The 72,089-nt window shown below is 40.4% G+C and overlaps 4 protein-coding genes across 4 annotated transcripts; 3 read left to right on the top strand and 1 right to left on the bottom strand.

Annotated features, from left to right (window-relative positions):
* Positions 1 to 9,277: 9,277 nt before the first annotated feature.
* On the bottom strand, positions 9,278 to 12,867 carry LOC137039900 (uncharacterized). Its single transcript, XM_067415197.1, has 2 exons — positions 12,468 to 12,867; positions 9,278 to 11,213 (listed from the first exon to the last, which is right to left on the bottom strand). Exons 1-2 carry the CDS (start codon positions 12,529 to 12,531, stop codon positions 9,313 to 9,315), a joined length of 1,965 nt encoding a protein of 654 aa, XP_067271298.1. The 5' UTR covers positions 12,532 to 12,867; the 3' UTR covers positions 9,278 to 9,312.
* A 15,641-nt stretch (positions 12,868 to 28,508) lies between these two features.
* LOC137040786 (GTPase IMAP family member 7-like) lies at positions 28,509 to 32,242 on the top strand. The gene is made up of 3 exons (XM_067416558.1): positions 28,509 to 28,635; positions 30,853 to 31,580; positions 32,090 to 32,242. The coding sequence occupies exons 1-3, from the start codon at positions 28,509 to 28,511 to the stop codon at positions 32,240 to 32,242; spliced, it is 1,008 nt and encodes a 335-aa protein (XP_067272659.1).
* Positions 32,243 to 32,795: 553 nt separating this feature from the next.
* LOC137040785 (GTPase IMAP family member 4-like) lies at positions 32,796 to 38,564 on the top strand. Its single transcript, XM_067416557.1, has 2 exons — positions 32,796 to 33,342; positions 37,912 to 38,564. The coding sequence occupies exons 1-2, from the start codon at positions 32,796 to 32,798 to the stop codon at positions 38,562 to 38,564; spliced, it is 1,200 nt and encodes a 399-aa protein (XP_067272658.1).
* Positions 38,565 to 38,658: 94 nt separating this feature from the next.
* On the top strand, positions 38,659 to 63,265 carry LOC137040784 (GTPase IMAP family member 8-like). The gene is made up of 4 exons (XM_067416556.1): positions 38,659 to 38,662; positions 38,772 to 40,133; positions 40,817 to 42,587; positions 63,085 to 63,265. The coding sequence occupies exons 1-4, from the start codon at positions 38,659 to 38,661 to the stop codon at positions 63,263 to 63,265; spliced, it is 3,318 nt and encodes a 1,105-aa protein (XP_067272657.1).
* Positions 63,266 to 72,089: the final 8,824 nt, after the last annotated feature.

Here is a 72,089-nt window from a genome sequence, read left to right as displayed (position 1 = left end):
TCCATCAGCAAAGTCAATAGTGCTTGATGCCCAAATTAGTGCCACAGTATTAATATCTATACTAAATTAATATTAGGCTTTTTTTAATTTTATTTTTATATCTTCCCTGTTCAATTTCATGTGAGATATTGACTGTTTTCAGTGAGGGCTCCCATCTTTCTTTATTTTCTGCCTAAAAATTGTGATTGAATGTGTATATATTAGTAAATGTATTGTGTGTGTTAAATAAGCAATAAAAGCTATATTTGATCACTTGTTATCAGGGTCATGTCTGTGCCATTCAGTCAGAACCGGTCAGATTAACACTTCAATTCATTCATTTCTCCTGAAATACATATAGGGTTACACTTTATATTAGATGGCCTTAACTACTATGTACTTGCATCCAAATATAAGTACAATGTACTTATTGTGCTCATATTGTATTGGAAAACACTTTTGCTAATATTGAGGTGGGATACGGGTAAGGTTAGGGACAGGGGTGGTGTGTGTGAGTTAGTTTAAGGGTAGGGTTAGTTGGAAGAGAAATGTCATTACATTACAAGTGCATATTATTATAAATGTAATGTGACAGGGGGAGGAAGCATAGTGCAGGTGAGTTCCCCGAAGGGTGGATTTTATTGAGTGTAATCGTGCTATTATCTTGCAAGTTTATTCTCCTCCAATACATATTTCAGAGGCAACTTCTTAACTCATAATAGATAACCAAAACAACAATTGTTCACCATAAAGGTAAGACACAACAGGACCCAGTAGAAAACTGTTTTCTTCCCAATCAGCAACACCTGTCTCTGAATTTCCTCCAAGTTAAATGACATACCCGGGCTGACCTGAGATCAGCTGAGCCACAAAGCACATACAGTCCCCTAGTGGCAGAGGACAAAATTACATAACAGAATACAAACTGATTATGGCTCATACAGCTGGTTTTTGACGTATAGAGTAAAGCAAAGTTTGTTCTGGCCAGTGCATTCCATACGTCACGAGAAAAGCAGGTGCTGATCATCTGCGTTCCTCCAGATTAACCATGGCCACTTTAAATGCAAGACCAAGCACACCATAGTTCTTAAACATCCACAAGAAAATTGTTCTGCTCAGACGTTGTGTCGAGAACTCACAAACCTGGGCTGCGAGAACAAATTACGTCATTTTGTTCTCGCAGCCCTGGGAGCGAGAACCTTTTTCTCTGTTCTTGCGGAGTATGTTACAGCCTTTAAAAGTACCTTCTCTGCATTCCTCATGCCACGTCTTCACCAGAAAAGAATCCCTAAAATCTTTACAAACTACAACAGCGCCCTCTCCTGGACACTTAATGTCCTGTTGGAAGGTCACTCTGGGAATTAATAAATGAATATTAATCTTTGCTACCCACAAGATTTCTGATTGACCAAATTCGGTTTGCCTTAAGTTTAACTGTAGTATTTGAAGTTAATTCGACCCCTTTATCTTCAGTGCCCGTTTTCCCACGAAAACGTCCCTGTTTTTGTTTTAATAAGATATAAACTTTTTTGCCTACCTTAAACTGTATTTTTTCTTGTGTCGGTCAGTTCAGTAATTTGGTTAGGCTTTGAAACCCTATAATTCAAAAAATGGATGCATTCTGGAATTAGTAAATCCCAGTCACCCAAGCTTTGATTTTTGATAAACCAATTTTTGCATCTTTTTACACAATTCTCAGCTGTTCTGTACTTAACTGCTTTAATTAAGGTGATGCCCTGTTCTTTACAAATGTTTTCCACCTCTAAGCCTGTTAAGTTGTGTGTATTATCCTAGAAATGCGTTCTGGTGGACCTCTGTACATTATCCATTACTATTGTGGGGTTATTGCTGTTTAACTATAGGCTGGCTCTGGCGATGTGACGCCACTAGAGGGTGGGGAAGAGCCAGGAGGAGGAGTACAGCTAGATGTGATGCCTGTAATGTTGTTCAAGAGTTTTGAGTAAAAGACACGTCAAACACAGTAAGATTCAGCAATGATGGCAGAGTAGGCACAGTTGTCCGGAGCCTCCTACCCATAAGAAGTTGAGCTGGACTGTACCCATTCTGCAAAGGAGTAGCTCTATAAGCTAACAGAGCAAGATACAGATCGTTGTTTTTCTTGAGAAGAGCCTTCACCGTTTTAACTGCACGTTCAGCCTCCCCATTACTTTGGGGAAATCTTGGGCTACTAGTTACATGAACAAATCCATATGAAGCAGCAAAGGATGCAAACGATTGCCCTGAGAATTGTGGCCCATTGTCCGTAACCAGTATCTCTGGAATTCCATGACGCGCGAATATGGACTTCATGTGAACAATGACGTCAGTAGACCTAGTAGGTGATAACTGAGCCACCTCCACATATCTGGAGTAGTAGTCTACCACCAGCAGGTACGTCTTGTTTCCCAACATGAACAAATCTGCCCCCAGCCTCTGCCATGGCCTGTCAGGAAATTGAGTGGGCATTAGAGGCTCTTTTGGGTTTTGTCTCTCTTTAAAGGGATCCCCTGGTGTTGAGACTTGTATGGCTTAATATAACATAAATGATGTCTCTTACTGAATTATGTAGTAGAAAACCCATGAAAGATCTACGTTATTTTAAAAATCGATTTTATATTTGGACCATGGGCGGCGCCATTTTGTTTGCGTTCTAGGTTGATGACGTAGAGTGGTTGAACTCCTCAATCAGCTGGCATTACCCGTAGCTATTTTTACCACAACGCAACTCGAAAATTGTTTCAGAGTTAAACAAAACCAATGAATTCCTTTGTAATTGTACTTAAAACACACTCAAACATACATGTGCAGACAAACTCACCTACACAAGTCACAAACAGATCGGCGGGCGCGCACACGACAGGCTCTGTCTCAATCGAGATGTTGGGCTGCTCAGTCTCCACGACAGGGGCTGAATCTGAAATCGACCCTATACCCAAATAGGGCATTATTTGAAGGGACGGACATTTGTAGTGTTGTCCGACATCATAGTGGACATGTTCGAGTGCAGTCATTCAGTCTCACGTTGCACCGCAGTGTACAGCCGATTTACAAACAGCTGTCCGACTTCACGCACTCACATGTGCACACAAACTCTCTCTCTCACACAGACTCACACACACCCCAACAGATCGGCGCGAACACACACACACACACACACACACACACCCCAACAGATCGGCGCGAACACACACACACCCCAACAGATCGGCGCGAACACACACACACACACACACGCACGCACTGCGCGCGCATACATAACCCTCAATCTATTCCCTGTGTTGATATCCTGTTCAACACATCCTGTTCCCTAGATAGACTGTTGATAGTAGATTAACTATAATGCCTAATGTGACCAGCAGAGGGAAATATCTAGGTAGGACGATGGGATAAAGTAACGTGAGGAAGAGAGGCAGGATGTTTTGGTGATGATGCATGCGATTGAGACAGAGCAGTCTAGGTGTGTGTGTGTGCGCGCCCGCCGATCTGTTTGTGACTTGTGTAGGTGAGTTTGTGTGCACATGTATGTTTGAGTGTGTTTTAAGTACAATTACAAAGCAATTCATTTGTTTTGTTTAACTCTGAAACAATTTTCGAGTTGCGTTGTGGTAAAAATAGCTACGGGTAATGCCAGCTGATTGAGGAGTTCAACCACTCTACGTCATCAACCTAGAACGCAAACAAAATGGCGCCGCCCATGGTCCAAATATAAAATCGATTTTTAAAATAACGTAGATCTTTCATGGGTTTTCTACCACATAATTCAGTAAGAGACATCATTTATGTTATATTAAGCCATACAAGTCTCAACACCATGGGATCCCTTTAAGGCATGTCCTGCAATTGAGCACTATTTCCTTCAGCTGATGACTTAACCCTGGCCACCACACTGACTGTCTTGCCCGCTCTCTGCATTTCGCAAGTCCCAAGTGACCCTCGTGCAATTAGCCAGGAGATCAAGTCTGGGTATCTGATGCTAAGGATCCAGGAACAATCGTTGCCAGTCACTCTGCTCCAAGGTCTTACCTTGTTAGCACACAGAAAGGGACTGTGAGACGTAACCGTTACCATCTGGTACCAATGAAAGCAGAAGCTACAGGGGACAACAGCGAAACATCTGATCAGCTTTTGGGTGAAAATTCTGAATCACTTCCTACAACTCAGGAATCAGAAATTCAGGACATTCCGGATTTAACATGCACTCCTAGAACCAAGTATGGGAGGCGAATAGTGAAACCAGTAAGATTAAATCTGTGAATTGAGGAATGTAAATAATTGTAAATAATTAAGGAAGAATGTTCAAGATGCATGCACCAACGGTGAAACTACAGGTTTGTTCAAGGAGTTAGATAGGACCAGATCTTCCAGCAAAAGAGGCAGAATAATCCTCTAAGATCTGTTGAGACAAAGGTAGTCTACCCTTTGTTCTCTAGAAAAGGGAGATGTGGGGTTATTGCTGTTTAACTATAGGCTGGCTCTGGCGATGTGACGCCACTAGAGGGTGGGGAAGAGCCAGGAGGAGGAGTACAGCTAGATGTGATGCCTGTAATGTTGTTCAAGAGTTTTGAGTAAAAGACACGTCAAACACAGTAAGAATCCAGAGTCTTTATTTGCAAGACACGACAACTATGAGTTATTTACCACTGGATATATTTGTAGAAAGTACGAGCAATTGTCCACTATTACTAAGAAATAGACATATTTTTTTCTTTGTTTTAGGACGCAATGGTCCAGTGAAGTCTAAACTGATTTCCACATTTTCTTTATCAGTTTTGATTTTCCCAAAATCATGATAAACACCGGTCATTACCTTCCTACAATCAGGAAAGTTAAGTTTAATCTTCTGATAGTTTGTTTTTAGATTCTTTACATGCAAGCCCATCTGGTGACAATATTTCGCAAGATGTGGTAGAAGGATGGTTTAGCTTATCATGCAGATCCTTCAACAGCCCCCCCCCCCCCCCCCCGCTTTCCTTAGTCACCGCACGTGCACGAATCTATTCATCGATTTCTTTGTTCCTTTTTGCTGCTTCCGTTTTTTGAACAGTGTGGCTTGACTGATGCAACACTTTTTTAAAAATAATTTTCTTTAATATTTTCCATAATTCTTTCTGTGCTAAGGGCTTTTGCATTATGGAAATAATTTTGTTCCCCATGTATCTAGGTTCTCTACAATGCCTAAATACACTTATTCACTAATATACAATCTTTATGATTGTTATTTTTCATATGTGTAATTGCCCTATCCACAGCAGTCACCTGAGCTTCCTGAGTGCTCTTACCGTCTGCCTTTTCTGTGGATAACTTTATTATTTAGCTTGACCAAAAAACAACAACAACAAAAACACCAAACCTGATTCTTTTCTGATCTTTCATCCGTAAAAGAGCACATCTGCTGTAGGTTTATGATGGCCTGCTTCTCTTTTTTAGGAGGTTTTTTTTCATTTCTAAATTCTATTTGTTTATCATATATCAATTTCTCCCATTTCGCTCAAGTAAAAGCATGAACCATTTTTTGTTAATTTACCAGATTTTTGCCTTCTCTTACCAATAAATAGATACCTTCCCCTTTGGCTACTACTATTATCATTTTTTCTGCAGCTATTGATTTAATTGTAAGTAGATTTATTTCTATTTTGGCTAAGATATCTACTGATGACATATTTTATTTCTTCTTCTGATTTGCTGTTTTTTTTCATATGAAATGAACATTACTGGTGATTTTGAATTACCTTTGTTATATAATATAACTTCCATTTCCTTAAGAGTGTTATCAGTTTTGACTATGAGGTTTTTATCAGGATTCCTTCATTTAATTCGTCCTGAGCTCAATACCCTATTAATGATGTCACATTTGATTTATTTCTAGGTTATCATCCCATTTAAAGCTATTACCAGCCGTAGCTTTGTATAATATTTTAGCTTTAGCACTATATCCTGGAATCAAATATTTTACAAAATCTAATCTTCCTAATAGGCTTTGCGACTATTTTAAGCGTGATCTGTTTTCTTTCTATAGTTTCTGTCAAAATCTTCATGCTTTCTTCCCGTTTTTGTGGGCTGTGATTCCTCCTATTATAGTGTACTCATATTTATCTGATAACTTTCCACAATCATTTTTTTTTTTGCTGTTACTTTTTATATTTTTTCGAGCAATTCTCCTAACTTGTTTCATGGTAGAGTCTTGTTCACAACCCTATCTATTTCTTTGCCCAGGTCGACATTTTTAAGCCAGTTAATTTTCTTTATATCTTCGTGAACTTTTTCTGTCATTATATATAACAGAACTGATATAACTGATACATATTAACTCAAAGAAGAGCACAGACTCACCATCTGTTGCACTACATTTCCACCATCACACACTACAACAACAATCAATCGAGCAATCAAAGAGGCAGAGGGCTCCCTCTAGAGGAACTCCAGGGAATTTATAGTCCGGTCTATTCTCTGGTGCAACCACCAACAGTCTCACATTACATCCTGGACCAATCTAGCCTAGAAATCTAGACGCACCCTAGCGCCAGCAAATCTAATCTGCTACGAGTGTCGTCTAGCAACTCTCAATACCCTTCTGAGCTGTTAAGGCAAACTCTGGTCAGGCCAATCACATCGTCTATAGAGTCGGTGGGCGGGGCTTAACATAATGACGGCGGAGTTGCGTGCTATTTGTAAACAAAGTAGCTGGCGGTCTTTCAAATCGGCTTTGGCCACAACTTTGAGAAAAGAATGGCACTGAAATCATTCTTAAGAAGGGAAGATGTGTTCGGAGTTTAGCCGACCGGATACGGTGAATGTTTAATCTGTCAACAAGCTCTGCTTCACCTTCGTTGCTCTGGTTGGTGTAGCGCTATCCTATCGTGTGCAGAGGGAGTTTGAAAGACAACCGTTTATCCGCCCCTCGGATTGAGCCGTCAATGGAGAGTTTCCAGACCAAACATCTTGATGAGGGTCTGGCTTGTCAGGCTAGGATCAATCCTAAAAATGTAAAAATGTAATGAATGGCGGAGAAGCGGCCCCTTGGCTGGCATCCAGGTCTTAGCCTTGACCCTCCTCCTCGGCTGTCTGGGCTTAAAGGGTGACAGGTTGGCAAAGGAAGACCCACTAGAGGGATAGGTGGAGGAAACTGGCTGTGGATGGACTGACCAGGCCACATGTTTCTCTGAGGGGGCTAGACGAGGAAAACAATTATTCGTTTGAAACTCTTCGATCTGGAACTCAGAACCATTTAAACTCAGAATCAAATTGATGGTCGGAATAGGAACAGGCAGGTTCAAGAAAACGAACAGTGTCCTTGTCCAAATCCAACAGAAAAACAGCGTTCAATGAAGCATCTGGCCAGTCCAGCAGATAAGCAAGCTCAGTAAATACCTCCACATCTCTCCATTGAGCGGCTGTTAGCCGAAGCCCCCATAGCAATCCTCCACCGAAGAGATGTTTGCTGGGGACACGGGAGAGATTGGGGTTAAGAAAGATGCCCATCTTAGAATTTTAAGTTCTAGCAATTTGGGGTTCTAGTCTTCTGCCACCGTGTGTAGTAAAGCAGAGACGAGAACTTCCAAACAAATAGGCTTTTATTTTAAGAACCACTGAACAGAACACCAAACACCACTAATCAGACGTGAGACTAGAACAAGGAATGACTACACAAGAGGAACTTCAACAAGACACAGCTGCACTAAACTAGACTAACGAGGGAAACAATACCAGATAGCAAGCATGTTTGGGCCACATGTGGGTGTTATCTGGCACATATGGCCCAGATATGGCATGGCTGAACAGATATGGGCCAGAATGTGACCATATTTGTTTTACCATAACTTTAAAATCAGCAGGAATGTTCTCTTGGTTCACAACTCATTTTGAGGTATATGGCCCAGATAACAATGAACACATGAGGGCCATGTGTGTTTGAGCTATGGCACAAAGTGAGAAAGGCTGATTTGAGGTAAACCTTTGGATTATACATGGAAAAACACAGGACACCTGAAATTAAGCGCAGCTGATTGTTGCATCTTCCCTCCTATTAGCAGAATGAATCTGACTAATACTACGGCGCCATTTTCTCATCTGCTCTCATGAGTTTTCGGTCACGCCTATCTTTAGGTAGGTGAGGTTTTGGCATGTCAAAGTCTATTTAAGGTTATTTTGTGCAGCATCATGTATTTGTTTGAGGAGGGTGTTGAATTAGCCTCAGTTGAGTGTATTTACCACTTCACACCGCAGCACAGTCACCGAACGAGTCATTGATTGATGATTCAAAATTCTGGAAGTTTTCTTGCATTCGTCCGTTTTTAACACGCCTCGACTATTCTGCCCTACAAAGCAAAAAGGCAGTAACTACGCAGAGTGCAGAACTGAGAAAAATGACTTTAAAGTTATCCTGTCATCCAGCCTAAGTAGTTGTAGGTAGATTATTGGACATGTGGCTTTTTTGTTACTTTATATTAGTTTTATTTTTGTACATATCAATCCTCATTTTTAATTTGGTATTTTACCCCTATTTTGCAGTTACTGTATTCTTGCTTTGTATTACTTACCAAAAACGTGGCACCATGCCAAGGAAAAAGGCAGTAACTACAGATTCTCCAAGAACTATTTTGCCACAACTTGGGCTCTGGGTGTGTTAGATATATTACTGTATTTTACTGTATTTGAAATAATTGGAACCATTTGTTTTTCTGAACATGGATATACCAAACCCAAATTAATTTGACCATTTTAGGTCAATATTTTCCACCCGGAAGCTGTTCTGGTGCTGAAACGGCTGCTTAAAGTCTCACATTGCTAAGCTGTATCAAGGCCCAAATGGGGACAATTTATTTTGAATAGGACCACATTATTATGTGTGAGTATTAGATTAATGTGTCTCTGGGGGTGTTTCTCAATCTGTAATGTAGTATCTGCTATACCTACAAATCACATTCATGTTAAAGCATTGCAAAACAACTTTTCTTTGGAGCAATATAGGCAAGTTAAACTCCAATTCAACAGAGCAAAACAAAATCATGTTGCCTAAGTGTTTCTAACGCTTTTTGTACTCTTATGATGATAACTAAGATAAACAAGTTGATGATTTTATATGGTGCAGTATCTGTTTCAGTAGGTTTATAAACATAAAGTACTGAATGAAATGAATACATGGGACAGATATTTCAAATTAGTAAACATACATTTAATAATAGATTGTGTGTGTGTATATATATATATAAATAAATAAATAAATAAATAAATAAATAAATAAATAAATAAATGAATGAATGAATGAATAAATAAATAAATAATGATGATAATAATAATACAAATAATTGATGAACACCACATTTCATATGGTTATTACTCCTCATCCTCCAAAACATTGCTCACAGGCAGGGAATACCAGAACACCCTCCTGTTTGGTGGCATGAGGTGACAAAGATTACAGAGGATGTCTCTCTTCTTGACCTCCTCAACCCCTCTATTCTGTGGTCGCAAAAGAGTGGGCACCTTCAGCGAGAATTTCTTCATGAGGAAGTCCAATTCCATAAATTCATTCTCCGTATGGGACAGCTTGTAAAAGAGGCTCTTGGAGCCACGCCGCACCTGTATCTCCGCCATCTCCCCAAGCTTTGGTGCTTGCGCTTTCTTGACCTTGACGGTGGAGTGGCCATCCCTCCAATCTAGCACATTGGCATTCTCCAATTTGATAACATCCACCTTCCTGGAGTTGGAGCTTGCCACAACACTCACAAAGTCCTCAAAGTCGTAGACCACACCACCTGGACGGCTCCTCATTTGCTGCTCGACACCATGGTGGAAACTGTCTGCGCTCATGAACGTGTGTCCCCTCTCAAAAAACTTTAGTGTGATGTCCTCCTGTGAAATGGTGTCACTGTTCACAAGAGTGACAAGTGAGGATAGAAGGCACCAGTTCTTATTCTGTGCACTGCAGTTGTCCACCCAGAATATGGTGTGGCGTACATCCCGCTCCTTCTCCAATGCAGTTGTATATGCTGATGTAATTTCCGCGGCACTTCGCCCAGCCATTCCCTCGTGCCACAATACAGAGATGGTGTTTTTTTTGTTTGTTTTTTTCCCCACTGAGGCAAATGTTTCGTGGTATGCCACGATGCGACGAGTAAATACTGCTGACTTGACTCCTGGCATCCGTGGCAGCATTATCACCTTCTGGAGGTCCACACTCCGAACTGATGTCATGTCCGGCCAGTCCCTCTCTGCATCTGCCTGGTAGCTTTGGCGGCTCTCTAGGGCAGACTGCTTATGTTTGTTCCACCTTAGGCACTCTGGGCAATCTGAGCTTTCAGTCTCCCCTGTGTGGCAGTTCACATGTTCTGCATGTTCCAAACAGTCCTCACATTGCTCCTCCCCAAGTTTGGCAAAGCTGATTTTTTTGTCTTTTACCATCTTCCTGTATGCTTCATAGGAGCAGGCGTTTCCTTTATCCAGGTAGTCTGAATGCATCATCTTAATTGTGATGTCACTTGGCAGGTACCGTCGATTTGGGGCATGCTCCCGTCTGTAATGGCTCACACAAGGATGGAAGGACTCAATGTGGTCATCAAGGGTCTTCACGTCTATCTTGTTGACTGCAGCCTGCCTTCCTCTCTGGTCCTTGGATGGAACCAGTGGCCTGGTGTTCGACTTCCCCATCATGGAAATAACGAGACTGTCATTTTTAGGGTGGTAGCCCAATGATGACAGGAAAAACATTTTGCAGACCTGTCTTGGCTCTCCTTTCTGGTTTTGCAGGCGGTAGATAAATGAGCGGCCACGGCGACTTTCTGGGCCGGTTGTTATTCTTTTGGTTGGCATTGGGGTAACTGAGTAAAACATCCATGATCGTCTTTCTGTGTAGGTCATCTCCCAGTACTGACTCCATATCTCCCTCCGTCTTTCCTCTGAAATATGGTCTGTACACCTTCTTCGACATTTGGCACCACATGGCTCTCTCATTGGTGGTCGACGTGATTCAACATCAGGCTGTGGCCCTGGCTGTGGCTCTGGCTGGGGCTCTGGCTGGGGCTCTGGCTGGGGCTCTTGCACTTGTTCTCCTGGGTCTCCAAGTTCCACTTCAGTCTGTGCCATCGTAGGGGTTGGGACATAATCTAGGTCTGTAATGTCATCATATAAGCTGTCCACGCTGGTGGTATCCAGGAAAGTGTCCAGGATGGTCCACTCCATTGTTTCAGCGGGGGGCAGGACTTGCTGCCTCTTTGATGGAATACCTACATGTGTATCTTAAATGAAAAAGAGAGAAAATTAGTGGCATGAATGTAAATCCACATCTGTCTGTGTCTGTCTGTCTGTCTGTGTAGGCTACTGCAACAAATTATTATTATTATTATTATTAGTATTATTAGTATTTATTATTAATTATTATTATATGGACCTACAGGACAACATCTTCACTCTGATCAACATATGTAGGCTATATATCGATGTCTGTATATCATAATATTTAATTGTACAGGGAATAATTTTAATAAAGTTTAATTAATTAATAAATGCCTAAATAATGACTAACACAATAATAAATTAATAATTTTTAACCCTTAATGAAAATGAAGAAAGAAAAGCCAACATACAAAAAACGCAGCCTGGCTTTATAAGTTACATTAGGTTGTAAGTTGTATTATCCTACAATAATAGGATAAAACAGAAGCTTGCAGTAATGCAGAGGGAAACATTTTCATAGGTTAATATAATTAAGGGGAATCCAAATTAAATATATAATTTTATATTTAGAAGAACAAACCGTGCAATAAATAAATGCTTAGGAACAGGAACCAATGTGTTGAGCCTGAGCGCTAAGGGGGGTCGTAAATAACTGCCGACTCGCTCTGCAGAAGTTTGTTTTTGTTGAAAGCATGATGCTTACAGTAAAGAGAAAGGTGTCAGTTTTGCTCACAACTCACTAATTTCTTTAAACAGCGGACATAGTCTTTAAACAGCGGACATAGTCTTCAAACAGCGGACGCGAAGAGAGTGCGTTTTAAGTTGAACAGACACCTGTTGCCGTTTCTCTGTCTGTTCGTTAGTAAGATAATTCGAAAAGTACTGTACGGATTTGGATGACATTTTCGGACAACATGGGTATTAGGACAAGGAACAGATGACTACATTTTGGTGGTGATCCGGAACACGGGACATTTGGAATTTGTAATGCTACATTGACCGCGGTTATTATGCTCTCCGAGTGCTTTTCTAGTTATTGAATATTTTTCCACCGCTGATTGGATTATAACTTTGTGTCATGAACAACAAAATGATGACATGGCATCGGCGATGATGTGAAGTTACAGAGGATAAAGTTACAGCTAGGAGCAGGGAGGATCAGGGGGAGGTAAGCAAAGCTATTTGAAACATCGCCTGTTAATTAGCATAATGCTTTCTGAATGGACCTCTGAGAGGAAGTCCCGCCCTGGCGGCTGACAGGTGTTTATATTGTGATAGCCTAGCCTCTAAATGTTTAATCTGTCACTGTTACTTACCATTCTCCGGGTATTTTCTTTTCAACGCCAGTTCGACCATCTTCTTTCCCCTGCTTTGTGCCATCTCAAACAAAATTTGTGGGAAGTTAGAAGGGTGAAATCGCAAATGTTAAAACCGTCTCGTGAGGATGCCGCTAAATCAGCTGTGTGTGTTCACCATGGAAACAGTAACTGCGCTGCGTAGCAACACGGTTATTTTTTGTTGGGTAAAACAAAACAAGAATACAGTAATGGATGTTACTGTACTCATGCTTTGTTTCACTAGGCCTTTTTGCAGTTACTGTACAAACGACTACCATTTTTCACCAAAACGACACACATTTGAGATAATATTTTTTGTCACATAACAAAGGATGCCTTGAATGTCATGAAAATGATAATAACTCATTTTTGACCAAAAATGCAGTTACTGCCTTTTTGTTTTGTAGGGCAGTATTGTACAGTCTGAATTTAATGGCAATGCAGATCTCACAGTGTGACATTACAGCACTGAATATGTTTGTACAGACTGACAAGGAACAATCGTGAAGGACTATAATAATAAACCTGACAGTGTGCACCCGGGTTTAGTTTTGTTGCGGCCGTGACATATAGTAACTTTTGGGAACGCGAGTGTGTTGTGGCCATGAGATCTTTTGAGGGGAATGACTTTTTTTCGTTCTCGTCTATGAGCTTAAAGCGATGGTTAAACTAAAAATTCTGTTATTTACTCGCCCTCATGTTTGTTCCAGACCCGTACATTTGTTAATCTTCAGAACAATGGTTTAACCTCAGCTTTGTGAAGTGGCTCGAGTGTTTTGTTTGCACTTACACATAAAAGGTAATTTAACCCTTTTTTATGTGTTTATTTTTTGCTTAAAGCACAATGACTTTTAATGATTACTTTAATGACGTCCTTTACTAGGGAGTAAACTTTTACTGTGGCAATTTGTTTTTTTACAAATGAAAAGTTTGTATGATATATATATATATATATACACATCAGTGGCGGCTACTGGTCTGTCAGAGAGGGGAAGCTCATTTTTGGCCAATTGTCTTATTTATTTAAAAGTAAATTCTGCCCTACGTTCTTTTCAAGAAAATGGTCTTTAACCCTGTGAATGAATGAATGATCTAAAAAAATATTAAACTCTGTAAAACTGAAACAAGGAATGTGGTGTATAATTGTGTGAAATGTATGATAAAAATCAAGCAATTTCGCCAAGCAAATATCAAAGAAATAGGTTGCAGAAGTTTTTATTTCGGCTGAACTTGAGAAATCCGCGATGGGACTGAGCGCGAATAGCTTCAGTGATTCCTTATAGTACAGAATCGCTGTCAGTCAAAAGGAGATGCAGACCCTCCAATCATCACGCAGAAGCTCAGCGTCCGGGCCAGCCCACTCCCCATTCACCCCCAGAGACGCTGAGCGTCCGTGGGCGGGACATAATCGCAGCGCTTATCCAATGACCGTCCAGTTTCGAAGCGCTGAAAAAAACCGTTTAAAGCAGCCCCATTGAAATCAATGGACGCTGGGCTTCAATAGGGAAATGCACTGTGACGCTGCGGGAATGTATGAGAAGGAAATCGAGTCAGCCGACCTGCTATATGTAACTGATTCTGAACGAACTCGTCTTTGAGATGAACGTTTTCTAACGCATTTTTAGTCAATACAATGTTAATATAATAGTACATATTTGACCATTAATTTTGTGACATAATAAGGGAAGCCGAGCTTCCCTTGCAGTCTTAAAGAAATCGCCACTGATATATATATTATATATATATGAGTTGCTAGGCAACGTGGGGGAGAGGACGCTGGCGTTGTCTGTTCGCCGCTTCTCCACCCACAACAAATCATGTTAATGTACTATTAGATTTAGATTTTATTTTATTTCCTTATGTTTGTGACTAGTCTAACAGTCAGAGCTACAATTGGGGCTGTTGCTGATTGCTGGCAGCCACTGAGAGGACGTTGTTCGTCGTTTCGCCGTTTTCAACCGCTTCTCTAATGTTTACGTTTGAATTGCTGCGGTTGGTTTCTGGTTTGGGGGACATTTGATGTTTCTCGCCGCGGGTGCTCACTGGTGGTCTCCCTTGGGCTTAAGCTGCATGGTGGCTGAAGTTTGCACCGGGCTAGCGTCATCCGGGCTCTCGTCGTCGGCGTCCGGCATGATGTTGGGATGTTCTGCTTCTCGGCTGCGCCGCTGTTCCGTCCTGCATTGCGACCGTGGAGCGACATCTGCGCCGGCCCCGGTGTGTCCACAGAAGTGCCCGGAGGAATGTTCTGCCTCCTGCATGGTGCTGCAGCGATCCCCATCGTTTGAATCATCATGAAGAAGACCCATCATCTGGTCTTCAGCTGTCGTCCCTCGGCGATGTCATCGGGATGTCACTGCCGCTGGGAGAAATCTGAAACATGGAGTGGACCACAGTGTGCTGCGGAGCTAACAGAGACTTCCACCATCAGCTCTGTTTCTGTTCACCATCAGCTCTGTTTCTGTTCTGTTTTCTGTGTTGGTTGATTGTTTGTAGTATTCTATATTTTTACTTGTTATTCATTTTTTGTTGTTATCCCCCCCCCCCCCCACCCTTTGTTGCACTTTGAGATTCTTCGGAATGAAAAGTGCATTATAAATAAAATCTATTATTATTATTATATATATATATATATATATATATATATATATATATATATATATATATATATATATAATAAATGACAGAATTATATTTTTGTTTTGACTATCCCTTTAATTTAACATTTATTTTAATCATAATCATGCAGACCTAGCTTCTAGGTTGTATTGCTGTTAACATTATTTAAACATAACTTTTTATTGCAGGTGCAGTCGAGTCCCAGCAACACACTTCCAACACTGATTTTTCCCGAACAGACTTTCATTCTCTGTGAAGTTGTTGTTCGTTATCTTTAGCAAGTTACTGTGATTCCCCTCCGTTCTACTTTAGCTCTCATTACTAGTTGAGCATAATACACACTTGAAATTTGGTGTAAAATTAAGTCGACTCTTTGAATGTTATTTATATTAATATAAATGCTTTCTGAGTAACTGTAAACATTTGTCAAAAGTAAATGAGTGAATAATGTTTTGTTGTTGAGTGTTTTATTCACCATGGAAGTTAAGACTTTTAAATAATACTCAAAGTTGCATATGGGCCAAATAAGGGCCATTAGATTTTAGATCAGTGCCAAAGGAAATTTGCTGACTGGGATGGTGACAAACAAGTGGTGAGACAAAAGAACATGTGACAAGTGCAAAAAAACCAACAGAAACAGCCTGACGTGACAGAAATGCACTGAAAAAATATAATAAAAAATCACGTCTCCAATTGAAAATGTTCTAGTGCCTGATCACATCTAAATTTTGTGGCCAAATTGAATTTCTGTGAATTAAATTGCATCAGTTAACAGAAATTCAATGTGGCTAACTGAAAAATTTAGATGTGATCAGTCACTAGAAAATGTTTTTAATATTATTTTTTTATAAAGCATAAAGAAACAGAACAGTGAATTAAATGTTGGGTCTAATTCTAGTTGGAAAATAATCATTTTGGGACTATTTGCAAACAATATTTGCATTAATTTGTGTGGAATATAATATTAGTCCAGAGATTCTTCACATTAGTGAATAAATACATAAATCTGCTGATAGCACTCAAAATCCTTTATCGTCTGGTGGTAGAATTTTTGTAAACCGCACATTTGACATTTGTTTCATTCTGTTCTGTTAATCACGTGGTGTCAACCAATTATACTGCACAATGGAGGGCTGAGCCCACACACACACACACACACACACACACACACACACACACACAAATTGAGCTTGCATTTTTAAAATAAAAGCATGGCAAGTGTCACACGCAATGACTCAGCAAAAAGTTGCTTTTGAGAGCAACATGCGGGCCGCACTATCTTTGATGTCAAGTAGAGGCCACAAAATATCATCCCGCGGGCCGCGAGTTTGAGACCCATGGCTTAGACAAAAGCATCAATGCCTAAACTTCTTTGCGCTTTGCACTTTGTTTGCAATTCTGTAACACACTTATTCTTACATTAGACACTTCGTTCAAAAACAAAACCTGTTATCATTGGGAAAACGCTTTGTTCAAAATACAAAACTCATCTGGCAATTGTAGGCTAGGCACTTACACACACTTGCACAGAAAACATCACCAATCAGTCTGAGCCTTAGCACTACAAATAGGCCTCAGGTTAGACATTTTGAGAACTTTGCAAGCATGGAGACAATGAGTCAGCGTAAGAGGAGGACAAAGACGAGGACCAGTGTGGAGATGTGTATCAGATGGCATCAGGGCTACTCTGGTGGACCATGTGATAAATCATGGCCTGTCCATGAGGAAGGCTGGGCAAAGAGTCAACCCTAACCTCAGTCGTTACACAGTGACATCGATAATAAGGACATTCTGACTGGAGAACCGGCTTTGGGAGCTTCAAGTTTCTACTCCAGACTGTACCTACTGTATGTCACATGACGTGTGTGTGGAAAGTGTGTGTGGGGAGTGTGTGGGAGAGCAACTGGCCAGTTGAAATGGACTAGATAGATATTATTAAATAACTTTTTTTTTAAATCTTATTTTCACTTTAAATAAATTGCTAACATTGGATAATACATACTATAATAATATTGGGCTTGTTTTGGAAGCTGTGGTTTCTTCTTTGCCTTGCGAGAGTTGGCAACACTGGCGGAGGCAGGATATTTTTTTAGGGGTGGCCGGGCAGGGGTCAGCGACCATTCTGGGGTGGCACAGAAATCTTTGTTATTTCAACATATTTCAACTGTAAAATGTAAAACAAGAAACATTGATGTAGTCTATAGTATACTGTTCGCCATTCACTGTTGTCCTGAAGCTCAGTCTAACGTTATTTTGTGGTATTAAAGAGACGGTTCTGAGTTTAAATAAATAAAAATTCTTGTCAATTTTTTTTAAATAAATAAAAGATACACAGCAGTTGTGAGCGGAGTGGCCAAAGGGTTGGCCAAGCTTAGGCCCCCTAGCTCCACCCCTGGCAACACTATAAGATCTTGTCTTTCAGCATCTTTCTTTCGTTTTTGAGTTCAAGCTGTTGGTGTTGAAATGGCATCAAGTTCAGGTAAGAACCAACAGGCACAAATATTTTGTAGTATTTATGAAATATTAGCCAAAATTAGGCAATGGTTTATGCATTATTTCACTTCTCTCTTCTTGTTTAAAATGGGAATTGAGAATTTTTAATAATGAAAATGAGTTTGTATATGCTTATAGTAATCAAAATAACCAAAGAAGGAACTGCATTTAAAAAAATAAATAATGAATTGGTGCAAAGTTCACTAAATAAATGCTAATTCGCTGAAATAAATACAGAATCACTTTTTTTTTCCAACCTCTGCAGGCGTGGCTCAGATGAGATCTTGACTCTCAGCTTTTCTCTTTCGGTTTTGAGTTCAATCTGTTGGTGTTGAAATGGCGTCGAGTTCAGGTATGAATCAACAGACACACATATTTGCAGCAAAGTTTCCCCAGTGATTTATGAACTATTTATGAAATATTAAGTGGTGTAGTGTTACCTAGTTATAGTACTTGAGTATTTTTGAGAGTGTGCTTTTTTTTTTATTTTTTTATTAAAAAATAAATTTTTATTTTTCTGTCAACTTTTACTTATTTCCACACATTTTTTTAAAATAAAAAGTATACTTTTACCGTTTCTTCGGGTGTGTGTTGAGACATCCCGGAAAGCTTTCATTGAAGCACATCTCTCAAAGCTTGTATTGCTTTAGACCAATGACGTCACTGATAACGTCTGAAGCCTCGCTTGCGCCTGATTGGTTCATGAAGCGGTTCGAATCTTGCCCTCTGCCCAGTTAAACCCAGCCAGTTTTCAGTTTTAGAATGATATTTGATGATGATAATAATAATAGAATAATTTTGATGTTGCCCCTCCTGCCTATTATGACCAAGTAATTGATTTACACACATCTGATAGCCCCATTTATTTTAAGCCAATACGTTTATTACAGAAGTTATGTTATACAGTCATTATATACCAACAGAAAATACACACTATATTTATCTACATAGTCTTTTTAAGCCTTAACTGGTGCAAAATCCAGTGTTTCACAGATCACATCAGCCCATCGGTAATATATCTGTTTGTCTTACACTCTTCGACGAGTGTTTGAAATGAAGCCTCAAGAAATGAACCCTTTTGTGAACCATTTTGCTGAAAAGCTTCAATGCTTCATGAGGCTTCATCTCGCCGCTTATACCCTAAAGCATTTCGTTACTTACTATAAAATTAATTTGGAAGAACACAGACTGCAAGCAATTTTAAGCAAGTGCTCCCACAACCGCAGTTGGTTTCATTTCCAGTAGGCATTCGTTGCAGAAGCGGTTGAAAACAAGTGGTAGCCTCTCACTGTAGAGTCAAATGACATCCAGCTCCTCCTCTCTGGAGGTCCAATGGGGTGGAGGGATAGCGTTTTGGGTAGCGTGTGATTGGATATTCTAGCTCCACCCATTAGGCACAAATTACATTCACTTGTCCTCTCTGGAGCGCTGAGAAGGGTCTGCTTTCACCTGATTGGTTCAGGAAGCGGTTCGAATCTTGGCCTCTGCCCAGTTAAATCCATCCAATTTTCAGTTTTAGAATAATATATGATGATGATGATAATAATAATATAATCATTTTGATGTTGCCCCTCCTGCCTATTATGACCAAAGAATTGATTTACACCAACTGATAGCCCCATTTATTTTAAGCCAATACGTTTATTACACAATTATGTTATACAATCCTTATATACCACCAGGAAATATGAGAATGGCTTCGGAGAATTCGTCTAGACTGGCGTGAGATCAAAACTGTAAAGGCAGTGCATCAAGTTAATGAAGGGACATTGGATAATCTTCTAAAAAATGTATGCCAAAGTACTCAGAGAAGATTTAGGAACATTCAATGGGTATACAGCTGCCTTAAATCTGAAAAACCGGGAGCCCAACCAAGATTTTTCCAAGCACAAGTGGTACCGTATGCCATCAGACCCAAGGTGGAGGAAGAAATTGATCACTTGCTGAAACAAGGAATCATCTCACCTGTGTGATTCAGTGAATGGGAAACCCCAATTGTTGCTGTAATTAAAAAGGGTGGCAATGTTAGGATCTGTGGTGATTTCAAAATAATGGTAAACCCAGCTCTGTGTGCAGAACATTATCCATTACCCTGAATTGAATATTTATTTGCTTCACTGGCTGGGGGACAAAGATTTAGCAAACTAGACCTTTCACATGCTTACTTGCAGATTCCTGTGCATGAAGATTCATCTAAATATTGTCACATGCCTGTGCTGTCTTGTGTGCATATGTGGGTTTTGTCAGTATGGCCATTGTGCTTCTATCATTGTTTGATCCTTCCCCCCATGTTATCTCATAATTGGTTTAATTTGCCCCACCTGTATTCCCTCGTTCCCTGTCTCATTTGTTCCCTTTTATAAGCTCCTTGTGTTTGTCAGTCTTTGTTGGATGTTGTGATTTCTACGTCTCCCATTTTCCCCATGTTCCCACTTTGGTATGTTTTCAGTTAGTTTTGTCATTTCTAGTTGCCCCCTCGTGGGTTTTGTTTTGAATTTATGTTTTATTTTATAAATTATCATTTTTCTGCACTTGCGTCCTTGCACCAGTTTTCTTTGTGTTAAACGTGACAAATATCTGACAATCAGGACTCACAAGGGAATGTTTGCATACAACAGATTACCCTTCGGCATCACTTCTGCTCCATCGATATTACAATGAGTCATGGAACAAGTGCTGGAAGGGGTGCTGTTTGTACATTGTTTTTTGGATGATTTCCTGGTCACAGGAAAAGGCGATGTTCATCACCTGTCTAACCTGGAGGCTGTGCTGAGAAGGCTGGAGAAATGCGGGCTTCATGTTAAAAGAGAGAAGACCAGCAGCCATATCACCATGACTGGTTTCCCCCTGAAGCTAAGCAGGGCTGAGACTGGTCAGTACCTGGATGGGAGACCAACTGGGAGAACCAGGAGCTGCTGGTAGAGGAGTTAGTGAGGCCAGCAGGGGGTGCTCACCCTGTGGTCTGTGTGGGTCCTAACGCCCCAGTATAGTAATGGGGACACTATAGTGTCAAAGATCACCGTCTTTCGGATGAGACATTAAACCGAGGTCCTGACTTTCTGTGGTCATTAAAAATCCCAGGATGTCCTTCGATAAAGAGTAGGGGTGTAACCCCGACAGCCTGGCCAAGTTTGCCCATTGGCCTCTGTCCATCATGGCCTAATAATCCCCATACACTGATTGGCTTCATCACTCTGTCTCCTCTCCACCAATCAGCTGGTGTGTGGTGAGCGTTCTGGCACAATGTGGCTGCCGTCGTATCATCCAGGTGGATGCTGCACATTGGTGGTGGTTGAGGATATTCCCCCTTCTATGTAAAGCACTTTGAGTGCCTAGAATAGCGCTATATAAATCGGCCTATGGTGCTTCACCTTATGGGGTGGGAGATGTACTTTCACACATGATGCCGGATGGGCAAGAAAGACCCATAGCCTTTGCGTCCCGAACTCTATTGGAGTAAGGAAGTTCCATACTTATTTATATGGACGTCCCTTCACATTACTTACAGACCATCATCCACTTACCACCATACTCCATCCGAACAAAGCAACTCCATCCATGGCTGCTGCAAGACTTCAGAGGTCGGCTCTTCTGCTAGTTGGACATAACTATACAATTCAATATAGAAGTGCTAATGACCATGGAAATACTGATGTGTTATTGCGATTGCCACTGCCTGTAAAGCACAGTGACAGGAAGGATACAGTGGACACTTACCTCGTAAACAAATTGGAGGCAAAAAAAAAAAAAAACCTGCCACTGGCTTAAAAAAAAGGTCTGTGGCACCCTATCCTTGGTCAAAAAGAGAACTGACTCATTCACCTCCAAGCCCCAAGAGGGCGTGACTGGCAGTGTGCGATGCCTCGCCACTCTCAGTCCCTTCTGTCGCCAGCCCCCTATCAGTTAAGACCCCCATGGAATGCTGGTCTTTCCCTGGTCTCTTCTGTCAGGGTGCAGAATTCGACCCTGCCCACACGCAGGGATGCTCCCATGCCTCAGCCAATCATTCCAGTTTGCTTCCCCATCGCGGTTACGCCTGTGGCTCGCATGACCGTGCTGGTTCAGTTTCTGGGGGCCTGGCTAGAGCTCCCCAGACTGTCCAGCTGGCTCACTCGGCTATGCGATTCAATTTGCACGGTCTCCTCCCCGGTTTCGGGTTTCCGCTATATCATGGTGGGTGGCAATGCCTTTGTCATGCATGCGGAGATCAATCAATCAATCAATCAATCAATCAATCAATCAATCAATAAACTTTATTTATATAGCGCTTTTACAACGACAATTGTTTCAATGCAGCTTCACAGTGTTTACAGGACAATATTGCAACAAAATCGACACCCTACTGGCGAAGGGTGCCATCGAGATCATCCTTTCGGCCGAGATGAAGTCCAGCTTTTACAGCCCTTACTTCATTGTACCCAAGAAAGGCAGTGGGTTACGTCCAATCCTGGACCTGCAGGTCTTGAACCGAACCCTTCACAGGCTTCCAATCAAGATGTTGACAGCCAAACGCATTTTTGAATGTATTTCGTCCACTAGATTGGTTTACAGCGATCGACCTGAAGGACGTGTACTTTTATGTTCCATTCTTCCTCGACCGTTTCTACAGTTTGCCTTCGAGGAACAGGCATATCAGTACACGGTTCTCCCATTCGGGTAAGCCCTGTTTCCTCGCGTCTTCAGGAAATTCGTCGAGGCAGCCCTTGTGCAACTCAGGCAGCTAGGAGTTCGTATCGTTCGTATCTCGCTGACTGGCTGATTCTGAGTCACTCTCGAGATCAGGTATGCAAACACAGGGACCTGGTGCTCCAGCACCTCGCTCATTTAGGCCTTCGGGTCAACTGGGAAAAGAGCAAACTCTTCCCAGTGCAAAGGATCTCTTTTCTTGGTATGGAAATCTACTCAGTCGCTATGTGTGCGCAGCTTACGAGCAAGCGTGTACAGTCTCTGCTGGCTTGTCTTCGTCAGGTCGAGGGCAAGAATGCGGTTCCACTGAAATTATTTCAGAGGCTCCTGGGGCATATGGCATCCGCAGCTGCAGCAATGCTGCTCGGGTTGCTTTATATGAGACCGCTCCAGCACTGGCTTCGCAGCCAAGTCCCGAGATGGGTATATCAGTATTTAATTGAGACTTAAGATTAAATAAACTGCTTAAGTATTGCAGAGCTTGTAGTATTAATTTTAACATGCAGATTCACATTGTCGGTGGACAAAAAAGTTATTTTCCATCCCTGCTGGAGGAGTTGGACTGTCTGTGCAACCTCTGTAGGGTCCAGGTATTGCCTCATGCTACCAGTAGTGACACTGACCCTTGCCAAATGCAAAAATGGTGCAAAACAGTCAGAAAAGAAGAGTTGGGGAAAAAATGTCAGTGGCCTCCACCTGTAAAAATTCCTTTTACAGTAAGCACAGTAATGATTTTATAGATAAAATAAAACACACAAACCTAAATTTCATAGAGGAAATGCACCAATTCTGCAATGCTGAGAAGGAAGAACTGTTCTGAAGACTGAAGAGAATTCAAACAGCTGGCCCTCACTCAACCATCGAGTCGTCGTCACATCGGGGAGCATTGTTTTAATCGAGTAAATTTACTCAATTCCTTCAGTGTAAAATAAATATGAATAATCTTGATTTGAATTAAGTAATATTTGTGGATCTTGAAAGAGATTGATTTAATTTCTCCATTCTCAAATATTTTGATAACATTTTCAGAAATATATTAAGTATTAATAATTGGTTATTCAAAAACTAAATTCTTTTTGTGAAATTTTATATTACTGTAAAAAAAATATATTACTGTAAATTTTAGACAAAATTTACTTGGATTTGTTGTCAATTATTTTGGCATGTTCAATTCAAAACATCAAAAAAATTATATTTAGAGATTTTATTAAAGGGGGGGTGAAATGCTGTTTCATGCATACTGATCTTTTTACACTGTTAAAGACTTGGAATCCCATACTAAACATAGACAAAGTTTCAAAAGTTAAGGTGGGCGTTTGATGGGAGTATTTCTTTGTCAAAAATACTACTTCCGGTTAGTCATAAGTTTCGGCAAGTTTTTTGAGATCATGCGTCCCCTTTGACGTTAATGGGGGCGGAATTTCCTTGTATGGGCCTTACGGACAATTCTACCGGAAGCGCGTGAGAGAGAGCGAGGGAGAGAGCGAAAGCAACAGCCTACGCCCATCAAAGCGCTGGCTCGTAGGATGCTGGACAGGTGATGTGCACATAACAATGTCACCAAAAAAGTGCGTTTTTGGTTGCCAGACCAAGACAGTCCTGCACAGATTCCCCAAAACCCCGCGTTAAGGCAACAGTGGATGTAATTTGCTTTTCCGGATCAGCAACTGAGTTGCGCGAATGTTTATATCTGTTCGCTGCATTTCGGTGCCGACTGTTTCATAAACAAGGCCCAGCTCGACGCCGGATTTTCCCAATCGCCTAATGCTGAAGGGTGGAGCAGTCCCAACGTTAGAAGGGTGAGTGAGACTGCTTCAAATGTCTGTGTTTTTTTTAGTCCGCTTACTGTCTACACAAACCACGCGTAAACACACAAACACACGTGCACAACTGCACTTCCCACATGTACACCTTCAAAGACAAAAATACGACGATATAATTCAAGTATAAATATGTAAATAACACAAGCCGCTAAGCATATTATATAGTGTATAACTTGTACCACATAGAGACGTCCTGCTCTAGTCGTTTTTGCTGCTGCTCCTGTTCAACTGCAGCCTCTGGGTCTGATTCCGGATCATAGATGTATGGCTGTATCTGATTAAAAGCCATATTTTTATTTTGAATAAAGTTTTTTTCCCGCTGTTAGGGATGACACAGCTTTACGACGCACTCGACTCAACACACAGCGCGCTGCTGCACACGTCATTATTTAGCTCCGCTCACACGACACGCCCCCACCCGCTCGGCTTTTTTCGGAAAGACTCGGAACAGCGCATCTTTCTTATATAATTATTAAAAAAATAAAGACTTTTCGGAGATATGCAGGATGCAATGCTACTCTATAGGTACTCAAGATTGACATGACACTGACTGAAACTGAGTGTTTCACCCCCCCTTTAAGTTAATAAAGTTAATGTTTAACTGTGATATTTACTAATAATTATTTTTTAGAGTGCATGTATAAATAGTACATACATATGTACACATAAATACATAGATAAGGTTCCTATACATGCACATGCCACCTAAGTACATGCAAACAAAATCTCCAACGCACCTACCCATCCGTCTGCCTGCCTGATGCGTACAAGATAGGGAAAAAAAAAAAATAATGATAAAAAAATATTCATAACAGCTAAGGGCAACAATGGAATGGATCTTAGATCCAACTCAAATTAAGTCAACGTCCCTTTCCTCCAGGTCCCCTTGGCCTCCTTCCCCTAAATACTTAATAAAGTGTTCCCAATTGTTAGCAAACTGTTGTCTCTTATTCCTTAAAAAGAGCTGTATACATTCTAGATGAAGTGTATTTGTTCCTCAAGCTAAAGCTGGAAAGGAGGCGGCAATTTGTTTTTCCAGAATGTTAAAATAAGCTTTTTGGCTGTTAAATGTCCATAGGAGATAAATTGTTGTTGTGACTTTGACAAACCGAGCTTGTGTTTTGAAACGCCAGTCACAATTAGAAACTCAATAGTTCAATAAATTGATTAGTGGTTTCAGAGAAGACATCAAAAACCTTGCGCCAAAAGTCTTGAAGACTGAGACATAATGCATAGCTGTGAAGCAGGACTGCATCAGCTGCCCTACATTTGTCACATTTTGGAGAGATACCTAGAAATAGTCTAATTTTGTAGTGTAGTCTATGCAAGATTTTGAACTGGATGAGGCAATGTCTGGAGTTTATAGATAAAACATCTATTAATCTCTTACAGGCTATCCACCCCTAAATTCAATTGAAATCTCGGACTCTAATTCTTCCTCCCATAGACTTTTTATTGCAGATGTAGCAAGTAATTGGGAGGCCTGAATGGCGTTATAAATCTTAAAAACTGCTTGCAGGCTTGCACATTCACATTTAAAAATCTTTAAATGTCAAGATTTTTAAATGTCACATGAATCACAGTCACATGAATGTTTTCTATGATGCTGAAATTGCATTCAAAAGCTTTTATTTCAGATTGCTCCAGTTAACACTCATGGGCAATTTCAGGCATGCACACTTTCTTTCTCCCATTTTTATAATGACCTTATAAAATCTGACTTTTTAAAGTCTTGTTATAGCTAATACTTTTTTTGGTCAGATTCGGCCCAGAGAGCACAGTGATGATGGTGAATAATGATTATTCGTGTTCTTTCAATCAGCAAGAGAAGAATAACTTGGATGGAATTCACTTGGCAATGAGGGTTGAATGCATCACAAGGGAGAAGGCTGAAGACAAGACAAAGACAAAAAGTTTTATTTTTGCAACTTATTGACTTGTTAATAGCAATTTGTTGTGAGATAACACCTCAACCCATTTAATGCATCATAAATGTGTCCTAGAAACAGACCAGCAAAGTCTATGTGCAGTCGTTTCCAACGACTGTAAAGGAACTTGACGTAGTGCCTTTGTTCCATCTGACATGACCCACAGACTCTGCAAACCTGCTCCAGATCTGCATCCACTTTAGGCCACCCATGTACACTATATATAGTTTTGGGATGCCTGCCTTCACATGAACATGAGCTTCAATGCCATCCCATTCTCAATCCATAGGGTTTAAAATGGAGTTGGCCCACCCTTTGCAGCTATAACAGCTTCAGCTCTTCTGGAAAGGCTTTCCTCAAGGTTTAGGAGTATGTTTATGGAAATCTTTGACCATTTTTCTAGAAGCGCATTTGTGAGGTCAGGCACTGATGTTGGATGAGAAGGCCTGGCTTGCAGTCTCCTCTCTAATTCACCCCAAAGGTGTTCTATCGGGTTGAGGTCAGTAGTGAGGAAATGTCAGGAATGGACTTATTGCACAGGTGGCAACCTATCACGGTACCACACTTGAGTTCACTGAGCTCCTGAGAGCGACCCATTCTTTCACAGATGTGTGTAGAAGGATCTGCATGCTAGTGCTTGATTTATACATGCTTCTGTAGCTCCTGCGTGAAAGGTTACCAGACAGGTGGGGCGCTCATTTGCAATCAGGTCACTGGCCTCATGACGCTCTCACAGCTCTTGGCCCGGGGGGAAATTGAGACGAAAGAAAAGGAGACGGAAGTACAAAAAAGCGACAGAGGGGAGAGTGAAAAAAAATCTTGTTCTGGTTCCCAGACACACTGCTGCACGATCCTCAGCCAGCCGAGAGGCTCTTCTTCGAAGTGCCATGGGATGGTACTGGCCTCTGCTCAGTGGATGGCTCAATCCTCCTCTGCCCCTGCTCTTCCCATCATGGTGGACGGCAGCAGGCTCCGCCCCATGGCAAATTGCGGCGACTCCACTCCCTCTCGGATGGCACTCACCCCACTCACCCCAGGGCAGCAAGCTCTCCGTCCCACTGGATCTTACATCATACCAGCACTACCGTTTCGGGCAGCCACTCACTATCTTCAGCACCATGATCCCTCTAAGCAGCAAGGGCTTTCGACAGCATGTCCCTCCTTTCACCTTTGTCCCTAGAGCACGTATACTCTTGCTGCAGACAATTAATATCCGCGTGATTGATAAACTTTCATAGACATCCATTGACTAACCCTCTTTGAAATACCTTATCTCTACATGTCACACATGGACTGCATGGTAAATGGACTGCATTTATATAGCGCTTTTATCCAAAGCGCTTTACATTTTTGCCTCGCATTCACCCATTCATACACCGACGGCGATGTCAGCCATGTAAGGCGCCATCCAGCTCGTCGGGAGCAGCCGGGGTTAGGTGTCTTGCTCATGGACACTTCGACACTTGGTCAAGTGGAACCGGGGATTGAACCACCAACCTTCTGGTTTGTAGACAACCTACATGAACCACTGAGCCACTGCCGCCTGCATGCATATGCAACCTGGTCTGCATTAAAAGTGGCTTGGTCAAAGTGTTCAGCTGAAGAATTCCAAAAAAGGTTGAAGTAAATGACAACAAGATCTTTGATGTTCTCCATAATTCTTTGAAAGATTGAGGGTGCACACCAAATGTTAGTCTAATGTCGCCAAATAATCCCCTGTGTGTATTGATGGTTAGTAGACTCGTCATCAAGAAGAACCTGCTGGTACGCTGAAGCCAGGTCAATCTTAGAAACCATATTCCATCAGCAAAGGCTTTGGCTCAAAATTATTCTTTATGCATGCAATGATTGCACCAGGTGCTCATGCCACGCAATGCGGGTATAAATGAGACACAGGTGATTGCATCAAAATATCTTTTTTGCTGAAGAGCCGAGGAGGTAGACTGGCAGGACATGGCAATGGGATGTGGCTTCTTTGTTCCATCCTTCAGGGAACGATTGTTACATACGTAACCGAGACGTTTCCATTCAGTCGGTCACTCTCTACGCCACGTCGGAGTACCGACAAATAAGAATCCCTACCAAAGCGCCATGGACTCAGCCCCCTTCCAGTGCCCTGTGTGAGCCTCCTGAGCTCTCTTAACTGATGAGACGAGGCTCACACAGTGAAGTCCATCACTGCTGTTCTGCATGACCCACTCAGTGACTATTAGATAATACCGGGAAAGCGTGCCCTGGTGGAAAGGGCCACTGTGGGACCCACATCGTACCCCGAGGGATTTATGTGGAGTACAGAGCTGAGCTGTAGCCCGCCGCTGTGAGGGGGCTCCATCCCTCAGAAGGAAGGGTTCTCCCAAGGGAAAGACACAGGCTTCTGAGAGGAGCAACCGTGAAAAAATATGTGGGATCCCCGCAGGGTCACTCACATAGCCCAAGCTAAATACAGTCTCAAGGATTCAGCGGCAAGAGGCCTGATGCCGGACGCTCTGCCATGCCCGGCACCGAGGGCGGTGGAGGACTCACAGAGTTTGCTTCTGGAGAATGTAAGCGCCAAGGCACAGCAAGCTGACAAGAGAACCCAGGAGGAGACCGGCTTTACACGTAGGCTATAGAACCTAGCAAACATGTTGGGTGTCTCCCAGCCCACAGCTCTACAGATGTCTGACAGTGAGGCACCACGTGCCAGCGCCCAGGAGGATGCAACACTTCTAGCTGAATGCGCTCGCACCCTGAGCGGACAGGGCACAACTTGTGTTTGGTAAGCCAAGGTGATGGACCACCTGGGGGTGGAGCCGCCACTTTCCCGAAAGCGCAGCTTGTGACAGCTTGTCTGCTACATGGTTGCGCACACCAGGGACATGAATGGCCCACAGCGAACTCAGAAACTTCTGACTCCAGGCGTAAAATGAGGGTGTGGGGGAGGCGGAGCCTTGAATATATAGGGGCGTGTTATTCTATTGACAACCTTTTTCAGCCATGGCATTTATCAAGGGCAGGTATTGCGTACACCTAAATTGCAGAGGTACGCACAGCTTCATAAATTAGGCGGTGAGAGGAGTGTAAGCATAATCTTACGTCAACATATACGCCCGTTTCTACGAAAGATTGATAAATGAGGGCCAGTGTAAGTAGTATTACTGTGCTCAATTGGCCTGCCAATTCTCCTGACCTGAACCCCATAGAGAATCTGTGGGATATTGTGAAGAGAAAGTTGAGAGAAGCAAGACCCAACACTCTGGATGAGCTTAAGGCCGCTATCGAAGCATCCTGGGCCTCCATAAAACCTCAGTTCATTTTTGGGTTTTCATGAGCTGTATGCCAAAATCATCAGTATTAAAACAATAAAAGACCTGAAATATTTCAGTTGGTGTGCAATGACTCTAAAATATATGAAAGTTTATTTTTTATCATTACATTATGGAAAATAATGAACTTTATCACAATATGCAAATTTTTTGAGAATGACCTGTATGTAGTATTGCATACATGGGTCCTTTTTCACTTGGTTCACCTCTTGGTCCACTTAAAGGGGTCTGAGTTCGGTTCTTTTAAAGAGGACCCAACCTTAGAGTCATGCACGCGGGTGTGTACGGGTGGACCGATAACATTTAATGAAGTGTTTTGAAAATATTCATTTTGTCATTTGCGGTGTGGGTCAGGAATCAATAGGCACAGGCGCACTGCATGTCAAATAACCAATGCTATTTTCAACACCAAACACTGCTCCCCTGCATATTTGTGTTTATGTTCTGAAGACCGGCAAAGGTTTGTGTTTACAACCCATTTTGTAGTGTTGAGCATATCCAACCACAGTCTGCTGAGCACATGAATGTAATGGTATTTCAGAGGGGTTTACGCAAGCGCAGAATCCACAATCAAGAGCAGCGGTTTGGTGCTCGTTCACTGGCTGAAATCTGCCTGCTTGTGAATCCAACTCATTATAACATAATGAGTAAACTTTTTTTTGCATACAAACCTTTGAAATACCTACACAAAATATGGTTTCGTGAGCTTTAGCGAGAGTACAGAGGGCACCCTCACACAGAAAGTGACACTATGACATTCTAGGGCTCCCTCATCCAGACGCCACTGTAGCAGAATAAAACACAGATGAAGGACATTAACTGAAGGAACATGAAAACAAAGCACACGATTACTTCAATATATGGTCTATTTGTGCTCCACCAGACATATAATGTATTTATACAAGAACAATGCATGTTCATAATGGAAAGAAAATGGCATAATCTTTACATCAGAGATCTTTAACCCTGCTCCTGGGGACCAACTGTCCTCCTGAGTTTAGCTCCATCCCTCATCAAAAACAACTGAAGCTAATCAAGATCTTCAGGATCACTTGTTGAAAATACACAGGCAGGTTTGCTGAAGCAGGCTGGAAATAAAATCTGCAGGACAGTGGGTCCCCAGATATTTTACATATAAATATTTTATTTAGAACATAGTCCATAATGCTGAGCCAATTCACGATTCCAGCTTAAATTCGGTTGATAATGCAGCCCTAGATTACCTTTACACAAGAACGAGCCACTACAGCTTTGCACACCATCTCTCTCATGTTCACGATTGCACTGCGGCCCTGCCACTTATGACAACATTTACATTGCTGTATGTGAAAAAAGAGCAAGCAAAATTGGATAAGAGTAATATTGCAAAAGAGTAAAGTTCTACACGGTCTATCAAAATCAAAAATGCGTAAAACAATGAAAATAGGCCTAAGTATTAAAACGTCTGAAAAAAAAACATGTCAATGGAAAGTTTCTACAAAACATGACAACCCAATTCTCTGTTCTTTTCCAGTGAGTGGTCTGAAGATTGTTCTGCTGGGAAAGAATACATCAGAAAACAGTCGAGTTGGAAACAATATACTGGGAACAGCAGCGTTTGACAGTGAAGCTTCATCTTATTCACAGCAGCCCGTTCAGAAAGTCAGTGGAGAGGTGGAGAAGAGACCAATCACAGTCATCAACACTCCTCATCTGCTCCAGCCAAATCTGACACAACATCAGATCACAGAGGGAGTGAGTGAGTGTTTATCTCTGTCGGCTCCAGGACCTCATGCGATCGCACTCGTACTGCAGTATAATGACTTCAGAGAGGAGAACAGACAGAGAGTGAAGACTGTGCTGAACCTCTTCAGTAAGAAGGCCATTAAACACACTATAGTGCTGACCACTGATGAAGAGACACGCACATCCAAATGGGCTTCTATGGTAATGAATAATGCTATTCATAATTTAATAAAGGAGTGTGGAGGAAGACATCTTCAGTTTGATGCAATAAGCCCAGGATGGCGCTCTGAGATGTTCAGAAGGATAGAGAAGATGCTCAAGGATGAGAATAAAGAATTCCTCATCTCTAACATGTATGAGGATGGAGGAGATGGATCATCAGTGGATGAAGATCTGAGCAGATCTGGAGGTTCAGTCCAAGAAGACGACAAAGAGGAGGATTCTGAAGTCAATGACAGCGCAAAAACAGGAAGTGATGGAAGAGGTTTGTCTTTTTTTCCTGAATATTACCTCTATGTATATTCTACTATTTTTGTCCTTTAATATCTAGATTGCAGTAGAAACTGGAAATGACAGAGAAAATTGAAAAGCAAAACTGTGAGACTTTAAAAAATATTATATTATATATATTATAAAGCATAAAGAAATAGAACTGAACAAAATTCTAGGTCTAATTCAGAAATAATCCCTTTGGGACTATTTGCAAACATTATTTGCATTAATTTGTGTCAAATGTATTATTAGTAGAGGGATTTTTTGCATTATTGAATAAATACGTAGATCGGCTGATAATATTTTAAATCTGGTGGTAGAATTTTTGTTAAACCGTGTCAAAGGTTCCAGGTTGTAATCCGCCCTCATATAGTTTTTTTTTCTTCTTTATTAAAATCTAAGATGTTCATCAATGATTGTATATTAAGAGCATGTGTGCATCTGTGTCAGCATTTTCTGACACTCAATGACAGACAATATGTGTATTATTTGCATGGGCTGTCTGTGTGCACTGTGAGTGCTTTTCGATTCAGAAACTTCGCAATCGTCGGCCTCTTCTTAAGGGATTCGGGACAGCCATCTGTGCCTCGTGGTTCAGGAATGGCAGAGCATGTGCAGCAGCAGGTCAGGCCAGTGTGGCTCAGCACGCTATGGTTGAGCTGAAAGCCTACAGGCAGACCTGCTGAAGGATCTGGACCAAACTGCACCATTAAATTCAATAATAACTATTTAATGATTACTTAATCTATTTATTATATGTAATCTTCATTTAATCTTCATTAGTTGCTGATGCAGTAATCATTAACAAATGGGTTAGTTCACCATGAGTCACACATTAACTCATGATTATCTGTGCATTAGTTAAGCATGAATACACGCATATTAGTGCACCCGTATTGTAAAGTGTTACCATAACATACATTAATTTGTGTACTTTTTAGTACACATTTTTGTAGAGTGAAAAAAGCACCCTGGAGTTTAGTATTCAGTGGAAAAAAGACAATCATTAGTGTATATATTAACATGTGGGTATATGATGATATAATTGTCAGTTTTGGGTGAACTACAACGTTAAAGACTGAATTGTAATTTGAATTGAGTCTACTGTTTCTAAATGTTGTTTCAGGGACTACTTCTGGAAAAACAAAGCTGAACATTGTGCTGTGTGGATATAATACAACACTCAAGACTTCAGCATCTAAAATACTTCGAGGGAAACCAACTAAACCTCAGAAAGTGATGAGTAAAGTGTGTGAGAAGAAAGAGGTGAAAATCGATGGACGGCCGATCACCTTAATAGAGCTTCCAGCTCTCACTCGGCTCTCAGAAGAGGAAGTGATGCAGGAGACTCTCCGCTGTCTGATTCTCTGTGATCCTGGAGTTCATCTTTTCATCCTCATTACTCCTGTCGGTTCACTGACTAATGAAGACAAAGCAGAAATGGAGAAGATTAAGAGAATATTTTACTCTAATGAGCACTTCATGGTGCTTTTCACTGCTGAACTCACTGTTGACCAAAGTGTGTCCGGTTTTGTGTCATCCACAGAAGCTCAGAGGTTTGTGAGTCTCTATGGGAGTTGGTACTATGTGATGGGGATAAAGGACAATAAAAACTCCGGACAGATCTCAAAGATAATAGAGGGTATAGACATCATGAAGGTTGAACCCTATTCACTTCAGATGTATTTAAGCGCTCCAGAGAAGAGAGTCAGACATGAACTAGAGGAGAAACTGAGTGTGAGAGATGAAGAAATCAAAGAGTTACAGAAGAAGATCAAGACACTGGGTGAGTGAATTCATTTATATTTCTGAATAAAGCATATTTGTGAGACTACAGTAATAAGTTTAAAAATGATGTATAGTACAGTACATACTGGGTGAACCATACATGAGTTAATGCCCTTTTTATAGACAAGCTACCTTTTTCAAAGAGAACAAATGGAATCATTTGCTATTAATGACTGGCTAAAGTCTAAGATCTCTAGGCAGCACCAGACCTTACTAACTTACTTAAAAGTAGGGATGGGTAACTAAGGTCTAGTCCACACGTACACGGGTATTTTTATTACCGGAGTTTTTCCTCCTCCGTTTTAAAAAACAATCGCGTCCACACAAGCACGGTTTTTAAAAAAAATCTGTCTACATGAGAACGCAAAACTACGCTATGATTGGCTGCCTGATTTCCACATGGGTCCCATTCACTGCACCGATGCACATTGCGCTGACTGAGGGATGCCATGGGCTCAAGTGAAACCCTTCTACAAGTTCCTTTGCTTTGGACTCAGTGACAGGTAACTGTATACACAGGTGCAGGGCCGAAGTGGACTGTAATAGCTTCACACTTGCTTTACTATTTTGTATTATTGCATTCTGGCACCTTTGTTCTGCAATACAAATAACTGAACATCTGTAGGATATACGTGTGTTAAGCGCTGTTAGTGGAGTCCACCGCATAGAATCGACTCACGTAAATCAAAAGGAGATGTGGAAAATCTGACGTCAAACAAAGGAGAGAACGGCGCGCACTTCAATTAAAAAAACCGAAATCTCCGGTTTCACCATCTACACGACAACGCTGTAACCGGAGTTTCTAAAAATCTTCACCCTGGCCGGAGTTTTCAAAAAAGTCTGGTTTGAGTAACCGGATACAGCGTTTGCGTGTGGACGAACAGCCAAACCGCGTAGAAAAAGCCTACAGGCACTTGAACGGGACAATCTCCTAGACAACAACCAATCCGGCTTCAAAAGCGGCCATTCGACTGAGACTGCCTTGCTCTCGGTAACTGAGGCACTGAGACTGGCAAAAGCAGCTTCCAAATCCTCAGTGCTCATTCTGCTGGATCTGTCTGCTGCTTTTGACACAGTTAACCACCAGATCCTCCTGTCAACACTTAAGAGGACGGGGATCTCAGGATCTGCTCTCCAGTGGTTCAGGTCTTACCTCTCTGGTAGGTCCTACAGGGTGTCATGGAGAGGTGTAGTGTCTAAGTCTCATAATCTAGCTACTGGGGTTCCCCAGGGCTCAGTCCTTGGACCACTTCTCTTCTCCATCTACATGTCATCATTAGGTTCTGTCATTCAGAAACACGGCTTCTCCTATCACTGCTATGCGGATGACACTCAACTCTACTTCTCATTTCAACCAGATGATCCTACAGTCAGTGTTCGTATCGCTGCCTGTCTGACAGACATTTCTGACTGGATGAAAGAGCATCATCTTAAACTCAATCTTGCAAAGACAGAATTACTTGTTTTCTCAACCAACCCAGCACTTCATCAAAATTTCTCCATTCAGCTTGGTTCATCGACCATAACTCCATCAAGGACAGCAAGAAACCTTGGAGTTGTGATTGATGACCAGTTAAACTTCACTGACCACATTACTGCAACAGCCCGGTCCTGCAGATTTGCTTTATACAACATTAGAAAGATTAGACCCTTCCTATCAGAACAGGCTGCACAACTCCTGGTTCAAGCTCTTGTTCTCTCCAGACTGGACTATTGTAATGCTCTTCTGGCTGGGCTTCCAGCATGCACTATCAAACCCTTGCAGCGGACCCAGAATGCAGCGGCGAGAGTGGTCTTTAATGAGCCGAAGAGAGCGCATGTTACGCCTCTCTTCATCAAACTGCACTGGTTGCCAATGGCTGCTCGCATCAAATTCAAGGCACTAGTTATCGCCTACAAAACAACCTCTGGCTCTGCACCAATATACCTAAATTCACTTGCTCAGACTTACACACCCTCCAGAAGCTTGCGTTCTGCGAGTGAGCGGCGCCTCGTGGTTCCATCCCAAAGAGGCATGAAATCGCTCTCACGGACATTTTCCTGGACCGTTCCCACCTGGTGGAATGACCTGCCGATCTCAATTCGTGCTGCCGAGTCTGTAGCCATTCTTAAAAAACATCTTAAGACACATCTTTTCCATTTGCACTTGACCAATACAGAATAGCACTTACTGATCACCACAGCAACGACCAAAAGCGCACACTCCTGGATCATATCTACGTCTCTCATCCGGATTTGTCCCTTCAGGCGGGTATGTTACATAGTTATCATAACTATCAGAATCCAGTGTTCTGTATATTGCGTACGTGAGTTTTTGTTGTAGATGGCTATTGCTGCGCGTTTAGCTAGAATACAAAACCAACCCATTGGGCCACTGAATCTGCATTAACGACAACAGCTGGGGCAACAGCCTTAGTCCTAATGGGTTGTAGCTATCTTAGCTATCAAAATCCAGTGTTCGGCACTTTGCGGACGTGAGTTTTTGTTGTAGATGTCTGTCTTTAAAAAAAAAAAAAAAATTGTTGTGTATTGTGCTAATTAATTGAGATTTCTTACAGCTCTTACAGGTTTTTGGCCTTGTCTGTTCCGTTGCTTCTATTACTCTCCCCTTTTTTGTAAGTTGCTTTGGATAAAAGCGTCTGCTAAATGATAAAATGTAATGTAAATGTAAATGTAAAAAGCTGCGGTTTTGAAAATACCCGTGTTCGTGTGGACAGGGCCTAAACCCGGTATTAAATGAGCCCCGATTTCAGATCAATTCTGAAAGACCGCAGAATTGATCTCAGATCTCATGCAGAGCTACAGCATGCACTTACACTTAATGAGTAAAGATGGCCAAGAGAACTAGTCTGGTTACGCATTAGTCCTGTGACATTAATCTAATTTGATTTTGGCTTCCAAGGATTATACAAAGAAGATATGAGGTAAAACCATTATAAACGTCCTGTGTTTCGTCTTGTGCAACGTCCTTCCCTTCACAGTGGTGTTCACAGCTTTCGTTCCTCCCTAAAGCACAAAACTAAAGGTCAGGATCAGCACAATCTGTGATTGTTGTCTCAACTGTTGCTAAATTGTGGGATGTGTTTAATAATACATTGAGCTAGGGCTGTAACGATTCTTTGATTCAATCAGAGTAATTGATTTAAAAAATCCTCAATTCCAATTTCCCTGTGTCAATTAACTGGCAAAATACCGAAAGCGGCTCATTCCACGAATGAGAATCCATGAAGCGCATTATTAGACCGTTTTCTAAGGTCACACGATCAGGTGCGGATTAACGGCCCTAGATTAATGGCTAGACTTTTAATTAAAACTATGTATTTACTTCAGCACAAACAAACAAAAAAGACACTCATTGGCCCATTAGAAACATAAAAAAGCAGGTGATTGGATATATGTGACTTGGGTCTGTGCATCTGTCCGATCAGCTGCTGGTTTTCATTTATGTCACTGCTTTCGCTAAAGAAAGTACAATAGTGGAGCACAAAAACTGCCATTCAAACTAAATAAGTATATGCACTTTGGCTGCGGGTATAATATTTATTTACATAAATATTATGCTCCACATGAGCAGTTATCATTGACATGAGTGAAGCGTTTCAAACTCCATCTCTAAATATGCTGCGTTTGGGTCGCTTATAACGTTCATCTGGGAATGCAATGCTTTTCATCATATTTTGAAGGTAATTAAATTTATAAACCTACACCAACACAGGAGAATATATTATTATATGTTTCTAAACATAGAAACTGTCTGTTTATCGCAGTTTGAGTTTGTATGTTTTGATGGCCACATATTTTTGTTGAAAGGGCTGAAAGGGAAAGTCTCAGTTATGTATGGTAACCCTCGTTCTCTGAAGGAGGGAATGGAGATGTCCATCCCGTCGCCACAGTTGCTGTACCATCACTGCACCAAGTCACTAGATCTGCTCCTCAGTGAAAAACCAAAAGTGCACTGCATTCGTCTTCTGTTAATACCCGCGGTGCAAAGCAGAGCACAAGATGCAAATCTCGCACCCCCTGGCCATTGGCCCGTTCTTTATATATCGAATCTGATAGGGATCCTAGAACTGATTATAATTCTTGGGTGACGTAAGACGTACCGTTGGTACTAAATTAAACAAGGGTGTAAGCGGGATTAAATTCCCACAAAAGGTAAATACAAAAAACTGATTATTTTGTTCTATATTGACGTGGAATATTTGAAAATCGATAATTATTATTTATTTAAATCACAGTTATATCTGCATTTCTGTCAAAACCTAAAGACTTTCAAACATTAAAATGTAATGTATTCATGTCAAAATGACGCATAAACATCTTTTCCTATTGTATTTTGCCTGGAAACACTTCCAACACGTTTGCATGTTGTGTGAAAAAAAAGGTGTCAGTTCAATTTCTAGCATGTACGTGTTTCCGGCAGATGGGTATGCTTTCAGCAAAGACATGAAATGTTTTTACTGGTGCGAAACTAATAAATTACAGTACTAAATTGTGACTAGAGTTATTCCGACATGATGTGAATGCTTAAAAACCTCATTGTTAAACTAGTTTTTTCCTTTTTCAGTTCCAGAGGGTGTGAAGCTGAATCTGGCTCTGTGTGGGAGTGACAGAAGATTAAAATCCTTCATATCAAACCTGATCCTGAACCAGAGCGAGAGCGGATCAGAGCTCAGCTCAGAGTGTGTGAGGAGAGACGTGGATCTTCATGGACGTCTGATCTCTCTGGTGGAGCTTCCAGCTCTGATTAACTCTCAGCTCTCCGAGGAGGAAGTGATGCGTCAGTCGCTCCGCTGTGTGTCTCTGTGTGATCCTGGAGTTCATGTTTTCATCAACATTATTCCTGATGGTCCACTTAATAATGAAGACAGAGCAGAAATGGAGAAGATCCAGAGAATATTCAGCTCAAGAATCAACAAACACCTCATGATCCTCATATACCAGAATCCAGATCATCAGACAGCAGATCTAAATGAAGAACTACAGTCTGTCATTGAGAGTTTTGGAGGACGGCATCTTCTCATTGGCCCAAACACACACGTGTCCGTGTTGATAGAGGAACTGAAGCAGATGGTTCAGGCAAATAGTGGAGTTTGTTTCTCCACAGAGACATTATGGGATGCACAGATGGAAAAACTGCAGAAATTTGAAGAAATGAAGAAGAGAATCCATTCACTAGAGACGTGGTTTCAGTCTAAAGGTAATGATCAGAAAATCTGACACTTTTCATGATTGCTCAAGTCTACACAGATTTGTGAGATAAAACTATAACATTACATGCAGAGTTCAGAAGAAATCATCGGATTAGCACATGATGCGTAACTTTAAATTATACACAAAATTATATACAATATTTTCTGATGACCTGATTGACAATCTTCTTGAAATGCAATATAATGTTTTACATTTTTATGTGATTATCTGTAGATTTAAGAGAAAGAGCAGATGAAGTGAGGATTGTGCTGGTGGGAAAAACTGGAGTTGGGAAGAGTTCAACAGGAAACACCATCTTAGGAAGAAACATGTTTACAGCAGAAACATCTCAAAAGTCGATTACTAAAGAGTGTCAGAGAGAATCAGCAGAAACCAACGGCCGACACGTGACTGTGATCGACACTCCAGGACTGTTTGATACTGAACTTACCAATGAGGAGATCCAGAGAGAAATCACCAACTGCATCTCCATGACCCTGCCTGGACCTCATGTGTTTCTCCTGCTGATACCAGTGGGACGATTCACTCAAGAAGAGGAAAAATCAGTGAAGATCATCCAAGAGACGTTTGGGGAAAACTCTTTAAAGTTCACCATTGTGCTCTTCACCCGAGGAGATGATCTGGATAATAAATCCATTGAGCAGTGGCTGGGAAAACCTGGATCTCCTCTGATGAATCTGATTAAAGCGTGTGGAAACAGATACCATGTGTTCAATAATAAACAGACTGGAGACCGAACACAAGTGTCTGATCTACTGAAGAAGATAGACCACATGGTGAAAGAAAACGGAGACAGTTACTACTCATGTAAGATGTTCAGAGAGATGGAAAGAGAAATACAAGAACAACAGATGACGATTCAGATTCAGAGAGTCGAACAACTAAACACAGAGAAAGACGAACTGAAGAACAAACATGAAGAAGAGAAAAAGAGGATGATGGAGGAAGAAAAACTGCATCAAGACAAAGAGAGAAAGAGAAGAGAGGAGGAATTCAGAGAGAGAGAAGAAAGGTATAAAAGAGACATTAAAGAAAGAGAGGAACAAGAGAGAAAGAGACGAGAAGAGGAATTCAGAGAGAGAGAAGAACGATATAAAAGAGACATTAAAGAAAGAGAGGAACAAGAGAGAAAGATGCAAGAGAAGATGAAGAGAGAACGAGAGGAATGGGAGAGAGAGAAACAACAGGAAAGACAAAGAAGAGAAGAAGAGGATGAGAGAAGGAAAAAAATAGAAAAGGAGACATGGGATGAATATTATGAGAAACTTAAAAGAGAGAAAGAAAGAAGACAGAGAGAGAAAGAAAATCTTCAGTTAAGACATGAGGAAGAGATGAAGAACGTAAAGAGGAAGATGGATAAAGAAAGACAGATGTATCTTGAGAAAGACAAGAAGAGAAGAGAAGAGGAATTTAGAGAGAGAGAAGAACAATATAAAAGAGAGATTAAAGACATTGAGGGTCAGGAGAGAGAGATGCGAGAGGAGATGAAGAAAGAACGAGAGGAATGGGAGAGACAGAAACAACAGGAACGACAAAGAGAAGAAGAAACGGATAATACAGACACATCCAGTCAAGGTCAGAATCATAAATATGAGCAATGAAGGCTGTGAAAAATAAATCTGCATTGTTTATCCTTCACAAAAATGTATTTAATCTAATCTATTTATGATGATGATTTATTTAATGGGGTGGTAAGAGTCCTGGATAATGGATAGGGGATGCTGACCCAAATAGTTTGAGAACCTCTGAGATGGACTGACGCAAATAGTTTAAAGTTTAGTTTTGAGTTTTGAGTCCCAGCCAGTGGCTGGTGGATGCCCAATTTTACCAGCCACTTATATTTTTACCAGCTACTTTTTCCAGAATTCAAATTTATAAAATACTAGCAAAATTTGAATTGCTTCAATACTTTTTTTTCTTCAATACATTTTTATTATTAATAGATTTTTTTTATTATTAATAGATTCGGTCATTTTAGCCGATCGCATAGACGTTTCTGAATAGAATTCTCATCGGGTCTAACTGTGCCGACTGCATACAGCAGATAAACTTTATTGCCACACTCTGCCCATGGGGTCCTGCCTTTGCCAGCTGTATGGCGGTGCACTTGATGTGAGACTTGGATAACATATGGTCTTTTAATACCTCTAATTCAATGTTAGCTGTTAGAACAGCTAAATAATTCAATTATGTTTTACAATGCACTAATTTCCCATCCTGATTGTAGTTAATCTCTCAACTATTATTGTAATTTTCAGAAGATTCACCACCAGATTCAGGAAGTTTGAGAATCTTGCTGTTTGGGAGGAAAGGAAATGGAAAGAGTGCAACAGGAAACACTTTCCTCGGAAAAGATGAGTTCCACAGTGAAGCCAGTAAACTGACCAATACTTGTCAGAAGGATGTTGGTGAAGTTGATGGTAAATCAGTCGCTGTTGTTGATACTCCAGGATTTATTGACACCTCACAGAAATATGCAAAAGTGCAGGAAGAAATGATGAGATGTGTTTCACTTTCTGCTCCTGGACCTCATGTGTTCATTATTGTGGTGAGTTTGGGAAGAATCACTCAAGAGAAGCAAGACACTTTAGACATGATAAAGAAGATCTTTGGCCCAAAAGCAGCAAAGTTCAGCATTGTTCTCTTCACTGGAGGAGATGATCTGAAACGACAAACAATAAAACAATATGTAGAGACAAGTCAGAATGAGGAACTCAAGAAACTGATCAGTGACTGTGGAAACAGATTCCTGGCCTTTAATAACACAGAAACACAAGATCGGACACAAGTTACTGAGCTCTTAAACATGATAGAAGAGCTGAAGAAATCTAATGAAGGCCAATACTTCACTAATGAGATGTTTGAGGCGGCAGCGATTTCCACTGAACAGAGAAGAGAAATGATAGAAGAGAATAAAAGGAAAAATCAGACTCACGTTGAAGAATTAAAAGCCAGATATGATATGGAAGTTAAACACAGGATAGAGAGACTGAAGGAGAAGAAAAGAAAGACAGATGAGGAAAGAGTGAAGCTTGAGAACAAGTTCAGAGAAAAAGAGAAAACACTGAAGAGAAAGATTGAGGAGAAAGAAAAGGAAGAGGATAAGAAACAAGAGGAGGATGATCAGAAACAATCAGAAGAGGAAAAACAGCGAAGAGATGAATATGATCAAAGAGTAGAAGAGATGGAGAGAGAGATTAAAAATCAGAGATTACAGTATGAAAAACAGCAAAAAGAAAGAGAAGAGGAAGATAGGAAGAGAGAAGAAGAATATAAACAAGGTCAAGAAAAGATGAAAACTGAGCAGGAACACATCATGGCAGAGTTAAGAAGAAAACAGGAAGAGGAGATGAAAAAGAGAGATTTAGAGGAACAAAAGAGGAAGGAAAAAGAAGACAAAGAGAGAGAAGAATGGAAGAGAAAAATAAAAGAGGCTGAAGATGACAAAGAGAAACAAGACGGAATTAAGCAGCTGAGAGAATGGGAGAAAAAGAAGAAAAAAGAGATGAAAAAAAGAGAGGAAGAGGAAAGAGAGATAAAAGAGAGACACAAGGAACAGCTGAGAGAAAAACAAGAAGAACTGGAGAAAAGGAGAGAGAGATTTGAAACTGAGAGAGAAGAACAGAAACAGATGATAGAGGAGGAGAGAGAAAAACAGATAAGAGAGAGAGAAGAAAAAGAGAGAGAATGTGAAGAAGAGAGAAATGAAATGAAAAGACGTTATGACCAGCTGGAGCGAGAGAGGAAAGAGGAGTGGAACAGAAGAAAACGAGAGGATAAAGAGAGACGAAGAGAGAAGAGAAAGAGATTGGAGAAAATGATGGAAGAGCTGCAACGAGCGCAAGAAGAAGAGATGAAGAGAAGAGAAAGAGAGGAAATAGAAATAATAGAAAAAGAAGAAAAAGAGTGTGATGAAATGAAAATGAAAAAGAAAAATGAAAAGCAAATCGAGGAGATGAAGAAGAAACATCGAGACGAAGCCAGAAAACAAGAAGAAGAACTGAATGATTTTATAAAGAGAAGAGATAAGTGCGTTCAGGAGTTCAAGAAGAGGCTTAAACAACTATATTATGCTAATTGCTCATTTTTTCAAACCATAAAGCTCTGGTTTTCATGATCTTATCCTAATTGTTTGGGTAACAATACCCCTGACTAATACTTAAAATGTTTAAAAAATTTAAGCAAAAAATGTACAATGACGGTTACTTCAGCGATTAGCAAATGGCTTCTATAGTAGAAACCCTGGAGTATTTTCACATTATTTCAATCTTCTCTTTCTTTTATCTTCTCAAGTTAATTCCTATGAAATAGGGCTGCACGATTAATTGAAATCGAACCGCAATCGCGATTTGGCTCGTGTGCGATTATGAAAGCTCAAAGGCTGCGATTTAAATTAAATAAATAAATGCCCAGTGTGTTAGCGAAGAGCGGCTCTGAAAGACTGCGAGTTTGAGTCGTTAATAACGTGCGTTTGAAAAAGCAACACGAGTCAAACATCTTCACAAACAGTGTTGGGAGTAACGCATTACAAAAGTAATACATTACAGTAACTTATTACTTTTTGCTGTAACGCAGTAGTGTAAGGCATTACTAATCAGTTTTCAGTAATATTTTACTCGGTACATTTCCAGTAACGCGTGCGTTACCCCCCCCCCCCCCCCCCCCCCGAAAAAAAAGATATACAATAAAACGAAAAAGGAAAAGGAAAAAAGGCGCGATACATTAACGCATGAAAAATGCAAGTTATCACCTGTTCGTGGTCATTTAATAGCCGCGTGTGGTGTCCAGGTTAGTAATTAAATACTAAATGACAGCTTCTGATATATTTTTGTATAGCGATTTACTTCATTTTCCTTCAATTCAGTACTTCAATTCATCTCCCTCTTGCTGGTGTACTTTTGGATATGGTGTGATATAGTCCAGTGAAGGCGTACGTGTTTATTGCGGATTTTACAGAAGTGCCGCAGGCATGATCTCAGTCTCTGTGCTCGCGCTGGCCAGTGGAAAAGTGGCTAAAGAAGGTTTAAAGGCTCTGTCGTTTCAAAGAATAGCACAACGGCAAGCGCGTCGAAGAACGGACGAGAGAAGGCGCGCGCTGCTGAGCCAAACTATAGGCCTAATGCCTATAAACAACACTTGGGTGAAGATGACAGAATAAGACTACTGCACACCGTGACACCGTCGTTTAGATTTTTTATAGTAATAAAGTAATTTAGTTCAGTTAGAGAACAGGCCGTTCAAATAAAAACGGAAGGTGTCTGCTAAGCATGAGCCGAACGTGTGATCTTGAGCTGACAGATGATCGCGGAAGATTTGGTTTAAAAGTAAAATGTAAAAGCGCCTAATAAAGGGGGTTTGTCATTGTGTTGTGTATTTCATTAAGAATAATAGGCTAATTTTAAACCGAAACTAAAAATCTGCTTGGCCGCACACAGAGCGCGCGTTTACTAACGAGCTGTCATTCACGGTGTGCGCGCACTGGCGCGTTTTCAGTTCATATGGAAGCTTAACTTTTATAGGAATTCATTGAAAGCACTCGCTTTGCATCCGCTCCCGGTATTAATGACCAAGCGGCGGTGCGCATGTTCCTTTCGGTTAAATAGAGTTAGTGATTTAAAAGCCCAGACACCGGTGATGTCATCGCACTTTGATTAACCGGTGGGAAAATGTCCCCACCGTCTCATCCCTACTGTACATTCGCGAGATGGATGCGTATTGCTTAGTTTATCAGAGATAAGGACAATAACGTATAGGCTAGTCAAATGCAAATGCAGTCAAATACAACCTTTTTCTAAAACCGAAATAACTAGGCTATCTCGCAACTATGTCGCAACAATAAGAAAATAACAAATGCGCATATTGTCATAACTTAGAGTTTACACAGTTCTGTTGTGTCTATGAACAGACCTAAGCTATTCCCAGATATTGCCAGATAATAACTTTACCTCTAAAATAATACTTATAACAGAGTTGGATCGTCATGATTTCTTGCATTGTCTTGAGCATTCACTTTTTTGCCAATTCTCTATTGTTAGCCTGGATGGCCCATGTCATTATGGTTCATTATATCTCCTTCTACTGGATGTAAAATGCTCTCTGCCTACATTTGAGAATGTTAAGAGCTACTTCTGAAGTTATTTTAGTGAAAGTAACTCAAAAGTAATACAGGAGTAATGTAACGCATTACAATTCTGAGACAGTAATATTGTAATGTAATGAATTACTTTTAAATAGCAGTAGTAAGTAATCTATAATATATTACAGTTTGGAAGTAACTTGCACAACACTGTTCACAAACTAGTGAAGCGCTCATAAACTTGTTCAGCAAAAGACAACGTTTAATAACATGTTTTACCTCAGTTCATATCGTCAGTCGAGTGTGTGTGAGCTGATGTGGCTTCTCATCAGAGTGAGGCAGACGAGGCATTATTTTATAGTATTCTATGTCAATCAGCACTGCATTATAATACACTTTATTATTATGAAAATACCTTGACGGCATAAAGGACTCAAATACTCCATATTTAGCTGCAGTCGTGTTTATTGTCGTCATGTTTAATCAAAGCATCTCTATCCTCTGTTTACACAGCGTTAGCTTCACATCATGGTGGATTTCCTGAAAATGAACGTCAATTACTTCTCTGAGGCAAAGGTGGTGTTTTCCGCTCGAGGGCGCCCTCTGGCTTTCAGTATGAATTAAAAACGTTTGGGTAATCAATAATAAGAAAATAATGCTTAATACATTTTAAAACTTAATAAACTTAAAAAATTATAAATTTGTTGGACAATCCATGTTTTCTTCAATGTACAGGAGTTTTTCCCCCACAGTGGATGCACAAGAGGTTCATATTTCATATTAAAGACAGACTTTAAGAATAACTCCTTAGGCAAAGACCTTTCTACTGTTTTTAGTCATAGGCTGTCTGCATATTAATAGGTAACCCAGCAGTTTTAAAAAAAAAAGTTTTCTGTAAAATATTACAAAAATAATAATAATAATAATAATAATTAGTATTAAATTGTTATATTCTGACGTACTTTTTATTTATTTGTAATTATGAAAATGTTATTGTAATGGTACTATTTCTTATTTTTAAAAACATTTTTTGCAGTATAATAATAATCATAATAATTATTATTAGTCACATTAATATAAAAAACACAATATGTTATATACACACACTTTTCATTTGTAAAAAATTATAATAACAATAATCGCATTTTAAATCGCAATCGCAATTTTACCCAGAATAATCGCAATTATATATTTTCCCCAAATCGTGCAGCCCTACTATGAAAGTTAATCTTCCAAAGGCATGAACTGAAAACGCGCTGAGAACTGCTGCCGCGAGCGCTGCCGCGTTTACCTCAGCTCTCATCACGATGCGTGTAAACTCCTGCTGCGTGTGTGCTGACAGTTCCTCAGCAGCTTAATCACATTATATTGAACACACACGTTCAGGTTAATTGTAGTGTCTGTTCTCTAACTGAACTCATTTTATGAAGATGAACGCAGGGGTGGGAAAGTAAAAGTGATTCAGTAGTGGCAGGGGAGTAAATCGCAGGGTCTCGGGGGGACAGGACCCCTCCTCATCTGGGAGTTGCCCAACCCCCTAAAAAAACCATGCTGAGTATTGTAAATAATATATATATATATATATATATATATATATATAATTATATATAATATATACTGGGTCCCCTCCTGGGACCCAGTAATAGACTTTTGTCCACTGTAGTGGACATTATATTTTAGTGAGTTTCTGTGACATCACACACGTCACAGTTTTGAGTCAGGATGTCCTTTATAGAGCACATTCAGGGCTTGGCACAGATACCAAATGTTTGGAGGTTTCACCAGGACAACAACAACTTCTTGGTCTTTAAAAATGGCTGACATTATTGTTTAGCACTCTTATGGAAATATGATCATATTTTGTAATTATAATTTAAATCTGATTAATTTTCTAATTGTTTGTTATAAATCAACATCTCAGGAAAATGCTATGGGGTTTCTAATCTAAATATGACTCTTTGTTACAAAACAGGGCATTGATTTCATAAATGTCCACTGTAGAGGACACCGGGACATAAATCATGTTTATCAGGCATTTTGGAGACACAACAAGTAAATAGGGAAATAAATTACATATCAATATTCCTATGAAATATTACATATTATTATGAAAATGTTGCCAATTATTACTCCCCTTATTACACTTCTTTTTTTCATTAAATGTTGCACCAAGAACACAATAATATGCAAATTAGATGCAATATACCGATACATTGTATTGAATGGGAAAATCCAAGTATGGCCTTTTTACCCACAAATTGCATAAAGTAAGACGGTATATCAAAGCATTCAGTTATATCTTTTATAACATAGCTCAGAATCATCTTTAAAAAAAGTTTGTTTTTAAAAAATCCTGAAACTTAAAAATGTATTTGTGAATTAAAAATAAATCCCATTGTTTTTGCCTATTCATGCAATATCATTTCATTAAAAAAATTTAACAACTGAGTCCTGGTGTCAACTACAGAGGACATATCATAAAATATGAATATAATATAATTTTCCAAAAAAATAATCTGTCCATTTGTTTCTTATGCTCTAAACAATCTAATGACATGAAAAAATACAAAATTCAAACAACTTTTTTTTTCTGGGTCCCATATACTTAAAATAAATGTGTAAGTAGTAAAACAATACAGATGCAAACGGGACAAAAGTTTAGAGTTTAGAAACATTTAATTCTTCTCGAGAGCAAACCATAGAGACTGACAGACATGATAATAGCGGAAGATCCGGTTTCAAAGCGAATTACAAGCGCCTATTTAAGGGAGTGTGTCATTGTACTGTTTTCTTGCTGTGTTTTTCATTAAGAATAATAGGCTAATGTAGGGCTGGGACGGTATGGATTTTTTTTTACCGTAGTTGAAAAGCAAGAAATTCCCGCGGTTCAGCAGTAAACCGCTTTTAAACCCGTGATATATATATATATTAGAGGTTGGATACCCGACCCGAGCCCGACGGGTTCCGACGGGTCAGGCCGGGTTCGGACAGATATTTAGAAATGACGTTCGGGTCGGGCTCGGTCACGTCAGCGCAATAAGGCATTGAACCTTTTAAATTTAAAACGGCTTATTATGCAAGTAGCCAATGGGCCTGTTTAACTTGATGCAATGGTTTGTTTTTGTGATTAAAATAAATGTAAAATATTACCCTAACATCCGTCTTCCTGCATGCGGAAATTTGTTTATGTCGCCGTGACAACAACGTGCAACACTTGAGTGCATATCGCCCGCGGCATCCTCGTCATTGAACATTGATCCACAGTTGATGCAATCCTTTTTCTGCATAAAACCTCGATTAGCCTAAACTTTGATTATGTAAATAGATCCCATGTTGCAGTTTAGGAACCATACAGTTTGAGAAAATTGGTAAGATGATGGCTTTTATTTCGATAAGCATTTCAATTGTGTTACGTTAATGTTTTGTTCTGTTAGCTTGGGCCATTTTTAGCAGACCTTTGTTCATTTAATTTCAGTTGGCTATTTGATTGGGCTCTGTGTAAGGTTTGATGCCCCGTGTGCTCGTGCTGATGCGCTCGTCTGTAAACATTTCAGAATGCCTTCCTACAGTTGCTTAATAAAAGCGGGCTTTCCACACAAACAAACGTGCGTGTCATTAGTATATGAGGAAAAAAAAATAGATTTTAACTGTTGGGCTCGGGTCGGGTTCGGTTACTGCCAGAGGTGGGACAAAGTCATTGTTATGCAAGTCACAAGTAAGTCTCAAGTCTTTGCCCTCGAGTCCCGAGTCAAGTCGAGTCAAAGATGAGTCAAGTCTCGAGTCGAGTCAGAAGTCAAAGCCAACAAGTCTCAAGTCGAGTCCAAAGTCCTACCATTTTAGTTTCGAGTCATTTCAAGTCATCTTACCACAAAAATAAAAATTATACAAATTATGTATGTCTGTAAGATTTGTATTTATTTAAACCTCTTTTTATACAATGACATTAAGCAAATACATTAAAAAAACAGAAAATGTAAATTTTCACAGAAAATGCTTGTATTTCAACAGCATATTGCACTAGAACAATGCACAGCAGCTTCAGTCCTGTATTGTGTTGACCTCATATTGCAAAACAGTTCGACTTTCACATAGATATGGGTCCTTTTAGCCTAAACTTAAGGCCATTATGGGAATACTGTTTAGCCTATTTTTGGTTTAATTTGGTTTACTTTAATAATTTAATTTATTCAATTATTTTGTTTTGCTATACTTTTTATCCCAGCTTGCCATGGCAAAGCATATGACTTCAGTTTCTGGAGGGAAAGGGCTTTCTTATGCCTTTTGAAGCAGTGAAAATATTCTTAATATTGCATACACTGAAACTGAAATATTATCGTATACCGTAGTGTATAAGACAATGAATATTAACACAACAACATTGATATGAGTAAAGAGTTCAAATACAACATGTGAGGCTATAAAGGATTTTCTGACATCTGTTTCATATTCTTCTCAGGTATGAAGAATACCTAGAGGGGTGGGGGGCCCAAAACAAGCCCAATATTATTATATTATTTATTATCATCAGTATAATTTATGATTGATAATGTATCAATAAATGTGCCTGCAACATATTAGATTGAAATCTCGTGGAGTTTAAAAAACAAATACAGATGGGATTTTACAAAATTCTTCAAGTTGCAATAAACTGTGAACAGAAGAGGTTTGGAGATGGAAAAAGAGAAAAAGTGGCGTGAAGGATTATGGTAACTCCAGTCGGAGTTATTGCACACATATAAGGAGCAGTGGTGAACATGCACACTATAAACCGTAAAAAGGATAAGCCCTGCATCTCAATGTGCAATCTGCCCTAAAGAGTGTTGAAAATTACTAATGTCACATAGATACTATTTAGGATTATTATGCACTTTTTTTTACAGTCTATGATTGGGAGTTGGTGCCCAGGAAAACACTGAGAGCGCTGCAATATAGAGACATGTTTATAATAATATACATTCGAACCATACCTACTGTTATTATTAGTAGCATATACTTTTTTTTAGGGATGCACGATATTGGATTTTTGCCGATATCCGATATGCCGATATTTTTCAGCTCATTTTGGCCGATGCCGATACCGATATATGTTTATTTTTTCCCTTTGTTTGGAAACAACACTATTTTGATTCTGGTTTCAGATTTCTGAGGTATCCTTACTAAAAGGATTCTTGTTGAAGATAAATAAATGTTAATAAAGTTCTTTTTATGATAAGAGTATATTAAAAGCTCTGAAAATAACAGTAATAAAGTCAGTAATTTTTCACCCCAGATGCAGCTGTAACCTAAATATTGTATTTTTGGATTTAACGTTTGTGCACATGAAGTGGGGGTGGCATGACATCCATTGATGCTGTCTTTTAATTCTACAATTATTGTAGAGCTCCTTGGATTATTTTTCATCATCCATTTCGGCACTAGTGGATTGGGTGCTTGCTTCTGGCTGATTGATTGTTCCTGATCGATTGCTCCTGTCTGTCTGTCTGCTGCTGCTGCTGCCACCACAGTGTTTGTAGCTCTGTATAGCTGTGTTTGAATCTCTATTTGATATATTTTCTTTGTAATCTACACTGCTAAATATAACTTACTCATCACCATATAGTGTTTAATATAGCCTATCAATTTAAATTTGACATTACTAGCTTTTAATCTAAATCACTACCACACGTTAGCTTTTCGTTAGCCTGGTAGCTTTCCATCCCAGTATCCGGGTCTCCTGTTTTCTGAGTTCTTTAGACAACTGTGGTGAGTTGGATTATTAAAAAGACTCCATCAGACAACTGTGGTAAGTTTTGGATTCATCAACAAATACGGTAAGCCATGTCTTCTTCTCCTGTCATTGTCACTTGCACTGCATGCTACATGTTTAGCATATCTATCTCCGTTGGCGAACAGGGCTTCACATGTGATAAATGTAAGGAATTAATCAGGCTGACGGAGAAGATTTCAGATTTAGAGACACGCATCCAAGCTTTATGTGAGAGTAGTGAGAATGTACCAGCTTTAGATACTGCTTTGGATGCGACTAGCTTAGTGAACACTCATTGTTTGGTTCCGGCTGAGCCCGCGCAGCAGGGCTGGGTGACGATGAGAAAGCATAGTCGTGGATCAAAAAACCACTCTTCTGTTCTGATTAGAACATCAAACAGGTTCTCCCCACTCAGTGACGCACCCACTGAGGATCCTGTTGAAAGTGCCCTAGTTATTGGCGATTCTATTACACGGAATGTGAAAATAGAGACACCAGCCACCATAGTCACATGTTTACCGGGAGCCAGAGCGCCTGACATCAAAGCAAATTTAAAAGTGCTGGCTAAAGCTAATCGTAAATTCTCTAAGATTATTATTCACGTTGGCACTAATGATGTTCGACTTCGCCAGTCGGAGATCACCAAAATTAACATTAAAGAGGTGTGTAAACTCGCAAGTACGCTGTCAAGAGCCGTAGTTTTCTCTGGTCCTCTCCCTGCGAAAAGGAGTGATGAAATAGTTAGCAGATTATCATCACTCAATGGCTGGTTGTCTAAGTGGTGTCTGCAAAATAACATAGGGTTCATAGACAATTGGAAAAGTTTTTGGGGCAGACCTGACCTGTTGAAGATAGACGGCATTCATCCCTCCTGGGCTGGTGCTGCTCTTCTCTCTAGTAATTTGGCACATAGTCTTAGAGCTAAACCTTGACTCACTGGGGCCCAGGTCAGGAAGCAGACAAACTGGCTAAACCAACCGTCTGCTAGCTGTCTCACGTCACCAAAGTCAGCTAAATCCCAGCACATAGAGACTCTTTCACCTAGATATTATCAAATAGAGACTGTGTCTGTTCCCCGAATTAGTAAATACAAAAAACCATCAAAACCATTCAACAGTAAAAATTTAATTGATGTCCAACAAATAAACAACAGATATAATACGGATGAACAATTGATAAAGCTCGGGTTGCTGAATATTCGATCCCTTTCGCCAAAAACGTTTGTTGTCAATGATATGATTATAGATCATAACTTAGATGTGCTGTGCTTGACAGAAACCTGGCTAAAACCTGACGATTACATTACTTTAAATGAGTGCACCCCCCGAGATTATTGTTACAAACATGAGCCACGTCTGAAAGGTAAAGGGGGAGGTGTTGCTAGGGCTGGACAATAATTCAATATCAATATATATCGCGATATAACTTTTTTCAATAACGGTGATATGATTTTTAAACACATTTCCGATATTTCGATATATATATATTACAGCATTCCTCACTGACTGACGTTCAGGGGGCAGCCGTCAGAAAGAGCAGAACATGATTGGCTACTTGCGCGATGACGTACACCACAGAAACGCAGTCAGTGCTCAGCAGTGGTAGGCTGATAGAGCCAACTCGGCAAGTTTTAGCTACAAAAAGAGTTTCCCTGACCGCAACACAAATGTGACTGAACGAACTTCCACAAGTAAGGAGAAAGAATTCAGTGGGGTGGAAGTGTCGGCGTGTCCCCCGCACTTTTAATAAAGTGTATTTTTATCCCCCGCACTTTTACTGGGTCTCACCGGTCCTAGTCGACCCGCTCCGAGCGGGATTCGAAACGGCGTTACCTGGAGCGAGGGCGGGCAAGAGACGCTAAAGACCGCTTTCTCTAACCTCGGTTGATTGCGCGCTTCGTGAGATCACGGGCAAGTGTATACATAGAAACCAACGTGAATACATCAAGATTTAAATTCAGAGACAAAAAATAATCTATGCATGACCTGTCATTTTATTCGTATCTAATATGAGGAGGGCGCTCTCACAGAAAGTCCAAAAGTGGATTCGTAGAAACTTACTGTCGCGCTGGAGCTGCAGCTGAAGGAAAACAATCGTTATGAGCTGAAAGGTGACGACGACAGTCAGACGATTGCGACAATATATGAAAGCAATGAAGGAGCATCACGAGCAACAAAACTGTTTTCAACACTGATAATAATCATAAATGTTTGTTGAGCATCAAATCCTAATATGAGAATGATGAGTGACACTGAAGACTGGAGTAATGATGATAAACTCAGCTTTGATCACAGAAATAAATGACACTTTACTATATATTCACGTAGTGAACAGATGATGTAGATCAGAATAATATTTCACTGTATTACGTTTTTTACTGCATTTTTAATTAAATAAATGCAGCATTAAATATATGCTATAGTTTTGCATAAATAGAAAATAGAGCGCTATGAATTGTTCTTCATTGAAATTTAAAACTTGAAAGAAAATGCTCAATAAACTGCGTCTGCGGCATAGGAGCGCTGAATCCTGGCTGAAGCACTTTTATTAAGAATAATATAATCAGCCTATGTTGTAGTTTAAACTTAAAGATATTAATATTAATAAAGTGAGAGTTATTTGATGTTATCACATTTCTTTTTCATATAAAGGCTAAATACAAATAAAAGGTGAACATTAATTTATTTGTACTGGTTTTATTTCTAAAATATTATATAGTTTTATAGGAGGACTATTCATAGACTTGGCCAATACATTTTTCAGAAGTTTGTAGGTACAGACATCCTTTGTGGCAGTTCTTAGTAGTTTTTTCTAAAGCTTTTATATAGTTCATATCGATATCGGAATTATATCGTATCGACCGAAATTAAGAAAAATATCGTGATATGAATTTTGGCCATATCGTCCAGCCCTAGGTGTTGCTATAATTTATAATAATATTTTCAGTATTACTCAGAAGTCTAGTTTCAAATATAATTCCTTTGAAGTTTTGGTGCTTTATGTAACACTGTGTAGTGTAAATGATAAATCCCGTTTGACATTTGTGTTGGCTACTGTATACAGGCCACCAGGGTACAATACAGACTTTATTTAAAGAATTTGCTGGTTTTGTATCGGAGTTAGTATTAGCTGTAGATAAAGTACTAATTGTTGGGGATTTTAATATCCACGTAGACAATGAAAAAGACGCATTGGGATTGGCATTTAGAGACATTCTAAACTCTATTGGAGTTAGACAACACGTATCGGGACCCACTCATCGCCTTAATCATACTTTAGATCTAATAATGTCACATGGAATAAATGTTGATACTGTTAAAATTCTGCAGCAGAGCGATGACATCTCAGATCATTACCTAATATCATGTATACTTAATTTACCTAAGGCTGCAAAGCCATCCCCTCGCTTCAAATATGGCAGGACAATAACCGCTGCGACTAAAGATTGCTTTGTACATAATCTTCCTCATCAGTTCCATCTCCTCAGCATTACAGATAGCCAAGAGGAACTTGATGCTGCAACCGAAACTATTGACTCTCTCTTTACTACCACTTTAGACATAGTTGCTCCCCGGCGCTTAAAGAAGATTAAAGCAAATAATCCAACGCCGTGGTACAACGAGCACACTCGGGCCCTTAAAACAGCAGCCAGAAAAATGGAGCGCAGCTGGAAGAAAACAAAACTGGAGGTTTTTCGCAATTTGTGGAAAGAGAGCATGATTGCATACAGAAAGGCCATAAAAACTGCTAGATCTGCTTATTTCTCAACTCTTTTAGAAGAAAACAAACACAACCCTAAGTATTTATTCGATACAGTAGCTAAATTATCAAAAAATAAAGCTTCAGCTTCAGATGTTTGTAAACAACACAGCAGTAATGACTTTATGAACTTCTTTACTAGTAAGATTGATAATATTAGGAATAAAATTATAACCATGCAGCCGTCTATTACAGTATCACTTCAGACAGAGCTCTGTAGTGTCACTGAGGAAAAATTACACTCATTCACTACTATAGGAGGAGAAGAATTGGCTAAACTTGTAAAATCATCAAAATCAACAACATGTATGCTTGACCCTATACCGACTAGGCTATTAAAAGAGATACTTCCAGAGGTCATAGATCCTCTGCTTAATATCATTAATTCATCTTTGACATTAGGGTATGTACCGAAAACTTTTAAGTTGGCTATAATTAAACCACTTATTAAAAAAACGCAACTTGATCCTAAAGAATTAGTCAATTACAGGCCAATCTCGAATCTACCGTTTCTATCAAAAATACTAGAAAAGGCCGTGTCTTCACAATTATGTTCCTTCTTAGAAAGAAATGGTATATGTGAGGATTTCCAGTCAGGATTTAGACCGTATCATAGCACTGAGACTGCTCTAATTAGAGTTACAAATGATTTACTCTTATCATCTGATCGTGGTTGTATCTCTCTATTAGTGTTACTCGATCTTAGCGCTGCGTTCGATACTATCGATCACAATATTCTTCTGAATAGAATCGAAAATTATGTTGGCATTACTGGAACTGCTTTGGCATGGTTTAAATCGTACTTATCTGACCGTTATCAGTTTGTAGCAGTAAATGAAGAGATGTCACACCAATCACAAGTTCAGTATGGAGTACCGCAAGGCTCAGTGTTAGGACCGTTGCTCTTGACCCTGTATCTGCTCCACTGGGAGATATCATTAGGAAGCATGGCGTTAGTTTTCATTGTTATGCTGACGATACTCAGCTCTATATTTCCTCACGCCCTGACGAAACCTACCAATTCACAAGATTAACGGAATGCATAGCTGATATAAAAAATTGGATGAATAGTAATTTCCTGCAACTTAATTCAGATAAAACTGTATTTTTAATTATTGGACAGAAAAGCTCCACAAGTAGTAACCGAGAATTCTGTCTAACACTTGATGACTGCTCTGTCAAGCCCTCGTCGTCAGTGAGGAACCTGGGTGTGCTCTTTGATACCAATCTTTCATTTGAAAGCCACGTTTCTAGCATCTGTAAAACCGCATTTTATCATCTTAAAAATATATCTAAATTACGGCACATGCTTTCAATGCAAAATGCTGAACAGTTAGTACATGCGTTCATGAGCTCAAGGCTAGATTATTGTAATGCTCTACTGGGTGGTTGCCCTGCTCGCTTAATAAACAAACTCCAGCTAGTCCAAAATGCAGCAGCTAGAGTTCTTACTAGAACCAGGAAGTATGATCATATTAGTCCAGTTCTGTCAACACTGCACTGGCTCCCTATTAAACATCGCATACATTTTAAAATCTTGCTTATTACTTACAAAGCACTAAATAGTTTAGCTCCCCGGTACTTAAGCGAGCTCTTAACGCATTATACTCCATCACGTCTATTGCGGTCTCAAAACTCTGGCCAGTTGATAATACCTAGAATATCTAAATCAACTGCAGGCGGTCGATCCTTTTCCTATTTAGCTCCTAAACTGTGGAATAGTCTTCCTAGCATTGTTCGGGAAGCAGACACACTCTGTCAGTTTAAATCTAGACTAAAAACACATCTCTTTACTATGGCATACACATAGAACATTTGTAAATTTTTATTATTCAATTCAATTGACTGATTGTTAGGCTGCATTAACTAGGTCAGCCGGAACCGGGAACACTTCCCATAACACCTGATGTACTCGTTACATCATAAAAAGAGTGGCATCTACGCTAATGTTAGTCTCTCTGTTTATCCCGAGGTTTATCCCGGATCTGGGCCCTGTCCGGATCGGATGGTGGACCTGCCTGGACATGACCAGCTCATCCTGGAGTGTTTGCTGAGCCGTGTCAAATGGTGTCTCCTCTGAATTTGCCTCACTGGCACGACATACTCAAAACCCGTCTTCGGCGCAATAATTCCGATCTTTCATGTATTCATACTCTTGTGTAATCGACGCGCCATCCCATCATTTATTTCCAAATAAATCTGTCTCTTCCGTGATACCCTGAAATTTTGAATATTCCAATCTAATATGATTTCTGGCCAGTTAAGGTTGCCAGAATAATAATCTTACACGGTGTGATAATAGGCCAGAGGAGAACTGGCACCCCGACTGAGTCTGGTTTCTCCCAAGGTTTATTTTTCTCCATTACGCCCTGATGGAGTTTTGGTTCCTTGCCACTGTCGCCTTTGGCTTGGCTTGCTCAGTTGGGGACACTAAAAATATGATTAAAGTTATTCAACTTATTATACAAATAAAATGTATGAATTAGGTCTTATTTAATTCTATAAACTATAATACTGATCTGCCAACATTGTTGCTATATGATAAATTAAACTAAGCTGATAACATCACTGTTTTCTCCAGTACGACTGTACAGCCAAATCTAATTTTGTCGCAATATTATCCTGTTTGACACTGTGAAGCTGCTTTGACACAATCGTGATTGTAAAAGCGCTATATAAATAAAGTTGATTGATTGATTGATTTCGTAAAATTTTATTACAGATTAATACACTGTATATAAAAGTATTTAATTTACAAGTGTCATGCTTGTGATTTATGACATCATTACTTTTTTATTTATCCAGAACAAGAAGTCACTTAAATTTATTTGTGTATTCTACTTTTCATTGTATTAGTGTAACAACAGCGCACCCACTACATGTATAAATATATAGCGGTCTAGAAGGAGGGCACTAGGACCTGGAGGAGCTTCTGCTGCTGTGGAGGCTGCCGCACGCGCAAGAGAGTGGAGAGACGCGATTGGGCTTGTTTTGGGCTAGTTTTGTTGTGAAAACTGGCAAATCTGCTGCTGACGGTCACGTCCTTCTGTACGTGCATTCAGAAATTCAAGGCAGCATTTAAAAACAGCCAATATAAATCACTGTACATGCAATGTAATTTTCTTGTTTTCACTTGAAGAATGACTGCAGTGCTGACATGGTCTTATCGCTGTAGCACTCCTTGCACACGTGAGTTATTGCAGGCGCATATCAACACGTTATCATATCGGCAAGGCATATCGGCATAATGTTTTCATATCGGCCGATGCCGATTTTTATATTTTAAGCGTTTATCGGCCGATTCCGATGTCGTGCCGATAATATCGTGCATCCCTACTTTTTTTATTATTTATTTTTATAATAGCCAAATAATAATAGTCATAATAAATAGCCTACATTATAAAAATATTTTTAAGATTAAATTAGGTGGCTTACCTCCCTGTTTCCTCTCCATCTCGGTATATCTCTGTTGGTTGCATTGTTTGTAAAAAAAATGTATTCGTCTATTTACGTCAACGAACTATCATTACATTTATAACATCACATCACATGCCTGCACGTTGAACGCAATTTTTCTTCAAAGAAGGGAAGGAGGCGGGATGTATGAGGACGAATGAATACAGCACTTGTATCGTTGCACTATGGCTATTAGCTGTGAGAAGACAGTGTCAGGCAATGTATTTGGACAAAACAGCGACCATAAATGTAAAGAAACGAAGTTGCTTGTCATATTTTCCTAACAAGGAACCACATTTTTTTAAATAAGCCCAAAAAAACCGCGACCCGCAACTCGAGGTTTTTTGCCGCGACTTGCCAAAAAAAGAAGCCCAGAGTCACGTGTTATACGCGGACTTGGTAGCTATGGATACTTTCGAATCAAACCAACGTGGGACTACAGTGATTGGATGACGTGACTCGTGCTGGCAGCGCGCGTGCTCTCTGCAAGCATACAGGTGCAGCTTTTTTTCACTGAGAGCAGCGCGGCCGTGTGAAAGAAAAATTGCCAAAAAGTAGCAAGTCTTCTCGAGTCATAAGGCTCAAGTCCAAGTGAAGTCACGAGTCATTGATGTTAAAGTCCAAGTCGAGTTGCAAGTCTTTGTGCATTTTGTCGAGTCGAGTCCAAAGTCATCAAATTCATGACTCGAGTCTGACTCGAGTCCAAGTCACATGACTCGAGTCCACACCTCTGGTTACTGCTCTGTCGGACGCGGGCCGGGCTCGGACAGAAAAATGCGGCCCGATCCGCACTCTAATATATATACACAGTAAAAAATTATTTAGAAAAAAAGTTACCTGGTTGCCTTAAAATTTTGAGTTCACTGAAATTAAAATTGTGAGTTAATACAATGAACATTTTTTGAGATTCGACAACCTTTATTAAAATATTATTCAAAGATGTTGTAAGCATATTGGGTAATTGTGTGTGTTTTATTTCTGATGACGCAGTGAAACATGCCAAATAGTGCTATTTTCATAATTTATAAAACAAATTATGTGGTTCAGATACAATAATATTTTGAGCTTCTATTTATTAAACAAATTTCCTTTATTGTATCAACTCAAAATTTAAATTTCTATAAACTCTTTTTTTAACTTACTTTTTTTAAGTTAAATCAACAAAAACCAACTATTTTTTTACAGTATATATATATATTTGCATAAACTGTCACTAGCATATATTCTGACACTAGCACATAAGATAAGCTATGAAAAAAAATCATGTTCATCTGCCTCTTTCTGGTTAAATGTTTATAATAATAGTTAATATAGCCTAATAACTATGCCATATTATTTTAACATAGCATAAATAATAGTTAGTATAGCATGTTATGCCACTTTCATCAAAACCTATTACAAAGCTATAGCAATGTCATGTCATTAAATATGATAACCAGTCTTCCTTATCCCGTTAAAAACATATTACAGTATGTAACCATATTCCGTCCGTTCGGAAAAAAGGTTGCAGTAACTGTTCGTTACAAGCAGCATTTTCCGTCAGGCAGGTAACGTTAGCTAACATAAAAATATTTTTGCTAGGCTACCTGCTGCAAAATTACACAATTGTTGTACAAGTAGAGCTATTTTATCCAGTGTGATTTATCACTTACCACTATCTTGTTTTTTTGTTTATCCTCCTCTACCTTTCTCTTTTTTCTTTTCTGGCTTCCTAAAGCATAATTTCGCTTCATGATGACTGCCGAGGAGGTTTTGTATTTTGCCGGCAGAGATCACGTGGTTGGCTGGCTGCTGTCAACGACGTCTGAGAAGCCCCCTCTTGATAACAGTGTCATTGCACTTTACTGCATTGACTATCAAAGGGGCGCTCACACAGTTTGTCATTGCATTTTATTCTTAACCTGTCGTTGTCTTGGGGCCCCAGGCCAGCTCAAGGAAGGGTTCTGGTCATCCCAAACATCTTCCATTTAAGGATTATGGAGGCCACTGAGCTCTTAGGAACCTTAAGTGATGCAGAATTTGCTACCTCTATAACAAGTAGGAAACGTTCTTAAGTGCTGACTGAGGTGGCACAAGTGTGTTGCAAACTAAGGACTACAGTGATGTTAATGCAAAATGGTCGCCCCCAACCTCTGAATCAGCCAATAGTTTATACAATATAAGTTGGGAGTACCGGTGCTACCAAGTAAAAAAAAAAAGTTAACTTCGAGCCCTGGCTATAACTAGCTTGACTATTGAAGCACTTTATTTTCTTGAGTAACATCTACTTGGTTTTTAAGGCAATTGGTTTGCATTGCTATAATATGTAAATCAGATCGCTGTTACAACGGAAATGCAACAGAGAAATTACTACTTGCAGGAAATGTGCTAGTAGCAAATTACATCAATCAACAACTTAAATAAGTTGACTTCAGTTGCGTAGTTAAAATCAGTTTGCAAGTAATCATACAAAATTTATTTTCTCTTACATTACATCTTACATTTAAATCTTTAAAGTAAAATTCAACTAAGAAATTAAAAATGCCTGAGTTTGCTACTCATGTTATGCATAATCTGACATTTCTTAATCCATTATTCTGATTTAAGATGGATGTTAAAGGGTTAGTTCTCTACTGATCGATAATAAAGAACATTAATATTCTACACCTCTGGCTTTTGTTTCTTCCTTCAAACTTGTCCAACATGTGGATAGATGGGGTTTAGAAAGGCTGAATTACCTACTTATACTACACCCAGGGCTGGACTGGTAATTTGGCATCCCGGGCATTTTCTCGGTGGGCCGACGCACTTTGGGGCCTATAGGTTATTTATTTATTTGCCACTGACTGGCCCCTCATTGGTTTGTCTTCTCAATAGACAGACCAAAGCGAGAGAGACCTCCCCTCCATATTAGGCACTTTTATTAATAAATTAAAAAAAAACTATATTTGAGCACATTGCGCATGAAACTGCAAAAAACGAATATCCGCACAGCCGCTGACGAACCTAGTGTGTGTGTGTGTGTGTGTGTGTGTGTTGTAAAGAAATTACAAATGTGATATCTTTGGAATGAGGTATACCCGTGGGACATCAGACCAGCAGTAACTTCTTCCCACACCAGCGAACATGCACCAGTCCGGTCATCATCTGGCACATCTCGATTTCAGTCGGTGAGAGCACTGTTCCCTTTCGAAAGGGAACTCGCACTGCGTCTCCCATGCTACGGGGAACGCCTCAAGCGTGACAGGTGTCTGAAGCTACTATCGAATCACGTCAATCCTATTGACCGGCGACAGCCCATGACATCATCAATGTGCAACCAGGAAGTATATAAGGGCGCCTTGCAAACAAGACGATACATTGCGATACAAGCATACATTGCCTGCAGGTAGTAGGCCTCACTAGGCCTCCCTGAGGGCTTGCTTTATGGTGGCAGGCTTCTCTAGGCCTCCATAAAGGCGAGTCTGGATGCTCTGGCAGTCCGCATGAATTACTATCAAGTGGTAGGCCCATCTTAGGCCTCCTTGAAAACTTGCTATTAGGTAGTATGTCTCTCTGGGCCTCCTTGAAAACTTGCTATTAGGTAGTATGTCTCTCTGGGCCTCCTTAAAGACAAAGTTCCAAAGATTAGACACTTCCATTACCAGTTCTTTATGGAATTAGAACCTTTGAACCTTCACTGAGGGTTGTTTTATGAGCACACAGCCACCTGAGTCTGATCAGACGGTGGCAGGCCTCTTGTGAGGCCTCCCTGATAGATCAATCCATAGGCCGGTCCGGCTTCCTTAGTGCTTTGAAACATAAGTGCTTTGTAGATCCTTGTATTGAGCAGTTAGACTCCCCTCGCTAGCAAGGGTTGTAAAGCGATACGCTGAGTATTGCTCTCTGGGATACCCGTCTCTGAGATTCGGTCTGAGAAGGACTGCCAGGTTTCAGTCAACCGCCTTGATTGATTAAATTGAACGATTCTTAGAGAGACCGCATTGTCTAGATAAGGCAACATGCTAGTACAGTAACAATAGGAAACACCAAGTACCATACAAAACTAAATAGTGTGTCTAATGACAAAGGTTCATATTATTTTGTATTAAAAATACAACTGTAGATACGTTGTTTACAGATCGTTTACTTGATCCTTCAATCAAACGTCACCTTTTCCACCATATAAGTAAAGGCGATAGTCATTTGACAAGGTTATTCATTTTGTAAATATATATATATATATATATATATATATATATATATATATATATATATATATATATATATAGTATTTTTGAGAACTTAAGTATGATGTTTTTGCATGCCTGTATTTCATAGTACATCAATCAATCAACTTTATTTATATAGCGCTTTTACAATCACGATTGTGTCAAAGCAGCTTCACAGTGTCAAACAGGATAATATTGCGACAAAATTAGATTTGGCTGTACAGTCGTCCTGGAGTAAACAGTGATGTTATCAGCTTATTTTAATTTATCATAGAGCGACAATGTTGGCATATCAGTATTATAGTTTATAGAATTAAAGAAGACCTAATTCATACATTTTATTTGTATAATAAGTTGAATAACTTAAATCATATTTTTAGTGTCCCCAACTGAGCAAGCCAAGCCAAAGGCGACAGTGGCAAGGAACCAAAACTCCATCAGGGCATAATGGAGAAAAATAAACCTTGGGAGAAACCAGACTCAGTCGGGGTGCCAGTTCTCCTCTGGCCTATTAACACACCGTGTATGATTATTATTCTGGCAACCTTACAGGTCAGAAATCATATTAGATCGGAATATTCAAAATTTCAGGGTATCACGCAAGAGACAGGTTTATTTAGGATGGGGCGTCGATTACACAAGAGTATGAATACATGAAAGATCGGAATTATTGCGCCTGAGACGGGTTTTGAGTATGTCGTGCCGGTGAGGCAAATTCATAGGAGACACCATTTGACACGGCTCAGCAGACACTCCAGGATGAGCTTGTCATGTCCAGGCAGGTCCACCATCCGATTCGGACAGGGTCCAGATCCGGGATAAACCTCGGGATAAACAGAGAGACTAACATTAGTGTAGATGCCACTCTTTTTATGATGTAACGAGTACATCAGGTGTTATGGGAAGTGTTCCCGGTTCCGGCTGACCTAGTTAATGCAGCCTAACAATCAGTCAATTGATTTGAATAATGAAAGTTAAAAATGTTTTAGTCCCTCAGTCTGGATGCCTCACCGAGGCAGTGTCCGGAGACTGTTTTCCTGAACAGACAGGGTCAAACCGAGCTGCCAAAGATATAGGGCACCAGGTCAGGCCTCCCTTGAGGCAGGTTATCAGGTGGTAAGCCTCATCAGGCCTCCCGGAAGGTAAACTCGGCTGCTTGGGAAGTCAGAATGCATTGCTGCCAGGTAGTAGGCCTCACCAGGCCTCCCTGAGGGCTGGCTTTTAGGTGGTAGGCCTCACTAGGCCTCCATAAAGGCGACTCTAAATGATCTGGCAGTCAGCAATATTGCTGTCCCACAGTCTGGATGCCTCATCAGAAGGCAATTTCCCAGAGGCTGTGTTTCAAACAGACAGGGTTAGCCAGGCCGAAGTGTCCCGCAGAAGTGACACCAGGTCAGGCCTCCCTGGTGGCATGCAGGAAAGGTTTTTCAGAATAGTGACTGGCCGGGGTGCCCTCGGCCCCCTGGCCACATTCCCTTGAAGGGACCCCTTCTGTTGAAGAAGTTGGTCCCAGGCCTTTGAGCAGTCTGGGTAGGACCTCATGCATATGCATTAAGGTTTCTGTTGAGGCTTATAGCTTGGGCTATGACCGTAGGGAGTGCTGTCACTGACAATCCAGTGTGACCAGAGGGGGAATGGTGTAGCCTTTTCAAGTTTAATTTGCTTGTCCTGACAGTTATCACTACCAGTGGGCATGCACTCCCCTCAATCTCTCTGGTTTTAACTTCCCCCCTTTTGAGTTTAATTCTGTACACCGGGATGAGATTAATAGTACAGTGATCTGAAGATCCTATTGGAGCCAGAGGGGAGGCCTTATATGTGACCCTGTCTGTGAAAACCCTCCTAAAGTCATTTTTTTGTGATTCACTGTTAACATAAACTGTTCTACATAAAATCATCCGACATAATGTAAAGAACATTCTGTTAAAATATAACCTTGATATCTCTTATATTAACTGAGTATGGCTATGTTAAAGATTTGCTGAATTTTGGGCTCAGAAAATCATGTTTTTGAGAAATTCCAATGTAAACACAAGCTTATTTTTAAAACTGCAACACATTTGATGCATAATTATCCTGCATATGAGCCATATACCACATTAAAGCTGAGATTCTCCCATTTTCAGTGATATATGACACATTTATGGGGAAAACTCTTAAAGGTTTGTAAAGCAGGCCTATTTATGATGATGTATAATTCCAAAAGGCACAAAAACATTCAAACGAATTGGGGGTACAAGAGCTTGATTGTAGTAGCAACAATTACCAAGTCAATTAATTGAAATTATTTGTATAACTTTTAAATATTTGTGGAAATTAAATATCCATGGAAAAAGTCATTAATATATAAAACAATTAATATATTGCATTTCAGTACAAAATCTCTAACTTAAATTATTTTACTGGGCTACATTAAGTACAGTACTGGAGTAAAAATAAAGAGAGGGATAGTTCACCCAAAAATGAAAATTCTGTCATCATTTATTTACCCTCATGTACCCTCAACCTGCAATTCTTCAATAAACCCGGTTATATCATTATTCGGGGTAATTCCACCGAGATTTATATTGGAAAAGCTGTTTAAGCAATCAGCTATTTTCTGTTCCTGCTCGCGTTTAAGCGCTGCCATGTCAAATAGCCTAGATAACTTAATTCATGAATCCAGTGTTTCCAACATTTCTTCAGTCATGGCGCCCTTTGAAAATGTTCTAAATGTTGTGGCACCGCCTCGCACATGTTACGGTAGGGGTGTAACGGTACAGATTGCTCACGATTCGGTTTTAGGTTCACAGTTTCAGGTTCACGGTTTCTGTATGGTTCGGTATTTGCTATGTTCATGGAAAAAAGGACTACTGTCAAATAAAAATAAAGAAAAGAACAAATAACTTAAATACAAGCAGCAGCACAAATAATTACAATTGAGAGATAAAATATAATAAAATAGATGCTAAATGATAATAATGCTAGAGATGCATTATTCTTAGAGATAATAGATGCTAAAGATAATAAAATAATGCATTTTTTCTTTTCTTTTCAGGTAGGTCTAACATTAGTTGTTAGGTAAATAAATTGAATAAAGTAATCAAATGAAAAAATACTGCATATTTAACTGTTTAAATTAAATATCAATCCTTATTAAACTTACAAAAGCTATTTAATCAAGAGCAGTGAGTGATTCCTTATCTTCTTTGATAATAAACAGACAGCAGTAGGCCTATAGGATACTGCCCCTTTAAGACCCAGGGGTATGCTTTCTTGACTGTATGTTCACTTAAAGGGATAGTTCACTTTAAAATGAAAATGCTGTCATCCTTTACTCATCCTTAAGTTGTTTCAAACCTGTACGAATTTCTTTCTTCAGCTGAACACAAGGGAAGATATTTTGAAGAATGTCAGTAACCAAACAGTTAACTGGAGCCATTGACTTCTATAGACGAGTTTCCCGGGCACTTCCGGTTTACTTCCCGTTTCTGCCAAGAACTTCCGGCCTGCGCTGAGTAGTGTTGTAAAAATGGCAACATTCGACCGAAAAGCTCGTTAAAAATGGTGTTTTGACCATTCCGCATCCAAGTAAGGTAACATCATGGGCGGACAACATGTCGATATGGCCCAGCATAACAACATCCAAGATCTTTTCTTATTTTATTGATTCTATGGCGGTGGATGGGAATACAATTAATAACCTGAAAAGCTCTGAGGCGTTTCAGTACCTCCATTCAGACAAAGTGGGCTGTGTACTTTTACACGATATGGGCAGTTTAATTTACTTAAAGGCCGATGTTCAACCAAGCCAGTCCGTTAACAATTCAGCGCATAACGCCTGGGTTTTGGTTACCAAGACGGGAGATGTGGAGACTGCAGGCTGTACCTGTATCGCCGGACCTGGACGTTCCTGTAGCCACGCAGCCGCCGTGCTTTGGAAGGTACGTTAGCCCATCTTATGGTTCTATTAAGATGTTTGTATGTAACGTTATCCGTGGGTTAATCTATAACAGAACACGACGAGTAATACAAGTGTGTGTGTGTGTGTGTGTGTGTGTGTGTGTGTGTGTGTGTGTGTGTGCATATGCATGTGAGAGAGAGATTGTCTAAGTGTGAGAGTGTGAACTACCCCTGCCGTTCCCGCACAAGGTTGCAATTCTTAAATGTGATCTAACAAAGGTAAAGGGAAAATATTAACCATAAAAAACGGTTTATATTGCTTGTACTTGGGATGAAGTAAACATCTATTGAGTTTTTTTTTTTACATAAATTGTTTGATTATGTTGAATTAAAAACCCAGATATGCAGCGGGTATTTTCTTTTATTATTCTTTTCATATTTTTCCAGATTTTTTAATATACGTCTAAATAAACTCAGGCATAAAGGGGTTAAACATTGATGTTAATGGCTGCAGACCCAGCTCATTAATTGTTTTGAAAAGTAACAAAAACGCTCTACCTTCATCATACCCTTGTTATTTTGATTTACAAAATGTTTTCTCAAAAAGAAGTCAATTGTGCTGTGATGCTCAAACCATTATTTAAAAAGCGTGTGATTTTTGTTTCTATCTGTCTGCAGGTAGAAAATGCTGTGTGGCAAGGGAAGACAGGGCTTGCCTGCACTGATGTGCAGAATTGCTGGAATGCCGGGACAAAAAGCAATACTGGGCAGCAAAAAATCAGAGATGTGTCTTTCCGAAGACACAGCAGAAATGAGCTATACCAACCAGCATCACAGGCATCCTCCTCCAGCATAGTTTCTACACCTAGTCGCAAGGTAAAAGTCCATGAGACACTGGAAGAATGGCAAAATTACTGTCTCTCCACACTAATAGCGGCACTTTTTACTGCACCTGGCAGTGGACTAATGCAGCTCACTTTTAACACCAGCCTCCTTGCTCAGTCTGCGGAGACATCAAAAGCTCCACTGCCCCTGCATCATGGTGATCACAACACACAACTTGAATGTGAGAAATGTAGGGCATTCTACACCACATACATTGACATGACCACAACCCAATTTATGTACATTGAGCAGCACACAAAAGAACAGAGCAGGGAACAACTGTGGCATGACATGCGACGGGTACGGATAACAGCAAGCACAGCCAAGAATGTGCCAGTTTGGGCCACCACAGCACCAGACAAATTCTTGTCTGAACACCTCCATCCTACCTTTCACGGTAACGCAGCAACCCGGCAAGGAGCAGAGGGTGAAGAGCACGCCAGGCAATACCTGAAAGACCAAGGTCATGACATCGATGTGAAAGGTTTGGTGGTTTGCCCGAGTGAGCCATGGCTTGCTGCGAGTCCGGATGGTGTCATGAACCGAGACACACTACTGGAGATCAAGTGCCCTGTCTTAGTCAAAAACCAGTCCCTTACTGAAGCACTTGCTGCTAAAAGCAGTGAGATCAAATGCATGCCCACAGGGGAATTCCATCTGTCCTTCAATGGGCCAAAGGGATATTACATGCAGGTCCAACTGGGCATGCACTGCACAGGGCTACGGCAAGCCTTGTTGGTGATTTGGAGTAACACTGAATGTCTGCAGCTCAACGTGCTCTACGACCAAACCTTTGTTGAGGGACATATCTCAAGGCTTCACTCCTTCTATTTCACCCACATGTTGCCAAAAGTTGTCGATGACTTCGATGATGGAAGGCTGGAGTTGTGTTCCAGATACATCGATGTTGTAAAATCAGCATGACCTGTTTATGTGTACTGGGGTAATTAATCATTCCTTTTTTTAACCCCTTGTCCACCGTTGTCACAAATTTGTGACAAATCCTTTCTAGCTTTTATTTATTTTTATCAAACTGATTTATTTTCTTTTACTTACTCTTATTTATTTTTATATCAGTCACTTATTTCTTTATTTATTAATTTTATTTATTTAATATTTTATTCCAGTCTTTTTCTTTTTGTGATATTGTGAGTTTTTTCCTGTATTTACTTTGTTTTTATTTAATTATAAAAAAAAATAATCCATTAAGGAGTTAATGAAATTGTCCCTTTGTTATGGAATAGGATCAATAAAAATTAATTCATTTCTTCTCAAATCAATTTCACAGCAACAAGATATTTGGCAGTATTGGTTCCCTTGTAATGACTGAAAGTGGCACTCCTACAGTTAAGGTTTGTTGCTCTCTGAATAGCCGTTTCAGCACAATCGATGATGCAAGTGGTCTGGGGGTGGTTCTTTTTAAAGGATGGTGGCATGTTAGCACGTATAACACTTCTTGGCAGCCAGGCAACCATGGGTTCAAGCTGCTCACCCAATGTATCAATCCAGTGAGCAATCACCTTACTTACTTCACCTTTTGACACTTTAAAGCGCTTTGCCACATCCCCTAACACAAGGTTCAGTTTCAGTTTCATGAGGGTCATCAGTATTTGGTCAACAACAGGAATACTACATGATGGTTTACTAAATGGCAACATCGTTTTCACCAAAGTAAAAAAATATACCAGACGCAGTCCTGTGTACAGCAGCGAGGTATCATCATCCAGGAGCATTTCATCAGCCACAGTCTGACCCACAGTCTGCGTCGATTTGTTCGCGTTGTCCAACTTTGCCGCGTAGCTGTGGTCAGTTTTTGTTAGGTCCTCCCATTGTGTTGCAGCATCTTTAAACTTCGGCTCGATGCACACTTCTAAAAGACAAACAGCATCAACTATAAATGTATATAGCCCACTAACACAGGACAGAGACACATATATCAACAGTCGAACTTGCTGCAAACTTTAGCTAAGCAGAAAAAAATCAAGATACACTTACCATCCGATTGCGTGTCACTTATGTTTCTGTCGAGTTTACGTCTCTTTTGCTGAGGAGGTCGCTCGTATCCCAACCAAAGTTCCGGGAAAGGGTTTTCCTCTGTGGGCTTTTTATCAATGAAGTGATAAGAACAAACAAAAAGTCTTTTGGGTGGATTCTTCAACTTCAAAGCCGCTAGCCACTTCCGAGATTCAACATCTGTTTTTGGTTTCTCATACAACGCATACGGGGGAGCACATCCACATTGGCGCCTTGTAGATGGTTGATGGTCAAAACATTCTCCTTCCGACCAAACATTCAGCAATCGCCACGAGTTGTTGCAACCGCGAACAGCACAATATGTCCCGGAGCCGTGTCGGCGTGTAACACAGTCCATCGTTTACTTTTTCTGCACACTAACCGAAGACAGGATAATGGCGGCCCGCCTATTTCACTCAGGAAACTCGTCTATAGTATTTTTTTTTTCCTACTATGGAAGTCAATGGCTCCAGTTGACTGTTTGGTTACTGACATTCTTCAAAATATCTTCCCTTGTGTTCAGCTGAAGAAAGAAACTCATACAGGTTTGAAACAACTTGAGGATGAGTAAAGGATGACAGCATTTTCATTTTAAAGTGAACTATCCCTTTAAGGCATATTCAGACTATGTCTGCTTGGATACTCATCAAGATGGACATGTTGACATCGGCTTCTTCTTGTGTGAGTTTGTCCGTTCAAGCGCAGGACTTGAAAGAGAACTCAATAGTTGCGCGCTGAGAGAGGAGTGCGCGCTTTCGGATAACCGCACAGAGACACATCCTCTCACATCGCGATCACACGCGAGTTCTCAATCGCGTCTTCTGGCTCTACACCCGTATTCATATTCGAAGATACGGCAGCACTCACATGCATTAAACAAAGTTTAATAAGATAGACCATTTGCTACTTTTTATTTATTTAATTTTATATTGAACCCACTTCATTCCAATCAATGCTATTTCAGTGATCAATAAAAGTCAAGCATATAGACACAAAAACATGTGATCCAAAATATTAACAAAACCAGGGGCCTATTGCACAAAACTAGGATAAGGGATTAAGCTGGGATATCTTGGTGATCTTGTCATTTTTATGCAAAATTTAGTACACAGCTGTCATGTAAACATACCCTGAAGGCAAACTCATACCAAGAACGATAACGATAATGAAAGATAACTGTATATTAGCGGATAAATTGAGCCAGGATCACCAAAATATCCCAGCTTCATCCCTTATCCTAGTATTGTGCAATAGGCCCCTGGTGGGCACTTTTGCAGGACAAACTGTAAGTTAATTTACAACTCAACTTGTACAAAAAAGTCCAGTCCAGAAAGTACAGTAGCAAAATAATTAAGCCCTGCTCCAAACAGCACAAACATGGCAAAAAAAAAAAAAAAACAGCCTGTGTGTGTGTGTCTCCCACACACATGAAACAAGTTTCAATCATTCATTCATTCATATCAAGAGGTGGCCAGGCTGGACCCCGATACTTTTAACAAGAGGTGTTTATTCAAGAGACACAATCGATTTTAAAACTTTGCCGTTTCTCTTTTGTCAGCGCGCGGACGATGCGCGTGCAACAGCGAATTGAGCGCTAGGGGGAAAAAAAACCGTCAACTAGATCGGTTCCCTATCCCGTCTTTTCGCGCTCACTGCCAAATGAGTACTTTGAAAGGCTCGCGCGCGCATCTGTGCGTGTCTTTGAAAGGCTCGCGCGCGCATCTGTGCGTGTCTTTGAAAGGCTCGCGCGCGCATCTGTGCGTGTCTTTGAAAGGCTCGCGCGCGCATCTGTGCGTACCTTTGAAAGGCTCGCGCGCGCATCTGTGCGTGTCTTTGAAAGGCTCGCACGCGCATCTGTGCGTGTCTTTGAAAGGCTCGCGCGCGCATCTGTGCGTGTCTTTGAAAGGCTCGCGCGCGCATCTGTGCGTGTCTTTGAAAGGCTCGCGCGCGCATCTGTGCGTGTCTTTGAAAGGCTCGCGCGCGCATCTGTGCGTGTCTTTGAAAGGCTCGCGCGCGCATCTGTGCGTGTCTTTGAAAGGCTCGCGCGCGCATCTGTGCGTGTCTTTGAAAGGCTCGCGCGCGCATCTGTGCGTGTCTTTGAAAGGCTCGCGCGCGCATCTGTGCGTGTCTTTGAAAGGCTCGCGCGCGCATCTGTGCGTGTCTTTGAAAGGCTCGCGCGCGCATCTGTGCGTGTCTTTGAAAGGCTCGCGCGCGCATCTGTGCGTGTCTTTGAAAGGCTCGCGCGCGCATCTGTGCGTGTCTTTGAAAGGCTCGCGCGCGCATCTGTGCGCGTCTTTGAAAGGCTCGCGCGCGCATCTGTGCGCGTCTTTGAAAGGCTCGCGCGCGCATCTGTGCGTGTCTTTGAAAGGCTCGCGCGCGCATCTGTGCGTGTCTTTGAAAGGCTCGCGCGCGCATCTGTGCGTGTCTTTGAAAGGCTCGCGCGCGCATCTGTGCGTGTCTTTGAAAGGCTCGCGCGCGCATCTGTGCGTGTCTTTGAAAGGCTCGCGCGCGCATCTGTGCGTGTCTTTGAAAGGCTCGCGCGCGCATCTGTGCGTGTCTTTGAAAGGCTCGCGCGCGCATCTGTGCGTGTCTTTGAAAGGCTCGCGCGCGCATCTGTGCGCGTCTGCGCGAGGCAGAAAGGAACGTAGAAAGTGAAGTATATCCGCGACTTATCAGTTGTTTTCCAATTTGAGCTTGATCCTCAGAAAGGCTTGGGAAAATGTTAGCTTGTGTGGATGCTACCGCACTACATGATCAACAGAAGAGCTTCGCTACTGAAAAGCTATTTCATTGAGAAAACAGCGACGCTACCACCACGCTACTGAAAAATGTAGTTAAGCTAGTAGTGGTGGAATGAAACGAAGTACAAATACTTCGTTACTTTACTTAAGTACATTTTTCACGTATCTGTACTTTACTTAAGTAGAATAAATAGTGCATACTTTTTACTTTTACTTCGTTACATTTTGCAGCAATTATTATACTTTCTACTCCACTACATTTCTACAACGTTTCGTTACATTTTCGTTACATCTTCTGATCAGTTTCAGGGCTCGAGATTAAGGCTTGTCCGGATAATAGGGCTTGGGCGTCATGACGTCATTACTTGGCGTGGCGGCCATGTTGATGGCATCCTTTACTGCTACTCGGACTACTGCGCACTGTTTATAGACGTACTCCCTCTCAGTCGTGTGTCTTAATTTGATTATTTTGGCGTTATTTCAACTATGGTAAACCGTTGCTGCATTTTGGGGTGTAACAGCGCAACACATAATCACCATGGGAAATGTCGAAAATGGATTAACTTTCCACCGCTTCCATGCTTGGAGGCGCAACCACGGACAAGAAGTAATAACAGTACGATGTGCAAAAAGCAAGAATTGTCACACAATCAGATGTTTTTTAGTGTTTATTTGCAAGTAGTGCAACCTGAGAACACAGAACTGTGGAATGCTTCAAGGTAAAAGGTTACAAATAAAAAATGAACACAGAAAACGGAGTGCAAGTTGTTGCACTTTATATAA

The sequence above is a fragment of the Pseudorasbora parva genome, chromosome 14 (assembly GCF_024679245.1).
Source record: "Pseudorasbora parva isolate DD20220531a chromosome 14, ASM2467924v1, whole genome shotgun sequence".
NCBI classification, from domain to species: Eukaryota; Metazoa; Chordata; class Actinopteri; order Cypriniformes; family Gobionidae; genus Pseudorasbora; species Pseudorasbora parva.
Note: the sequence above shows the minus strand (reverse complement) of the source record. Positions and strands in the feature narration are given on the sequence as shown.

Coding starts and splice junctions, on each gene's coding strand:
- LOC137039900 (XM_067415197.1), bottom strand. CDS start 12,531: ATGGCACAAAGCAGGGGAAAGAAGATGGTCGAACTGGCGTTGAAAAGA. Junction 11,214..12,467: donor AAGAAAATACCCGGAGAATG/GTAAGTAACAGT, acceptor TTTTCATTTAAG/ATACACATGTAGGTATTCCA.
- LOC137040784 (XM_067416556.1), top strand. Junction 40,134..40,816: donor TACAGACACATCCAGTCAAG/GTCAGAATCATA, acceptor TGTAATTTTCAG/AAGATTCACCACCAGATTCA. Junction 42,588..63,084: donor TTTATAAAGAGAAGAGATAA/GTGCGTTCAGGA, acceptor GCTGTCCCACAG/TCTGGATGCCTCATCAGAAG.
- LOC137040786 (XM_067416558.1), top strand. CDS start 28,509: ATGCCGGACGCTCTGCCATGCCCGGCACCGAGGGCGGTGGAGGACTCA. Junction 28,636..30,852: donor GGAGGAGACCGGCTTTACAC/GTAGGCTATAGA, acceptor GTTCTTTTCCAG/TGAGTGGTCTGAAGATTGTT. Junction 31,581..32,089: donor TTCCTGAATATTACCTCTAT/GTATATTCTACT, acceptor TTTTCGATTCAG/AAACTTCGCAATCGTCGGCC.
- LOC137040785 (XM_067416557.1), top strand. CDS start 32,796: ATGAGTAAAGTGTGTGAGAAGAAAGAGGTGAAAATCGATGGACGGCCG. Junction 33,343..37,911: donor GAAGAAGATCAAGACACTGG/GTGAGTGAATTC, acceptor TTCCTTTTTCAG/TTCCAGAGGGTGTGAAGCTG.